Source organism: Glycine soja, chromosome 10 (assembly GCF_004193775.1).
Source record: "Glycine soja cultivar W05 chromosome 10, ASM419377v2, whole genome shotgun sequence".
Classification (NCBI taxonomy): Eukaryota; Viridiplantae; Streptophyta; class Magnoliopsida; order Fabales; family Fabaceae; genus Glycine; species Glycine soja.
This window is the reverse complement of record NC_041011.1, coordinates 17,323,794-17,395,882: the sequence shown is the minus strand read 5'-3', so window position 1 is coordinate 17,395,882 and position 72,089 is coordinate 17,323,794. Positions and strand designations below refer to the sequence as shown.

The following is a 72,089-nucleotide window of genomic DNA, read 5'->3' as shown; positions in this document are numbered from 1 at the left end:
AGAAAACGAGTGGGAGTCGCCACCAACGTTTATTCGAGGAAAACGTTAGAAAAACTAAAAAGTGGTATGCGAATTTTGGAAAGAAGGGCTCGGGAATTGTTTATGCATAGGGAAGGTATTAGCACCCCACATGCCTATCACAAGGGACAACAACCTTTAATCAAGTGTGCAAAACGTGATTTCAAAATTATTTATTTTCCCTTTTTTTATTATTTTTTTTAATCGACAAGGGGCTGTCCTTACTCTTACGTATCTTCAGGTGCAATGAGAAAATTAGACCTACGTAGTTCTTTAAGTAAGAATGTTTGGGTGTTGAATTGATTTTGTTTTTTTTTTTGAAAGATTTATTTTAATTGCAAACAAAGAGTCATTAAGGCGTTGGACCTTGAAACGATCTCAAGTGATATTTGGGTAGAAAAGATTACATATATAATATCAAGAGGGATACATAAGGGTACAAAGATTATACCCGATTGATCGAGGCCGTACCTGAATCAAATAAACATTAAAATGTAGTAACTAGGAAGTGATCCTAGGTCATTTCCCAACGAGCAATGATACACCAAATGTTCATAACAAATAGTAGGAAAATGGTAACAAATTGAGGGGGGGGGGGGTTGTTTGCTTTTGCAAATTAAACATCGAGTAAAATGGAATTAGAAAATATCAGAATTAAAATACGTTGCTTCCCCTTGATTTACAAGCAAGTCTCTTGTCCTAGGTTACGAGAGTTTATCCTTATTCAGTTCAACCACTTAATCCAACCCTAGATTAAATTACTAAGCGAAATTCAACATAAGGCATTCATTATGTGATTAAGCATCACATACACCAATTATTCATAAACGATCATTAAGCATGAACGTAAATTAAGCGCAGAGACAATTAATCAAGCACTAAGCATGCATGAATTAATAGCAACAAATTCAGAGTAATTAGTGAAGAGGAAAAAAAAACTGAACAAAATTTAACAATAATAATAGAACCTCAAAGAGAACTGTGCTTGATCCTCAAGAGAAAACAACGCTGGGGACTTAGCCTTCCATTAATCAATAGAGAACGAAATTATAGATTGAAGAAAGAAATTTTATTGATAAAACTAAAAGTCAGAACTGGAATTGTAAAAATGAAAAATAAAGGAGAAAGAGAAGAGAGGGGCCATAACTAGAACCTTGGTGCTGCTATATAGTTTTCCAGCCCCAAAACTTACAAATCTGTTTTAAATCCAAGCCCATAAATAAAATAAAATCAAATCTAGATAAAATAAGATAAGATAAGATCTAGATGAAATAATATCTAGATGAGATCAAATCTAAATAATATCTAGATAAGATAAGATAAGATCTAATTTTGTAGAATAAAATAGTCTGCCCTCTTCAAGTCCAAGTCCAAGTCCAATTCTGGATTCAAGCTCAATGCTTCATTAATTCCTAAAATTAGATTAAAAACATCAAATTAGCTGAATGGGCCCAAATAATAAAACTGCCTAATTAATTTGACAATTAAGACTAATTAGTACTTAAAATGGTGCAAAAAGGGTTAAGAAATAGGAGAAAATAATGACACATCAAAACCCCCATACTTAGCCTTTTGCACTCCTGGGCCAAATGAAATAAAGAACAAAATCCAAGGATATCAAAGAGAGAAAAACAAAAACATTTACATATTTCTCAATGAACATCAAGGAATGAATGAAATGGGTAACATCTAACATGAAGAGAAAAATCATCCAAGCAACCCAATCATGGAAAAATAGTTAATCAGCTCAATAATAAAAAATGATTAAGCCTTACAAGATATACACTCTATCTCTCAAGTGTCTAGGCTACTGTTTACTCTCGAAGCACCCATGAAAACAAACATCACATAGACTTAGCAAAATTCTAAAATTGACAAACAACTTGACAAACACATGCACATGAGGATCAAAAGGACTTTAAAGGTTGTAATGGGGCCAAGGACAAGGTAGGGAAAAAAATATGGAATAAGTTGCTAAATCCCAAAGGAATAGAGGAGCTATGGGAAATAAGTGGAAATTAAGCACAAGTAGTAAACCCAAACCCTCTAATATCAACAAAATCAACCAAGGCTCCTAAATCAAGTCCTCATAACAAGACCTCATTTATTCAATTTCACTTCTATTCTTCTTTTTTTTTTTTTTTGAACAGTAAGAATTTGCAAAATTTGTAGCAATAATTTTTTTTTTTCAATTTTTTTTCTCTTTTTTTTTTCTGAATAGTACGAATTTGAAGATTAGAGCAAGAACTAAGCAATATACAGATACATCAAGCATGGCCAAAATAAAACATTAAGCATGGCCAAAAATTATATCTTTCAATGAAACATACCCCCCACACTTATTCCCAACTTATTCCCAAAACAATTCCAAAGCTCCAAAATTCCTTAAGGGTAAGGTGATATCATGGTTTTTCACTTAAGGCTTGTAATGAGCTTCAAAACAAAGAAAGGGGAACATAGGCTCAAAGGGGCTATCAAAGGAATTAATTCAAGGTAAGTCCATTTGGCTAGAAGCTTATAAGAACAAAATTGCCTAAATCATTTCCAAATATGCATGTGAATTAGGAAGCATCAACAAGAATCAAGCCAAGGCTATTGTGCAAGCAATCAATGGGGCAAAACACACCAAAATATTATGATGATGGATGGCTCAAATTCTCACAAAGGTAAACTTATCACTTTCAAATTGAGCTTTCAAAATTATCATGACATGTAGAGGAAAAACAAGGATTTCAAATCACAAAATTTCAAGAGACTTTTATTTTCAGAACAATTACCCATTTCTTGAACATATCCTATAATTCAAATAAAAATATGCAAAGTTGTACATGCAAACATAATTGACCTAAAATATTAAACTAGAAACCCAACAAAACTAACAAAACTAACAAATTTAACACAAACAAAACTAGCAAAACCAAAACCAAAGAACACTCCCCCCCCATACTTAAACAACACATTGTCCTCAATGTAGCACAATTAAAAGATTAAAAGCAATTAAACCATCAAATAGAATCGAGCAAATGTAATAAAAGCAAAGGAGGAGATAGGAAAAGAAAAACTCCCTAAGTCATGGTGGAAAATAAGTAAGCTGAAGTAAGGAGATCTTTTGAGCAAGGACAACCCCCAATGTGTAATTGGATGCATCGCACATTAGCTCATATGGGGTTATCCAATCAGGTGCCTAAATGATAGGGGTGGTAGTCAGTGCTCTTTTGAGGCAATGAAAGGCCTCTTTGCATTTATCATTAAAGTCAAACTCCACCTCCTTTTGCAACAAGTTGGATTGTGGAAGGGCTACCCTTCTAAAATCTTTTATAAAGCGCCTGTAGAATCCTGCATGACCAAGAAAAGATCGAACCTCTCGCATGCAAGAGGGGTAAGACAATTGTGAAATAACAGAAATTTTTGTAGGATCTACTTCAATGCCCTTATTGGAAATAATGTGGCCTAAAAATATACCTTGCTCAACCATAAAATGACATTTTTCAAAATTTAGAACAATGTTAGTTTCAGTGCATCTATTCAAAACCTTTTCCAGACTATCCAAACAATCATTAAAAGAGGATCCATATACAGTGAAATCATCCATAAATACCTCTATGCAATTTTCTACAAAATCACTAAAAATACTAATCATGCACCGCTGGAAGGTACCAGGGGCATTGCACAGGCCGAAAGGCATCCTCCTATAGGCAGAAGTGCCGAAGGGGCAGGTGAATGTAGTCTTTTCCTGATCCTCAAAAGCAATAGTGATTTGCATATAACCAGAAAAACCATCAAGGAAACAGTAATGAGATTTACCTGCCAGGTGTTCAAGCATCTGGTCAATGAATGCAGTGGAAAATGGTCCTTTTTGGTAACCTGGTTTAGCCTACTATAGTCGATGCAAACTCTCCAACTTTTCTGCACCCGAGTAGGAATCAACTCCTCCTTCTCATTTTTTATCACGGTGAGGCCGGTTTTCTTTGGGACTACCTGAATGGGGCTCACCCATTGGCTGTCGAAAATAGGATAAATGATTCCAGCTTGCAAAAGCTTGGTTACCTCCTTCTTCACTACATCAAGAATCACCGGGTTGAGTCTTCTCTATGGCTGTCTTACTGGTTTAGCCTCATCCTCTAAATTTATTCGATGCTTTCATGTGGATGGGCTAATACCAGGAATGTCCATCAGGGTCCAGCCTATAGCCTTTTTATGCTTCTTGAGAACTGTTAACAGCCTCTCCTCTTGCTCATCAGCAAGGGAGGCAGATATAATTACTGGAAAACTTTTGCCATCATCCAAGTAAGCATATTTTAAATTTGATGGTAGAAGCTTCAATTCTGGTGTGGTCGGCTGGATAGTGGTAGAAAGAGATGGTTTCTCAGCCTGTACCTCATAAAGAAAGTCAGAAGTATGTGTACTTCTTGAAACATGCTTAGTTCTATCTGACTTTATGAAATCAATCTCAAGAGGTAAAATATCACTAGACATGTAATCAATATCAATTTCAGATTCACTCTTAGCATCAAATTCAGACATATGATCAGGTACAAATTCAGATTCAATGCATGAAGAGTGACAGGCATGCAGATTAGAATGAAGATCAGTCATGTATTCATTAACAATATGGTCAATTATTTCAACACGAAATATAGAAAGATCTTCATATGGGTGTTTCATAGCATCAAGAATATTAAAATGAACAGTTATATCACCAAAATCCATAGATAGTGTGCCTGCATATACATCTATCTTAGTTCTAGCAGTTTTCATAAAAGGTCTGCCTAGAGTGATGGGAACTGATCCTTTAGAAAATCCCTCCTCCATATTCAAAATATAAAAATCAATAGGGAAAATCAGTTCACCAACTCTAACTAAGATATCCTCTATGAAACCAGCAAGATAGGCAACACTTCTATTAGCTGTTGGATCGAGTGGCCTCTGAATAATTAAGAAGGGGGGGTTGAATTAATTATTCCTAAACCTTTACTAATTAAAAAATTACTCTTCTAAGGCTTTTACTTATATTGTTAAGAGAATATGGAGTACAAGAGAAACTTAACAGAAAGTAAAAGCGGAAATTAAATGCACAACGGAAATTAAATGCACAGCGGAAAGTAAAAGAGTAGGGAAGAAGGAAACAAACACACAAGAGTTTTTATACTGGTTCGGCAACAACCGGTGCCTACATCCAGTCCCCAAGCGACCTGTGGTCCTTGAGATTTCTTTCAACCTTGTAAAAATCCTTTTACAAGCAAAGATCCACAAGGGATGTACCCTCCCTTGTTCTCTTTGAACCTAGTGGATGTACCCTCCACTAGAACTGATCCACAAGAGTTGTACCCTCTCTTGTTCTCAGTCAAACCCAAGTAGATGTACCCTCTACTTGTACCACAAAGGATGTACCCTCCAATGTGTTAAGACAAAGATCTCAGGCTGTTAAACCTTTGATACTTTGTGAATGGGGATACAAAAGAATTCTCAGGCGGTTAGTCCTTTGAATACTTTTGTATTAGGGAATGGGAAGAATCAAAAGAATTCTCAGACTGTGTCGTTTTGAATTCTTTGACAAGGGAGAAGGGAGACACAAAAGAATTCAGGCGGTTTGTCCTTTGTTCTTTTGGAAAAGGGAGAAGAGAGACACAAAAAGAATTCAGGCGGTTAGTCCTTGACGAATTCTTTTTGGCAAAGGGAGAAGATAATGAAAAGATGAATAGCACAAGTTTTCAAGGTTTAGAAAACCAGAAAACTTTGGAAAGCTTTTGGTACAAAGAAGAATTGAATGAATGAATGATTCAAAATGCAAAACAAAGCCTTTGCTTTTATAGACTCTTCATGTCTGGTCTAGAAGACCATTTAGAAGAGTTATAACTTTTAGAAAAACTTAAAACCAATTTGAAAAAGTCAAAACCTTTTTGAAGAGTTACATCTTTTGATTTATTCAGAAACAGTCACTGGTAATCGATTACCAAATAAGTGTAATCGATTACACAAAGCTTTTATGTGAAAGGATATGACTCTTCACATTTGAATTTGAATTTCAACGTTCAAAGGCACTGGTAATCGATTACCAAAACATTGTAATCGATTACAGCTTTTTGAAATTAATTGGAACGTTGTAAATTCAATTTGAAAACATTTTCAAAAACATTTTGCTACTGGTAATAGATTACAGAAATCTGGTAATCGATTACCAGAGAGTAAAAACTCTTTGGTAAACATGTTTTGTGAAAAATCATGTGCTACTCAATTTTTGAGAAAAACTTTTCATACTTATCTTGATTAAGCCTTCTCTTGATTCTTAAATCTTGAGTCTTGAGTCTTGAGATCTTGAACCTTGAATCTTGATTCTTGACTCTTAACTTTCCTCTTGAGTCTTGAATTCTTCTTGATTCTATCTTGAACTCTTAAATTGTTCTTGATTCACTTGAGTTGTTCTTTGATTGATCTTTGAGCTTTTTGTCATCACCTTTGTCATTATCTTTTGTTATCATTATTGTTATCATCAAAACACCTTTGAATCACCCTTGATTCACCATGAAGCTTTGCTTCTACATTAGCTAAATGAATTACCACATTAGTTGACTGCAAGGGACCAAGAGATAGAGAATTAAAAATAGACATAGGCATAACACTAACAGAAGCTCCTAAATCTTGCATGGCATTGTCAAACTTACTGTTCCCTATGATACAAGGTATGCCTAATATACTTGGATCTTTACATTTTTCAGGGATTTGGGGAACAAATTTACCAATCAATGCAGAAACATTTCTGCCCATACTAATTCTTTCACTTCCTTTAAGCTTCCGCTTATTAGTGCACAACTCCTTCAAGAATTTAGCATATCTTGGAATTTGCTTTATTGCATCCAACAAAGGTATGTTTACCTCTACTTTTCTAAATGTTTCCAAGATCTCCTTCTCTACCTCTTCCATTTTTTTGTTGGAAATTGCTCTTGGAGGGAATGGAAGAGGGATATGCTGCTTCTCTTTAGATTCACCTGCATAGAAATTGTTAGGTAACTTACTATTTAGATTTTTGTCATCATCTTTTTCTGGAGTAGAGTGAAGTTGGGCAGGTTCATTTGCAGATGAGGAAGATGTTGCTGGTTGAGGTTCTTGACACTCCTTTCCCGACCTCAATGCAATGGCACTCACATTTTTGGGATTCTGGACAGATTGAGAAGGTAATCTGTCAGAATTCTGGGACTGTTGTTGATTTAATTGTGTAGCCAATTGTCCCATCTGAATGGAGGCTCTGGTCTCTTATTGAAACTGCATGTTTTGCATAGTCATTTGCCTCACAAGTTCTTCAAGGGAAGGTTGCGGAGGGGCCTCAACTGTTTGTTATTTCTGGGGCTGTTGCTGTTGTTGCTTCCGGATTGGTGGAGGAACGTATGGTCTGCTTGGGCTAGTAGCATTTTGAAAATAAGGCTGTTGTTGTTGTTGCTGCTGTTGTGAAGGATTCGACCATCTAAGGTTGGGATGATTCCTCCACCCGGGATTGTACCTATTGCTGGAGAGGTCATAATTGTTCTATTATGGCTGATTTTCCTGTTGAGGTTGAGGAGGTCTATTGTAGATGTTTGCAGCATAAGCTTCAGGCTGTTCAATTGCTTCAGATTGTTGCATAGAAGGAAAAGGTCTGTGTGGTGGTTGGCAGAGGAGCATAAACCACAGAGTCTGGCGACAGGTGCATATTTTTTATTCATGGCCAGTTGGGTTACCAGGTTAACCAAGGAATCTAGTTTACCTTCAAGCTTCTTAGTCTCACCTGATGAAGATGAATTTGTGGCTACTTCATGCACTCCTCTAATGACAATAGCATCATTTCTAGTACTGAATTGCTGGGAGTTGGAAGCCATCTTATTAATTAAATTTCTGGCTTCAGTAGGAGTCATGTCTCCAAGGGCTCCACCACTGGCAGCATCTATCATACTTCTCTCCATGTTACTGAGTCCTTCATAAAAATATTGGAGAAGAAGCTGCTCTGAAATCTGGTGGTGAGGGCAACTGGCACATAATATTTTAAATCTCTCCTAGTATTCATATAGGCTCTCTCCACTGAGTTGTCTAATGCCTGAAATATCCTTTCTGATGGTCGTGGTCCTGGAATTAGGGAAATTTTTTTCTAAGAACACTCTCTTGAGGTCATCCCAGCTCGTGATGGACTATGGAGCAAGGTAATAAAGCCAGTCATTTGCCACTCCCTCTAAAGAATGAGGAAAGGCCTTCTGAAATATGTGATCCTCCTGGGCATCTGGGGGTTTCATGGTGGAGCAGACAATATGGAATTCTTTCAGATGTTTGTGTGGGTCTTCACCTGCAAGGCCATGAAACTTTGGAAGCAAATAGATTAGTCCAGTTTTAAGAACATATGGGACATCCTCATCAGGGTATTGGATGCACAAGCTTTCGTAGGTGAAATCAGGTGCAGCCATTTCCCTTAGAGTCCTCTCACGGGGTGGAGGTTGTGCCATGTTCTCAAAATGTTCAAAATCAGAATGTTCAAAACAATAATGCTCAAAATCACCAATAACAAAATGCTCAGGATGCTCAAAAGGTACTAAATGATGTCTAACTGGTCTATGAAATGTCTTATCTATCTCAGGATCAAAGGGTTGTAAGTCAGATGGATTGCCTATATTCAGCATGCAAAACTAGTTGCCTTCTTATGCAAGTAACAATGTAGGTTTGAACTACAACTACCATTAACTGATATCCAAATGACTTGAAATTTTGTGAGCAACCTTATAAAATGATGAGAAGATAGCACAAAAAATTTCAAACAAAAATTCAAAGTCTAACTATTGAAGCTAAAAATGACAAGTTAAGAAAAACAAGAGAATAATACTTGGAAAATAAAAAAACTTTTGACAGAATTGCAATTTTTGGAAGAAGGAAACCTCAGCCAGCCGTTTGAAGTTATGGGAAACTTTTTTCTACCCCAAATACATATATAATAATTGCGATTCTGATAACCAGAGCAAAAGTTATGGTCGTTTGAAGTTTTGACAAAAATCAAATTTGCTACTTTTTTGGAACTTTCAAATCTGACCAAACTAAGGGCTCCAACTATTTTTCCCACAAAATATGGATCAAAAGAAGTGACCACAAAAAAATTCAGCCAAAAATAACAACTATAGCTACCAAAACAAAATATCCTAATTAATTCAGCAAGGGTGGTCTCTAAAATATGTCGCTAAGGGTTTTCCACTATTACCCTGTTTTCCAGTTCACAAAAGTGGTCGCTAAATCCGTCGCAAAACACTATTTACAGCAAAACACCAAAACAGAAACAGGGGAAGTGCTGAACAGAAAAAAAAGTAAAACAGAACACACAATAAACAAAATAACAAGGCATTAAACAATACTAACACAATACTAACACAACACGAAAGAATTAAACACTAACACGACACTAGCTATTATGAACCTTTGGACACTGCTCTCCGGCAACGGCGCCAAATTTGATCGAGGCCGTACCTGAATCAAATAAACATTAAAATGTAGTTCGATAAGGGGTTGTCCTTACTCTTACGTATCTCCAGGTGCAATGAGAAAATTAGACCTACGTAGTTCTTTAAGTAAGAATGTTTGGGTGTTGAATTGATTTTGTTTTTTTTTTGAAAGATTTATTTTAATTGCAAACAGATAGTCATTAAGGCGTTGGACCTTGAAACGATCTCAAGTGATATTTGGGTAGAAAAAAATACATATATAATATCAAGAGGGATACAAAAGGGTACAAAGATTATACCTGATTGATCGAGTCAGTACTCGAATCAAATAAACATTAAAATGTAGTAACTAGGAAGTGATCCTAGATCGTTTCCCAATGAGCAATGATACACCAAATGTTAATAACAGATAGTAGGAAAATAGTAACGAATTGGGGGCAGGGGTTGTTTGCTTTTGTAAATTAAATAGCGAGTAAAATGGAATTAGAAAATATCAGAATTAAAATACGTTGCTTCCCCTTGATTCACAAGCAAGTCTCTTATCCTAGGTTACGAGAGTTTATCCTTATTCAATTCAACCACTTAATCCAACCCTAGATTAAATTACTAAGCGAAATTCAACATAAGGCATTCATTATGTGATTAAGCATCACATACACCAATTACTCATAAACGATCATTAAGCATGAACGTAAATTAAGCGTAGAGACAATTAATCAAGCACTAAGCATGCATGAATTAATAGCAACAAATTCAGTGTAATTAGTGAAGAGGAAAAAAAAAACTGAACATAATTTAACAATAATAATAGAACCTCAAAGACAACTGTGCTTGATCCTCATGAGAAAACAACATTGGGGACTTAGCCTTCCATTAATCAATAGAGAACAAAATTATAGATTGAAGAACCAAATTTTATTGATAAAACTAAAAGTCAGAACTGGAATTGTAAAAACGAAAAATAAAGGAGAAAGAGAAGAGAGGAGAAAAGAGAGAGGCCTAAACTAGAACCTTGGTGCTGTTATATAGTTTTCCAGCCCCAAAGCTTACAAATCTGTTTTAAATCCAAGCCCATAAATAAAATAAAATCAAATCTAGATAAAATAAGATAAGATAAGATCTAGATGAAATAATATCTAGATGAGATCAAATCTAAATAATATCTAGATAAGATAAGATAAGATCTAATTTTGTAGAATAAAATAGTCTGCCCTCTTCAAGTCCATGTCCAAGCCCAATTCTGGATTCAAGCCCAATGCTTCATTAATTCCTGAAATTAGATTGAAAATATCAAATTAGCTAAATGGGCCCAAATAATAAAACTGTCTAATTAATTTGACAATTAAGACTAATCAGTACTTAAAATGGTCCAAAAAGGGTTAAGAAATAGGAGAAAATAATGGCACATCATCGATGCTTAAGAAAAACTAACCGATCATTGTGCAAGGCACAAGAGAAATGGCGAAGGAAATGATCCACGGTCGTAATTCTACAGTGCCTCGGCTTTACCTTTCGTCTCCTCCTTTTCCTTCTATGTTTTTCCTCTATTTTCTTCAGTTCTAGAACCCCCCCCCTAACCTCTCCCCTTGCATGACTATTTATAGAAAAATCCATTTGGTGCAGGGGAAGCTCGCCCAGGTAAGCCAGTTGCTTAGGCTTGAAGGTATCAGCTCGCTCAGGCGAGCTGGTTGCTTAAGAATGAAGCTTTCCCATGGCCCAGGTGAGCCAGATTCTGGCCTGAGCGAGTTTAGGTCTAAAAAGTTCCAGAAAAATGACAATTTTGCCCCTTTCCTTGTGGCTTTTGTTTCCAGATCTGACAATCAAACATCAACCCTGAGCGACCCCTCGGCCTTGCGCTACAACCGGTGCCAAACATCGTAATTTGATTAGCAATGATCAAAACATCATATCCAAATGATAAAAACATCATACCGGATGAAATTAGGGTATGATAGTTGCCCTTCTTTACTTATCTTTTATTGAAAATAAAAGATAAGTAAAGATAATGACACTTATTTCATTCGAGCGGTCTGGCTATTCAAAACTGGATGCCAGAGAAAAAAAATGAAACCGAAAAAACAAAAGAACATTGAAGTCTTGTAACACCAAACAAAGGACCTTGAAGTCCTATAAAACACAAAATGAAGGACATTGGAGTCCTATAAATCATAAAAGCAGGGGACATTGACATTGAAGTCTTGTAAAGCGTAAAAATAGAAGACATTGAAGTCTTTGAAAAGCATAAAAGCAGAAGACATTGAAGTCTTGTAAAGCGTAAAAACAGAAGACATTGAAGTCTTGTAAAGCATAAAAATAGAAGACATTGAGTCCTATGAAAACATAAAGACAAAGGACGTTGAGTCCAAGGAAACATAAAGGCAGGGGACGTTGAGTCCTATGAAAATATAAAGACAAAGAATATTGAGTCCTATGAAAAACATAAAGGCAAGGACATTGAGTCCTTTGGAAACATAAAGGCGAGGATGTTGAGTCCTATGGAAACATAAAGATGAGGACGTTGAGTCCTATAGGGCATAAAGATAAAGGGCATTGAGCCCTATGAAAGATAAAGGCGAGGAGTTTGAGTCCTATGGAAACATAAAGGCGAGGACGTCGACTCCTATGAAAGCATAAAGGCGAGGACTTTGAGTCCTATGAAAGCATAAAGGCAAGGACTTTGAGTCCTATAGAAACATAAAGGCGAGGACATTGAGTCCTATGAAAGATAAAGGTCAGGACTTTGAGTCCTATGAAACAAAAATAAAGGATGTTGAGTCATATGAAAACATAAAGCAAAAGACGTTGAGTCCTATGAAACATGCCAATAGGTACTAGTACCCAAGGGCTTAACCTTATAAGAAAGCAAGATGTTGACTCTTTGAGAGGGCCTCTCATCCTAAACTCAAAAGGTAGGACATTGGATTTTGGAAATTGGTATATAAAGAGAAATCAATGCACTTATAGCCTGATATGAACATGAGTTTTGGAATACAGAGGTTTTGGAATGCAGTAAAATGTAGGCTTTTTATCTAGCAATGCAAAAGGTTTGGAATCATGCAAATTGTGCAATGCTCATGACATTCTTTCCTTTTTTTTTGTGAAAAACACAGATTGACTATCTCTTTTTGAAAGATGTGATAACTCATGCAACCTCATCCTATCTTTTGCAAATCTCTTTGGGGACTCCCTCAGAGTGTGTGTTTTGATTTAATTACTTGACAATTTTAGGGTGACGGCAGTGGAGTCGTTTGACATTTAATTAATCAACTGAAATATTGATCCTAGGGTTCGTCCCTTTTTGTTTAAAAACTTTGATCATTCTGCACAACAAGAAAATATAAGGCTTTGGGATCGATCACATGCACCATTGAAGGATGGCAATGCATTGTTACACTTTGGTATATGACCAAGTGAGACTTTCCTGATTTAAGGTCATAGAGTGATGCCAAGGGTCTGTAATTCCCGTTGAAACTTGATGACCAAGAGAATTTATATAACGAAGGCTACCCTTGGATTTGAAAGGAATCCTATGGGATTTGCATGAGCGACTAACATCAGATGTATCCTACTATCACAATTGTCTTTGGGCATTTTCCACGAGCTCCTGGTCGAATGCGTTTTCTTCTCAAATGTGAAAGTGCAAAACCTTGAGGATTCTTTTTTTTAGCAATCACAAGCGTGTGCGGGTTTCATTTTAGAATCCAAACTTAAAAGCAAAACTAGTCATTACATGATCCATATGGACTTTATTGGGCTTCTAACGTGGTCGGGGAGTAAGAGAACTATGAAAGAAAGGATCAGAAAGGCTCAAAGAGTGTTTAAGGGTTATATTGAGTAAGAACCTTGATAGCCTTGCTTGTACTTTTATTCATTTCAACTTTTTGGGTTGGGTTCTACTCCATTTGTCTTATACATTAATCCTTATTGCACTTTTGTGCCTTCCTTGTAAAATTTAGAGATTTTTTTGTCTCCTTTTGCTTTGCTCGCCTTTGGCGGATTTGCTTTCTGCTTTTTTTCTTAACATCATTGTTGCCCAACCTAGAACTTGGTAAGCCTCATGCATGTGTTGTTTGCATTGCTCTTTCCGCCAGTTTAGCGGTGGTTCCTACTTAGGGTTTTTTGTTTTTTTTTTAAAGAAAACAAATATGCTTTGGCTCAGAAGGGGTAACAAGGGATAAATTAGTGTTTGGGATGATGAAACACGACCATGTGTCATTTCAAATCTTGACTAAAGACTTTTACAATTTAGATTTTGGGACGAAACCTATGATAACATGCCCCTGAATTTTTTTCTTTTTTCATTTCCCTAACTTTTGCCCAGGCCATCCTTTTGGGTTTTCAACCTTTCGGGTGAGGACTTCTTGTCTGCCCCTAGGTTCGCTTGAAGCTCATGCATGGTGGCTGTCATTGCCCCAGTGTAGGGTTCAGAGGTATATGTTGTTGTCATTTGTCATGACCTTGTAGCAAGAAGAAATGAAAGAAAGTGTACAGGTTCTCGAAAAAGAATTTTCAAGGACAAGAATATTTAAAGGATTTTCAATTGACAAATTAAGTCAAATGGCTCTTGTTCTTCACAACTAATTTTTTTCTCAAGAAAGACAACATTTAAGAATGATAAGATGAGGTCACATGAATGTCTATACCTCTTATTTTTTATTTGCAAACACAATCAATCAAATGTTTATTTAACTTTACTCATCGCTTACGGCACCCCCACCAAATGTGTAGAACGTGCAATTTTTGTTTGGGCGGACTTAGAGATCGACTCAGGAGCGCAAGTCACTTGAGCAAACAAACCAACGACGTACATTCACATTCCAGTGAAGGTTAAATAAGCAAAGATGTAATTGTGAGAGAATGAGAGATAGCAACATCAAATTAATCCATATTATTAACATTGAGACTGTTGTTTACAGTAATAGCATAAACCTGAAAATCCTAATGAGTCATTGGAAACATCTAACAACAACCTCCTATAAATGTATGAATACAGGTTTTTGATGATGCCAAAGTATAATCAAACAAGATTGCTTCAAGAAACATTCAAGGTTAAGCAAACAGAGATTGCTTCAAGATGAATTCAAGGTCAAGCAAACAAGATCAAGTAAATCTAAGATAAGAACTTAGTAAGTTTGTTTAAAGAATCTCAATTTGATTGCTTTAGTTTGACCTCAACATATTTAGTATCAAAAACTCTTTTATCAAAGGCTAAATCAGTTCAAAAAGATATTTTTGAACTGGTAATCCATTATCAGACTGTGTAATCGATTACCAGAGAGCTTGTGAACATATTTTTTTACTAACGATACAAAACTATCTGAATTTTGATATGTGTAATCGATTACTAGAATCTTGTAATCGATTACCAGTGAAGAGATTAAAAAAAACCTTTGCAAAGTCATGACTCTTCAGAAATATAACTGTGTAATTGATTACCAAAATTCTGTAATCGATTACTAGTGAGAAAATTTCAGAAAAGCTTTTTTGAAAAGACACATCTCTTCAAACCATTTTGAAAAGGCACAATGGGCCTATATATATGTGTGTCTGACTTTGAAAAGTAAGAGAGAGATTTAAAAAGAGAACTTAATTGTCAAATGCTCTCTAAACAGCTATTGCTCAATCACTTTCAAATCAATTGAACACAAGGGTGAGGGATTCCAAGGTGTGTTCAAAGTTTGTAAAGGATTTACAGAGATAGTGGAAAATCTCAAGTGGGTTGCTTGAGGGCTAGACGTAGGCATGGGAAGTGGTCGAACCAGGATAAAGAAAGTTTGTAATTCTCTCTTCCCTTATCTCAGTTATTTTATTGCAGTTTACTTTGTCTTGCGCATTTAAAAGAACATTATTAAATTGATTGCTTCTTCTTCTTCTTTTGTATTCTGAGCCTATCATATATCATTTAAAAGGGGGTTAAAATTTGTTAGTGGGAAAATTTTGAAACTTAATTCACCCCCCTCTTAAGTTATTGAGGCCACTTGTCCAACACTTTCAAATTGCCCTAAGCATCATGCATAATATCGATTGACGACATCAGAATTCACAAGAAATTCTCCTCCTCAAATCTCAGCCAGCCTGCATCGATCAGACTTTGCACCTTATGTTTCAGGGTCATACAATGCTCAATGGAATGCCCCAGAACTCCCCCATGATAAGCACTTGTCACATTGGAGTTGTATCCTCTGGGAAATGGAGGTTGAGGAATCTTTGATGGGCTCACGACTACCATTGCATTATCGAGCAGATACGAGAGTAAGTTAGCATACGACACTGGAATTAGGGTAAATTCTACAGGCTTCTTTTCTAGAAGGTTCTTTCCCTGGTTTGTGTTTTGATTGGAATTAGGGGTGGTGTTTGGTCTTAGATGTGCAACAGGTGGATTTTGTGGCCGATTTAGGGGTGGCCTTTGTGGATGATTGGGTGTTCTTGGTTGGTAGGGTGGTGAGTAATGGGAAGGACTGATATTGGCTGAGTATTGATATTGTTGGGGAGGATATTGGTACATGGGATTTAAAGGGGCTAGTGGGAATTTGGCTATGTAGGAACGACAGTCACAACATGGGTTTCTCCCTCATTTTTATTCCCTCCACTCATCTCAGGTCTTCTATTACTAGAACTCGCAGTAGCATCATAATCAAATTTCCTTCTTCTCAGACCCACTTCAATCCTCTCGCCAGCAAAAACTAAATCTGCAAAACTTAAAGGCATGGAACCTACCATCTTCTCATAGTAAAACACTGGCAACGTGTCCACTATCATTGTTATCATCTCCTTCTCCATCATCGGGGCACTACTTGAGTTTCCAAATCTCTCCACCTTTGAGCGTATTCTTTGAAAGATTCATTGTCTTTCTTGCACATATTCTATAGTTGCATTCTATCTAGAGCCATGTCAGAGTTATACTGATACTGCCTAATGAAAACATCCATTAGGTCCTTCCAAGAATGGACTCGGGAAGGTTCCAGGTTAGTGTACCAGGTAATAGCTGCCCCAACAAGACTCTCCTGGAAGAAACACATCAACAACTTTTCATCTTTCGCATACGCCCCCATCTTCCTACAATACATTTTCAGGTGATTCTTTGGGCAAGTGGTTCCCTTGTACTTATCAAAATTTAGCACCTTGAACTTTGGAGGAATAACCACGTCGGGTACCAAGCACAACTCTGCCATGTCAACAAAGGCATAATTTCCTCCTCCTTCAATGGCGCGTAGCCTCTCCTCCATATGCTCAATCCTTTCCTTCTCAAGTACTGTGGAAGGCCTCTCTCCCCTTACAAAATGCAAGGGTTGTGATAAGGGCGATATTGAGATATTCCGGGAGCGTTCAGCACAGGAATGCCAGAAAATGCCTGCCCTTCAGTGGTATATCCTGGATAAACCCCGAACCCAGCCAGGGTGTGATCGGTCTTGGGGAACTTCACATGTTTCCCCCATGGGTTGAGAGACATATGCATGATCAGATTGGGGTTCTTAATTCTTAATGATTATGGGTAAAGAATTGCTGATATTCTCACCAGAAACATATACCACAGTGGGCGATGTATAATTAGGAGGCAACCTATATGGTGGGAAGGAATGCTTGCTCTGAACCTGAACATGATGAGGCCCGTATGCATTTTTTGTTACCTCATCTCCTTGACCTACTACATCTGAGACTGGATGATTCACTTGATTAAAACCAGTCGGGTGAATCAGGTCCATCTCAATAGAAGTACTCGCATCAACAACTATAGCAGTGTTATCCTCCATCATCTTCCTCATGTTCATCATTGCTTCCATCATTGTCGTCATCTGTTCCTTCATGGCCTCCATATCAGCCTTCATTTGTTCATGTACTTCTTCGATTTCACTTATTATTCTGGCCTTGGCACGCGTTTGGTAAGGGTGTCATAAAGTGTGATCTTTCTCTTTGGTTACAATGATTACGATTCCAATTTCAAAGAAAAAATGCAATGAGCAATGCAACCAATGTGGAAAGACAAACAAGTATGAATGCATGTGAATGATATGTTGCTGAAGTATTGTGAATTTTAAACAGGATATTCAGTAGAACATAGGGTCGAATCAACTATAATTTTCATTAAATCTCGTCAGAGTCAAAATGCAACTGAAAATAAAACATGGACACATCAACGGTTCCAAATTTTGTAAGTTATTAACTCAATCATGTGTTGGCAGTAGTCAAAGAAGCTATGTAAACTCGACCCATCTTCTGCCCCAACTTTTGCAAGTTGGTTACTTCCATACTTTGGCCTTGACTTGATAAAATCCTTTTCTTACTTCATTGTGACTTTAGCCGATGAAGAAGGGAATGCAAGGCATGAGCAACTATACGGCAAGAATATGCATAACATTCGAACGATGATAACGGAATGTATGTAATTGGCTGAACAAAAACATGCTAAATGAATATGTATGACAAAGCAATGACTTACGCAAATGCAATGCATGAATATGATAAATGATAAATGCGGGAATGATATGTCCATTATGATGCCATGAAGAGATGCATGATGCGATCAAGAAAACAAGACATGATGAGTTTGCTTTGTGTCCCTAATTCAGGAACCTAACGGATAGGATCCAAAAGTTCACTATCTAGTGACAACTCCCAAGGGTAGTTTCATGTAACCTGACCGGCCTCTAGAGATATCATCCTCTTAGGTAACAACACTGTGGCGGTAGGGACTACCAGCAACAATGCATCACCAAAAGAGGAAAACACTAGATGAGGCTTCACTGTTAGCAAGCGAGTTGGAGACCCTGCATGACCATAAATCAACCTCCATTCCCTATGGCTAACATAGACCCGGGTATAGGGCCCAATATCTCAAAGTGTGTGCAAAAAGTGAGTGTCGTGTGTGAATGAAGCAACCTAAGAATTACCCAACCCCACCTGCAAAACAACTAGAAAATTCCCAGACAGATACAAGAAGTATAGCACATGTTGTCTATCCTAGGATTTAATGGCACAACTTATTTCTAACTACAAAGGTAATAGATACAAAGATACAAGTAACAACATAGCAAAGGTTATATACAAACATGAGCGAAACAACAAATAAAGGAAATGAGTTTAAAGCTAAACTGCAAAATGAACGGTAATGGAATGAAACTTTAACAAACATAAGCATAATGCAGGGATTAAAGAGAAAGGAAAAATAAATAAATAAAAGGTCACGATAAAATTACACACTCGATCAAATGACTTAACTCTCTAACGTGTCCCTAGTGGAGTCGCAATCTATCGAACCTAACTTGCGACGAGATGGCGAAAGCAAATAAAAGAAAACACGTTCGTCTCCTAGGGAGAAAACGAGTGTGAGTCACCACCAACATTTATTTGAGGAAAACGTTAGAAAAACCAAAAAGAGGTCTGCGAATTTTGAAAAGAAGGGTTTGAGAGTTTTTTACGCATAAGGAAGGTATTAGCACCCACGCGCTCGTCACAAGGGACGACAGCCTTTAATCGAATGTGCAAAACGTGACTTCAAAATTATATATTTTCCCTTTTATTATTATTATTATTATTATTATTTTGAATTAACAAGGGGTTGCCCTTGCTCCTACGTATCCCAAGGTGCAATGAGGAATTCAAACCTACGTAGTTCTTTAAGTAAGAATGTTTAGGTGTTGAATTGATTTTATGTTTTTTGTTTAAAGATTTATTTTAATTGCAAACAAAGAGTGGTTAAGGCGTTGGACCTTGAAATGATCTCAAGTGATATTTGGGTAGAAAAGACTACATATATAACATCAAGAGGGATACCTAAGGGTACAAAGATTACACTCGATCCTTAAGAAAAACTAACCGATTGATGCGCAGGGCACAAGAGAAATGGCGAAGGAAATGATCCAAGTCGCGATTCTGTAGCGCCTCGGCTTTACTTTTCTTTTAATCCTTTTCCTTTTTTGTTTTTCCTCTATTTTCTTCAGTTCCAAAACCCCCTTAACCTCTCCCACTACATGGTTATTTATAGAAAAATCCATTTGGTGCAAGGGAAGCTCGCCCGGGCGAGCCAGTTGCTTAGGCTTCAAGGTATCAACTCGCCCAGGCGAGCTAGTTGCTTAAGGCTGAAGCTTTCCCATGGTCCGGGTGAGCCAGATGCCAGCCTGGGTGAGTTTAGGTCTAGAAAGTTCCAGAAAATGATCATTTTGTCCCTTTCCTTATGGCTTTTATTTCCAGATCTGACAATCAAACATCAACCCTGAGCGACCCCTCGGCCTTGCGCTGCAACTGGTGCCAAACACCGTAATTTGATTAACAATGATCAAAACATGATATTCGAATGATAAAAACATTATACCTTGATGAAATTAGGGTCTGACATAACCCAAATCAAGTTTGCAAACATTCACCCAAACTCACTAATTCACCTTCAAAATGTAAGTGTCAAAGTTTACTTTGTAATAATCTTAGAAGCTATTTGAACTAATTTGGTTACTCATTAGTCATTATTGAGCTACTATTTGTTTTTAGAAACATTTCCTGTTTTATTTATTGTGTTCATAAACAATTACAAAAGTGTCACATTATTTTTAGTTTATATTTTGTTTTCAAAGATTTGTACCCAAAACAATGAAAAGGTTACTTTTGTTGTTTTTGGGCTCAGTATTTCATTTGTCATATTTGCTCGAAACAACAACTATATAGTGCTTGCAAATGATGGCTAACATGATGATCATTCAGATAAGGATGTCGAGAACTCCACTACTACAGAAAAAATGGTAGATAAAGAGAACTCAATGACCTTAATTTTAGAAAATGAGAATGTTAGAGAATGAGAATAAATCATCAAAAGAATGCTTGCTTATAGTAATTTTTCACCCTCTAAGAGGAGTAGGGATTACTAAGCGGGTGATCGTCTTACAAAATACCTTCATGAAAAGCATGTTTGTGAAAATGAATGTGATGATTTCTTTAAAGATTCAAAGAGGTTTAAATGTTACATGTGACAGCCTTTACCCCGACATGAAAATGTGGAATTAATTAAATTGATTATATTCAATGAACATAAAGATTTCACGTGAGTAAAAGATTTACATCCACGTTAATAATCAAATTAAAAACTTATCAAATAAGGGTATGAAAACATCTCTGGTCCAAAACAAGACCATCCAAGGCTGGACATTCAACAAGGCAACTAAGGTCATGGCCTAGAGCCCCCAAATTTATAAGGCCCCCATTTTTTTTAATATTAGTATTATTAATATAAATTATTTTTTAAAAGCCCACAGTCCATTTTTTAGTTTTTGCAAATGAAAAGTCACTCAAGAGTGACTCAGTAAATTTCTCAGCAGCTGAGCATATAATCCCTATTGGTTACTTGTACGGTTCCAACATTAATGCAATTTAATTTTCTTTTGACAAAAAAATGTCATTTTTTAATCAACCTCTTTGTTTCCTCTCTAGTCTTTCTCATTCTCTCTATTCTCAGTTCTCTACTACTACATTGAAGCAATTATTTAACTTTTCAACTTTCATATAATCATATTCTAATTTGTGAATTGGTATACCCCACACCAAGTGACCAACTCCAATACTCCATCTCCAAGTGACAGGAAGAGCCGAAGAGGATACTCACAAACGTTGCTAGCATCTCAAATTCTGAATAGGTTTGATCATTTCACTCATTTGCTTTGCATTTTAATTTATAAAGCAATTGATTGAATATAAATTAAATTGAATGAACATTTACAAATTACAATTGTTACATCTCATTTTTTTGTTGTTGTTTATCATTGTAGGTGCAAGCAAAGTCATTGTCACTACGATTTGGATTTTGGATACTCGTAGATATGACGGTGCATAGTCATAGCTTAAAGAAATTTTCATTCACATATTTATTTTTTCACTTTTCAGGTTTTATTGTTTCATTATTATCTTCTTTTAATTTTAAAATAATTTTGCTTGTTATTTTTATTTTAGTCTATTAGTAGAATATGTCAAATAGAAAGTATGCATCACGTTTTAAGAAATAAAAAAATAGAAGAATTTAAAAATTGATCTTCATAAATTTGTTACTATTCATAAAAAGGATGTTACAACTAGTTCAACACATACAAATATGGCAGAAAATTCTCATCTAGAAATTTCAAATAATATTAATACGGTAAAGCAAAATACTGATAATAAAAACATTCAAGAGGTAGAAAATCTTAACAATATGAATAGTCCTAATCCTAGTCAAGAACAAGAGGATAATGAAAAATTATAAGAAGATAGTTTAGAAACAAATAAGGAGCTCAATAGTACATCAAAAGAAGTTTCTGAAAATATTTATGATCCAAGACAATGGACAAATATTGATGAAAACTTTAGAGATTTAATTGTTGACAATGGTCCAATTAGATATAATGATATGCAGTATCCAAAAGATGAAAATAATAGACATTTTTCTTCATTTTACTACCAAAAAGTAATGCCAAATGGAGAAAAATATGATCGAAGATGACTAGTGTATTCAAAGGATTTAGATAAAGTGTATTGTTTTTGCTATAAGTTGTTTTGCTCAAAAAGTAGTGTTTGTATTGCTAATCAATTAGTTAATGAAGGTACTAGAGATTGGAAAAATATTGGTTCCAAGCTTAAGAGTCACAAAACAAGTTATTAACATGTAACTAATATGGATAAATGGATCGAATTATAAACAAGATTGAGAAAGAAAAACATAATTGATAAGGAGATCCAAGAACAAATTAACAAGGAGAAGGAACATTGGGAGAAGGTTTTGGTAAGGATTATAACTATAATTAAATATATTTCCAAAAACAACTTAGCTTTTCATGGGACAAATGAAAAAATATACCAAAAAGGCAATGGAAACTTTTTGAGCTTGATTGAGTTGTTAGCGAAATTTGATCCAGTTATGCAAGAGCATGTTAAGCGTATAAAAAATGGTAACCTTCATAATCATTACTTGTAAGATTATACACAATGAACGTATAGAACTGTTAGCTTCTCAAATAAAAAAAAGTTAAATATGCAAAATATTTTTCTATCATTCTTGATTGTACTCCAGATGTAAGCCATTAGGAGCAAATAACTCTTATTTTGAGGTGCGTTGATACTTTCAGTGGTCCCATCAAAATAGAAGAATACTTTTTAGAGTTTTTACAATTTAATGACACAATAGGAAAAGGTCTTTTTGAGGAACTTACTCAGTTATTAAAAAAATATGATCTTGATATTAATGATATAAAGGGGAAGGGTATGATAACGGGTCTAATATGAAAGGTAAAAATCAAGGAGTACAAAAGAAATTGTTAGACATAAACCCTAGATCATATTATACTCCATGCGTTGTCATAATTTGAATTTAGTTCTAGGTGATATGGCCAATTCACGTACAAGAGTTGTTTTTTTTTGGAGTTTTGCAACGCATTTATTCTTTGTTTGTTTCTTCAACCAAACAGTGGAAAATCTTACAAGAAAATGTATCTAAGTTTTCAGTTAAATCACTATTTCAAACTAGATAGGAATGTAGAATTGAAAGTGTCAAAGCCATAAAGTTTCAAGCACCAAAAATAAGGGACACATTTGTTCAGTTAAATCATTCTTTATCTTATGATCATTTAGTGAAGATCCTAAGATAAAGAGTGAAGCCATATGTTTAGCAACTTATGAGATGGAGAATTTTGAATTTTTATTGGGAATGAATATTTGGTATGCTATACTTTTTTGTTGTGAATTCTGTAAGTAAGATTATGCAATCTAAAGATATGCATATAGATGTTGTTATAGATCACTTAAGAGGCCTTATAACTTATTTGAAAAATTATAGGGAAAATGGTTTTGCATCTGCATTAGAATCCACCAAAGAAATGACTATTGAAATGGATATAGAGCCCAAGTTCAATGAAAAACATAAGATTCATAGGAAAAAATATTTTGATGACATTATTAGTAATGAGATAGCTCATTCTGCTGAAGATTCTTTTCGTGTTGATTATTTTTTGTATATATTAGATCAATCTATTTCTTCTATTGAGAGTCGATTTGAACAATTTTTAGAATATGAAAACATGTTTGGATTTTTATTTGATTCAAATAAATTTAAAACTTTGAGTGTAGATGAATTGAAAATATATTACATCAATCTTGAAAAGATTGAGTTTTGAGGACCATTCTAGCATTGATGGTTTTGATTTGTTTTTAGAATTAAAGTTATTGAAAGAAGTTCTAACAAATGAAATTAACACACCATTAAAAATAATGAACTATATAAAAAGGTTAGGTTCTTTTCCAAATACATACATTGCTTATAGGATACTATTAACATTACTTGTAATTGTTGCGACCACTGAAAGAAGCTTTTCAAAATTAAAATTGATTAAATCATATTTGAGATCAACCATGCTATAAGATAGATTGAATGAATTAGCCATGTTATCTATTGAGAGTGAGATGCTAGAGTTACTTGATTATAAAACTTTAATAAATAATTTTGTAGCTTAAAAAGTTAGAAAAATAACATAAAAATTATTAGTCTATATTAACATTATAACATAGGCCCCTGTCTTAATTTTCTCCTAAGGCCCTGAAATTCCTAGATATGGCCTTGAGGCCATCCAATTTTTACAAAAAGGAAATAAGTTAAGCACAAGAATAACATAAAGTAACATGTTCAGAACATTATGCAAATAATATAAAAACTCATGTCTCAATACCACATCCTATCAGAGCGTTATGTCCCAACGTCCTCTAGCATGAGGTTCTTTAAAGTCGTCCACCTAACCATCTGCTCCCACAAACACAAGGTTCGAGATCATCATAGAATTCAAACATAAAAAACACATACGGAGTGAGTTATCACATTCCTAAATAGGTAGAGATAAACGAAAGCACATATATGTAATATAAGTATAACAAACTCAATTTAGCACAATTCACTTCATGTTACCACTCATTGCGTAACATCACTTTGTCCCAATGATTTAATCACAAAATCACATTCCACACCTTCACATTAATCACGTGTTCAGAACAACACATCTCAAGTACAACTCAACATCTCGCACTCACACAATTCATTACCCACCATCACGTAACAACTTACAATGATCATTACATAGACGTTACGCAACAAATACACTAAGACCCAATCCTATATGCAATGTGGTACCATGTCAGTGAAAAATATCATCGAGCGCTTAGGAGTACATGACAAGACAAACCACACATTGATAAGTTAGGTCACTCTCACTAGGTAAAATCATAGGGAGACCGGTCAGAGTCACACTGTTTTACGAGAATGCTCCAATCATGTGGGATCGACACATGCTTAAAGGAGTACTCAAACCGAGTGTATTTACCCCCAAGGCCTAGACTCCAAAGAGTTTGTCGGGGTCTCTCCCTCCTGATTCAGGTCCAACCCATAAAACATTTTAGCACCCAGACTTTATCTATGAACTATACAAATCACACGACTCCTCAATTATTCTCAAAATAATTTTAACTCGTCACGCCTCAAAGTGATTCAACTCGTTGGGTTCCTATAGTGGATCCCATCATAATACTCATTGTGTATTAACTCGTCGCCCTTAAAGGGTCTTATAGTTGTGTGATTGTACCGTTCATAACTCACAACTCAATGCTCACAACATCTCAATACACATGTGATATCTCAATTTAACACATACTCAACTTATCACACACACCCAATCTCAATCACAATGTTATAATCCCAAAGCAACATGTTATCACACCTCATGAATCATATACACATCACACACTATTAATATATACATGACACAAACAAAGACATTACCTATGAACTATGTAATACACCCAACTACTTAATTATTTTCAAACTCATTTTAACTCGTCACACCTTGAAGTGATTCAACTTGTCGGGTTCCCACAGTGGATCCTATCACAATACTCATCGCACATTAACTTGTCTCCCTTAAAGGATCTTACAGTTGTGTGATTATACAATTCATAGCTCACAACTCAATACATACAATATATCAATACACATGTATCTCACAATTCATCACATATTCAATTTATCACTTACGCACAATCTTAATCACAATTTCATGATCCCAATATAACAATTTATCACGATAATCTAGTAAATCTTATCCAAAACACAAACAAATTATACAAAAATGTTTCTCACAACATGGGGAGTGAAATCCCTCAAACAATTTCACATAATCATATCAAAATCAAAGGAATCAAAAACACAAAAAAAAAATACTAAGAGCACCCAATTTTATCAACCAATTTGCATTAGGACATTAATTGGCCAGTCAAACATAACAATCTCGTGATTATAATCATAAACATCCCAATATAAACCCTAATTTTATCCTCTAAGGATGTCTACACATGTTCATTCTAACCCAAATTGCGATAAACTCATCCCTTACCTCTAAGCGGGCTCACATGTGTAGTTTGCCAGCAATAGCGGCGTCTCTTGTGGTTCCCTAAAATTCCTCAAGCTTTTCTTCTTGTTGCTCTGCTAGGATTTCCAAGCATTAGAGAGAAGGAGAGGGGATTGAAGCCTCAATTTCATTGTCTCCATGTGAGGGACATTTCTCTCTCTACAGACATTATTTTGCAAATTTCAACGGTGGAAATATGGAAAAATGAGTTCTGAAGGTGGTGTCCAAATTTCACGATGATTCAATGGTTAACGAGTTTGGTAGTTTTACTGGGACATGTTTGGGTGTATGGAGGGAAAATATAGGGTTTTGGAAGAGAAAGAAGGAAAAACGAATTTAAGAGGAAGAGAGAGCGTATGGACGTAACTTAAATGTAAAAACTAACCTAATATGTCTCTATTTATAGCTAGGATACTCTCAACTTATTATTTACTCTATTTTTCTTTATTTTAGTATTTTATAAAAAAAGAACTATATTTTACTCTTTCATTGAATAAATAACCAATTAAAACATCCTTTATTTTTTAAAACATCATTTTACTCTATTTATTTTCTAATACTATGAAACCCTTATTTTAATTAACAAAAAATCTTTTCTCTCATTTATTTAATTTCTTAAAACTCTATTAATTTTTAAATAAAACTTTTTATATTTATTTTACGAAAAACGGGATGTTATATTATACATGTACACGTTTTGAGTCTAAGAAAGAAAATTCAGTTTCTCAACTCAAGCATAAAGTGTCAGCACATTTAACGTGAAGCATTCTTCTAGTTTTTGAGCAAGGAGAACATCATGCGGAAACACAATTCAGCAGCCATATTGAAGTCTTTCTTGATGAATCAAGTATTCCTTTTAACGATACTTTGATGCCTCAACATCTATGAAGCAGGGACACCTCTTTTGTTCAAAATGTTATCGTATTGGACATGTTTTTGACACCAACACACTCAAACACTTGTTTGACACTTGTCAACACTTCTTATTATGTGTATGATTCAAAAAATATTTTTGTTAGCTTGAACACTTAAGTTGTCACCTTTATATAACTAATACACTTGAAAAAACATATAAGGTTGGTTTCAAAAGATGAATAAATCATTAATTTAGATATTTTATTATATGTTACTCGTATTTTATTTAATTAAAATCTTTGTTTGTGTAAGCGGTGTTCTAGTGTCCTATATTTTAAATATTAGTCGTGTCATGTCTGATGTCGATGTCACAGTGCTTCATAGCTCAACATACATTTGGAGGTGAAAATTCTCAGCAACTACAGGTTGAGTCAATTCCACATATTGCACTTGCGGATGGAATCCAACATAAGATTTCTGGAAGTATACTCCGGTCTAAACACGAAACAGATCTATAACTTGAAGATTGAATGCTCACAGCAGCAAAATGGTAGTGTTAAAGCTCCAGATCATACTGGGAATGGTTGTGGGGTAGAGGTATCAGGTGATTGTGATTTTGTGTATCAAGGTGAAAAGATTAACCTTGAAATGAAAAAGCAGGCAGAACAAGATCTTTGTTTGAAGTATAATGAAGGAAATCAATTACTGATTTATGATGCAAATGTGTGATAATTACCTTGTGGTAAGGACTAATACTATTTTGGCCATTCTAATTTGATTGGTTATTTTGACTTACAGCAAACCCCAAGCAAGCCTAGTGTTTCCCGGTATATAATTAGTTAATAATTTTCATTTGAGTAATGTTTTTTTAAAATTCACCGTCAGATTAAAAGTTTTTTTCATATAGATCATGCATATAAAATTTCATATTAATTAAAAATTATTTCTTATCTCATTGATACAGATAAAAATTAACGTAATATATATCTTACAAAATATACTAAAGTATGGATCATTTAATTAACTTCTTGTTACCGTTTAATTTTAATAAAATTTCACATAAATAATCTTAAAAATATATAAATATAATTTAATAGTAGGATCGCTAAAAATCACATTTTATGCCAAAAATTATAAAATGATATAATAATTATTTAGATTATATCGATATAATTTAAATCCTTCTTTTTATATATATATATATATATATATATATATATATATATATATATATATATATATATATATATATATATATATCCAAAAGATCTCACACTTCCAAATGAGTCTCCTTTTATGAAATTTATATATTTTGGTGGATAGCTTTTGAGATAAAAAAAAAATTGTTCACTTAGTTGAATATTTTATTAATATAAATCTCAAAAGCTTTTTATTAATGAAATATTCGGCTAAGTGAACACACACTCAAGCTTTTTATCTCAAAAACGTTCAACTAAAATGTATAAATGTCATCAACGGACTCTCTGAGTGACATTTGAGAGTGCCAGATCTTTTGGGCTTTATGAAAAGATAAACATCCCATTTCAAAAGCTATGGTCCAGCCAATTCCAGATTTGATAATGGGATCTGCATTATACATTACATAAGAGATTTATCTTAATTAGATAACAAGAAAGTTGCAAGATGTGCCAAGAAAAGAGAGAATCATGGAAGTTGTGACTTACATGCCATTTTCTGATAAGGTTGATTAGCTCTGACCATCTGACTGCCAATGATAACGTTGGTTTATCTGACCATTTAAAATCAATTATTGGTGCAAATTTTCACAAAAAAAATGGTCGCTTGTATAAGTTTGTAGTGAAATCTTAATTGTATATCTCTTCATATGTTTTATACAGGTGATTCATGTAATCACAAGTGTATATATTTCCTCTATTTTATTTCAATCTTTTCCTCCTCGGATCATCTATTACCGGTTTGTCTTGTAATAACCCTAAGTATAATTATGTCATACGTACGGTTGCAATAGCTTCATTCATTGTCATATCTAAATTTGTCAGCAATGTTTTATTTTTGTTTTAAGTGACCATTTTTCGAGGCTTAAATGATAAGAATGTTATTCTCAGATGACATAACCATTAGCCAGGAGGCATATAGATTAGAGAGGCAAAGCATGGGATAAAGGTGAACAACTCTGGGTCTCGAGAATCAGGTTGTGTATAGCAGGAAAACATGTGAAATGTAGCTCGTGAAATTGGAAAATGTTGAGGTGGATCTTTCTTGTAATTTGTCCGTTCGAGGACAAATTCAGCTAATGTATAGAATCCAAGGACGAGTGTCAGTGTTCATTCAAAGCACTCACAGTTACTTGGAAAAAAAACTGCGATTTATACTTTAGTCACTGCCTAACATTTAATAACCTTTTGCTATCTTCCTCATCGAGGATCTAAACAGTAAAATTCTTTGTTAAAAGTGTAAAACAATGATAAATTAATCAATGTGAAAAATAAAAATTTAATTCACAAATATGAAAAAAATTTAATAAATTAATTATATTATTAAATTTATGAGATTATTTTATTATATATTAAATTATAATATTTAATGATCAATTTTAATAATAAATTATATTTTTTTTAATAATTAATTTAACATTAAATTATGTTTAGAAATCGATTAATTATTCATCGAATTATCTATAAAATTAATTTATCTTACTTTTACACAAGTACTAATAAATTTAAAATTTTTATTTTTCAATAATCAATTTGTCATTACAACTCACACCTTAACGGACAAATTTAATTATTTACCTACAAATAAAAAACCCCTTATCTTTTAACATTTCTATTAATTAATATTTTTGGACATGAGAAACGAAATAAACTTGTGTATTTTACAATTCAAGATGATTAGTGTTTTGTAGAGTATGCCATGTGAACTTTAAGATGACGCTTAAGACGAAGCACCGTTAAAACTACGTCAGCTATCATTTTCAAAATCATAGGTTGACTAAGCTGTAATTAAACAATCGTTAATTAATCATACTAAGAATGACCAAATTTTCTTTGTCTTTATTTAACCAAAGCAATGCTGAAATAGGCTCTTTTTTTTTTTCCTGGAATGCTGAAATAGGCTTGAATAATCGTGGGTATGTCATAGCAATCCATTACCCGTGACTTCCAGAAGCAAAACAGATATCCAAAATAACTAGGTTGCTCAATTAAAAAGCGCCTAGACCTTAATTTCAAGAACCCTGTTTTCGTGAAAGAAGTTATTCAAAAGTTTATCTTTTTCCAGTTTTTCAGTTTGACTATATCCTTTGTGAAACAAGTTATCTTATGTTTAGATTTAGACAACAAAAGTGTATACTTATCTACCACATGTTAAGACCATGCAATCTCATATTTCCAATAATCAACACGTGTAATATGCAAAGTTCACAACAACAAAAGAATTCATTCAGCCCAGACAAAAATACTCTTGGTTAAAAAAAAATTAAAAAAAGTTTTAATTCCCTTGAACTTAGGATTATTTCTTGTTCTTTCAAATTAAAATTTATTTTTAAGTCTTCAAATTTTCCCTTGAACTTAGGATTATTTCATAGTCTTTCAAATTAAAATTTATTTTTTAAGTCTTCAAATTTATAAAATACTTTTTTAATCTCTCTTATCCCATTTTTTATAGTTTAAATATATAATTTGTGACAATTTTTCTACTATAGGAGAGACTAAATAAAATATTTCATAAATTTAACGACTAAAAAATGTAAGTTTTAGTTTTGGGACTAAAGACTCTCAAACATGAATAATGTGAAATATATTTAAGAAAAAAAATTAGAATTTAAAGTAATATTTTCTTTTAATAAGGTTGTTCTAACTTAATTAAATGTGTCAGAGGTTGGATCCTAACTACATTAAATATTCAGAAAAAAGAACTTTGTCGCTTACAATGTTATACCCATCCAGCGATCAAGATTACTTTCAATTTGAAACAATATTTGCCTTCACTAAGTAACGGTCACATGGCCACTTCTCCAAACGTGACAACATTTAACACCAAACTCCACTCTTGCGCCTACAAATCCCGCTCCATTCCTCCCACATCATGCATCAATTCCACCACCTTGCATTGCTCAATTCCCATCATGGAAGGTTGCAAAATGTCTCCACAAAAGCCATGGAAGAAAGGGCCAACAAGGGGCAAAGGTGGCCCTCAAAACTCTTCATGTGAGTATAGAGGTGTTAGGCAGAGAACATGGGGAAAATGGGTGGCTGAGATAAGAGAGCCAAAAAAGAGAACAAGGCTTTGGCTTGGCTCTTTTGCCACAGCAGAAGAAGCTGCCTTGGCCTATGATGAGGCTGCAAGGAGACTCTACGGCCCTGATGCTTACCTTAACCTCCCCAACGTGATGATGATGCAAAAAATTCAACCAACAGCAAGCTTCACAAATTCCACCATCACCACCACAAAATCTCACAAGTACTTCAATTGGTTCCCTTCCAAGAACTTCATTTCAATGTTTCCCTCAAGTGGTGGATTGCTCAACCTCAATGCTCAACCTAGTGTCCATGTCATCCACCAGAGGCTGCAAGAGCTCAAGCAAAATGGGGTGGTTGCAACAAGTCAAAATCAATCATCACCGCATGCTAGTTCATTATCCACTCATCCAAAGGTTGTGGTGGAACTTGAAAACTTAGACATCCAAAACCATGCAGAAACTCTTGTTCCTCCACTGCAAGAGGGTAATTCTCAAGTTTCATCACAGAAAACTATTATTGGTGGTGATTTTGAGAAGCCCCAGATAGACCTACTTGAGTTTCTTCAGCAGATGGGAATACTAAAGGAGGAAAGAGAGGAAGAAAAAACTGATAGCTCAGGAAGTTCAACAACAGTGTCTGAAGCAGTATCAAGAGATGATCAGAGTGAACAACAACCTGGAGTGTTTTCTGATGATATGAGTAGTGTTAACTGGGAGGAATTGATGGAGATGCATGAGCATGACCGTGGAGTTGTAGATAATTATCATGCATTAGAAGAAATCCAGTTTGAAGCATATGACATAAACGAGGACCTTACTTTCTCCACTTCCATTTGGAACTATTAAGAAAATTATATATGGTTGAAATTGAAACTAGTTAGGTGCTGAGTAGATCAAGTGATCAACCAATTCTACCAATATAATCAGAGGGTGCATGTTGGACCTTTGATTTACTACTCTATTATAGTTTGTGTTTTCAGCTAAAGTTTTCATTCTGTTTTTTGGCAGCTAGCAATGTATTAGAGGGAAAGTAGCTTAGTATAAAAAACTACCTAAGTGAGACAAAGAGCTTATTTTACTCATTATGTGGCACTGGTAGAGAATAGAGATATATTACATGATACATCATTCTCCATGTAAAAAAATTTGACATATTATCAACATTTTGGTGACTTTAATTTGAAAGGTGTAGTTCTTGTTGGAAGCGCACGTTACGTTCAAGTTCCACGTTCTTTTTATATTTTATTATTTTGAAAATTTTAATTATTTTTGAATCTGATCCATTTTCCATCCACATTCAACCCATATCTTTGCAAATATATTTGCAACCACCTCCACCTTCAGTAACAAATCACGTACTCATCCTTTATCTCACACGTACTGGTAACTTCCTAGTTCTGATAACAAGTTGAGCTCTGTGATCGACAGACTCTATAAATAGGATGAGGTGCTCTCAGTTTTGTATCACCAAACTCACTTCTCTATTCAAAAAAATACATCATCTATTCAGAGTGAGTAAGGGTCTAAAGAACAAAACTGTCTTTCAGGTTCGTGTGTGCGCCGCTTTGCGTTCAATTTGCAATGGCTGGAGGTACGCTTGTAATATTTTTAATTTCTGCTGTTTGATTTGAATATGCCATTTAAATTGATTTGCATGTTTAGATCAGTATATGCGTATTTTTACATTTGGTATCAGAGCCTATTTGTACCTCTGTCTTGCTTATTGAGTCGTTCCTATGCGGAGTTTATTTTCTGAGTACATGGGTGTTGTGTTTTAGACCTCCTTAATTCAAAATAACATCAAAATTAGGAATGATATAAGTTTTCTAATTTTTCTATGATTTAAAACATATTTTTGGGTGTCTAAAATGCATATAATGGTGTGGGTTTTTCGAAATCGAGGTAATAATCATTGTTTTTATGACCCGCCGCTAGAGGTTGAAGACGAAGTTTTGCGGATTTTGTTAACTGTCTTGGAATTGTTAATCTACATTTTAAACTAACAATATTAAACAAAATGTGACTTAATCAAGTGGTAGATGTGGTTTATATTACCTCTTTGTTGTGGGTTCGAATCTTAGTGGAAGCTTTTTCTTTCTTGTTTTCGTTTTTAATTGATTAAAATGAACGCATAAATGAAACAAAAACACCTTGGGCTTGCCTTGAACCCTTGCCATGCAGCATGAAAGGACTCCCTTTGCTGCTAAGCTACTACAATTTAATTGTTTATTAAGTGCAATTCATGTGTATTTATAACTTCTGAAGGATAAATCATTTATGCACAAACTGTTTAAAATTGTGTGTATCTAAGTTATGCTGAACATGCAATATTATGTTAAATACTGATATGCATTGGATTTAATCTTTTAAAGTTTATTACATGTTGAATGGATATACGTACAATGTTATTTTGAATTGGTATACATGTAATTTTTTACGATTCAATATTGAGCATATTTGCATTATTAAGTATGTTTATGCAAAAAAATTATTTTTGAATGTTAAGTGATTAATATAATTTTATTAAATTAGAGAATAGCCACAACATCTTTAATTAAGTAAAATTATATGCTAAATTTATAATCACATTAGAAATATTAATTGTGATTAATCATATGTAATGTGATGAAATCTACCCACAGGAATTTCGTTGTATTTGTATGATTAATTAGGATAAAATATTAAATTATATTTCTTAATTTACCCACAGGAATTAAGGAAAATAACATGATTTAATAGTTTTATCATAAAGTTGCATGATGAATCTAATTGAATAGGACTTTAGCCCACAGGCAAGTTTTGTGTCACTAGATTCATATATTGAGACATGATTTGCATTGGCAAAACATGGCATTTGTTTAGTCTCAAATTTTCTTAATGAGCATGTGTGTTTATTTGCAGTTTCACAATCTATGAATATTTCTTGTGACCTTCCAATTTTGAAAAGTGATAATTATAAGGTTTGGAAGGAAAGAGTTCTCCTTCATTTGGGTTGGATGGATATTGACTATGCTATAAGGAAGGATGAGCCACTGGCTATTACTGAAACTAGCGAACCTGATGCTGTTGATCTTTATGAAAAGTGGGAGAGATCTAATCGCCTCTCCGTTATGTTCATAAAAACTAACATATCCGCTAGTATCCGGGGTTCAGTTGACCAGCATGATAAGGTCAGAGATTTGTTGAAAGCCATTGATGAACAGTTTACGACCTCGGAGAAGTCGCTTGCTAGCACACTCATTATGCAATTCTCTTCCATTAAGCTTACTGGAACGAGAGGTGTGCGTGAACATATCATGCGCTTAAGGGACATAGTGGCTCAGTTGAAAACCCTGGAAGTTACCATGTATGAATCCTTCCTGGTACATTTCATTTTGTGCACCCTACCTCAACAGTATACACCCTTCAAAATCTCCTACAACACACATAAGGATAAATGATCTATTAATGAATTGATGACCATGTGTGTTCAAGAAGAGGAGAGATTGATAATGGAAGAGGGTGAGAAGGTAAATTTGACTACTTCTACTTCTGGAAAGGAAAGGAAGAAGTCTGTAGGCACCAATAAAGGAAAGATTCCGACTCAACCAACAATTAAAAAGGAGTCAAAGTGTTTCTTCTGTAAAAAGAAAGGACACATGAAGAAGGACTGCCCCAAATTTAAAAGTTGGTTTGAGAAGAAAGGTACACCATTGACTTTCGTTTGTTATGAATCTAATATGATTAATGTGAATCATAATACATGGTGGATTGACTCTAGTTCTACAATCCATGTTTCTAATACCTTGCAGGGTATGGAAAGCCTAAGGAAGCCAGTGGGAAGTGAGCAGTGCATCTACTCAGGGAGTAGGATGAGCTCACATGTAGAGGCCATTGGAACGTGCATCTTAGTTTTAAGTAGTGGCTTTAAATTACATTTGGAGAAAGTTTTTTATGTTCCTAGTTTTTGTAAAAACTTAATTTCTGTTTCTAAACTTGCACCTTTGGGATTTTATTTTAATTTTACAGACTTTGGTTTTAATTTACTAAATAAATCTGAAATTATTGGTTGTGGTCAATTGGTTGATGGTCTTTATTCGATTGAATTGAAAAACGATGCTACTTCTATGCACGTTTCTGTTGGGTTAAAACGATGTATTGTGAATGAAGAATCCTCTATGTTGTGGCACCGGAGATTAGGACATATCTCTATTGAGAGAATCAAGCGATTAGTAAATGAAGGAGTACTTAGTACTTTGGATTTCGCTGATTTTGAGACTTGTGTAGATTGCATTAAGGGTAAGCAAACTAACAAGTCTAAAAAGGGTGCAAAGAGGAGTTCTAATTTATTAGAAATCATACATACAGACATATGTTGTCCAGACATGGATGCAAATAGTCCGAAATACTTCATAACCTTTATAGATGATTATTCACGATATATGTATCTCTACTTACTTCATTCACGATATATGTATCTCTACACAGAGGATGGACAAGCACCAGGTTCATTTGCGAAATTTCTTCAAGAACATGGGATTGTTGCCCAATACACTATGCCTGGTTCTCCGGATCAGAATGGTGTGGCAGAACGAAGAAATCGAACCTTTTTAGACATGGTGAGAAGCATGAGGAGTAATATAAAGCTTCCTCAATTTTTATGGATTGATGCTCTTAAGACGGCTGCGTATATATTAAAACGAGTTCCAACCAAGGCTGTCTCAAAGACACCTTTTGAGTTATTCAAGGGTTGGAAACCAAGTTTGCGACATATACACGTTTGGGGATGCCCGTCTGAAGTAAGAATTTATAATCCACAAGAGAAGAAACTAGACCCTAAGACTATTACTGGGTATTTCATTGGATATGCTGAAAAGTCTAAAGGGTATAGGTTCTATTGTCCATCCCACAACACTAGGATTGTGGAATCAAGGAATGCAAAGTTTCTTGAAAATGACTTGATCAGTGGAAGTGATCAATTTCAGAACATTTCTTCTAAAAGGGATCACTATGAAGTTGAACCTTCTGGGACAAGTAATAGGTTGGTAGTCATTCCCACCCTCAAGTTAAAATGGGTGTTAGACAACCAGTGATTGAAGTTCCACAAGCTGTTGAAAGTGATCATGTAGATCAAGTTGTTTGTGAGGAACAACATGATGATATTGAAAAAACTGGTGAAGAACCAGTTAAACAAGTTCCTCAGCAAGATGACCAAACAACATTAAGAAGATCTAATAGAGTAAAAAAGACAACAATTCCTAGTGATTATGTAGTGTATCTATAAGAATCAGACTACAACATTGGAGCCAAAAATGATCCTGAGACGTTTTCACAAGCAATGAGTTCTAAGGAATCAAATTTGTGGTATAATGCTATGAGGGATGAGATGGATTCTATGACATCTAACCAAGTTTGGGATCTCGTTGAGTTGCCTGTTGGTGTAAAAGCCATCGGATGTAGATGGGTCTTCAAATCAAAGAAAGACTCAGAAGGCAACATTGAGAGACATAAGACAAGACTTGTTGCTAAAGGATTCACTCAAAGAGAAGGAATCGATTACAGAGAGACCTTTTCTCTTGTATCTAAGAAAGACTCTCTTCGAGTAATTTTGACATTAGTAGCTCATTTTGATCTTGAGCTGCATCAAATGGATGTGAAAATGGCATTCTTGAATGGTGATCTAGAAGAAGAGGTTTACATGAAATAACCTGAAGGATTCTTATCTAGTGTTGGTGAGCACTTAGTCTGCAAGCTTAATATGTCCATCTATGGATTGACACAAGCCTCCCGCCAGTGGTATTTAAAATTTCATGAGGTCATTTCTTCATTCAACTTTGAAGAGAATGTCATGGATCACTGTATATACCAGAAGGTCAATGGGAGTAAGATTTCTTTCCTTGTATTATACGTAGATGATATTCTGCTTGCGACTAATGATAAGGGTATGCTATATGAGGTGAAACAATTTATCTCAAAGAACTTTGATATGAAGGATATGGGAGAGGCATCTTATGTCATAGGCATAAAGATCCATAGAGAAAGATCTCGAGGCATTTTAGGCTTGTCTCAAGAAACCTATATCAACAAAGTTTTAGAGAGATTTAATATGAAAGATTGTTCACCAAGTGTAGCTCCCATTGTGAAGGGTGACAAACTTGCTTTGAGTCAATGTCCCAAAAATGATTTTGAGCGGGAACACATGAAAAATATTCCATATGCTTCAGTAGTTGGAAGCCTTATGTATGCTCAGGTTTGCACTAGACCTGACATTGCGTTCGCTGTTGGAGTCTTGGGAAGATATCAAAGTAATCCAGGTATTGACCACTGGAAAGCTGCAAAGAAAGTGATGAGATATCTTCAAGGAACAAAGGATTACATGCTCATGTACAGACAAACTGATTGTCTGGAAATGATTGGCTACTCCGACTCAGACTTTGCTGGTTGCGTTGATTCATGAAGATCAACATCTGGATATATTTTTATGTTAGCCAGTGGAGCTGTATCTTGGAGAAGTGCCAAACAAACCTTGACTGCTACTTCCACTATGGAGGCTGAGTTCGTTTCTTGTTTTGAGGCTACCTCGCATGGTGTATGGTTGAAGAGTTTCATGTCTGGCCTTAGAGTTGTGGACTCTATTTCTAGGCCATTAAAGTTGTATTGTGACAACTTTGTTGCAGTGTTTATGGCTAAAAACAACAAAAGTGGAAGTCGAAGTAAGCACATCGACATCAAGTACTTAGCCACAAGAGAACGTGTTAAAGAAAAGAAAGTGGTCATTGAACACGTCAACACTGAGTTGATGATTGCTGATCCTTTAACTAATGACATGCCACCAAAGAATTTTAAGGATCATGTAGTACGAATGGGACTTGGTTCCATGATGCAATTTCATTGTACGTACATTTGTTATTTTCAATGAAACTCTTATTCAGTTAGATATTTTCTCATATGATTTTGTGCACATTTATTTATTTCGAGAAAAATCATTCGATTTAGATACAGAATAAACATATGGTTTATTCATTAAGTTGAGAGCTAGTGTTGAGAGACTTGATATATTGTGGTACATGGAAGATACTACTCATCATCAGAGGACCTATCGCCATGACTCATATATTAAGTTTCTTGTTACAGTTGATGTTGGGTTAAATGGACCAAGTGGGAGAATGTTGGAAGCGCACGTTACGTTCACGTTGCACGTTCTTTTTATATTTTATTATTTTGGAAAATTTAGTTATTTCTGAATCTGGTCCATTTTCTATCAACATTCAACCCATATCTTTGCAAATATATTTGCAACCACCTTTAGTAACAAATCACGTACCCATCCTTTATCTCACGTATTGATAACTTTTTATATCACGTTCTGATAACAAGTTGAGCTCTGTGATGGACAGACTCTATAAATAGGATGGGATGCTCTTAGTTTTGTATCACCAAACTCACTTCTCTATTCAGAAAAATACATCATCTATTCAGAGTTAGTAAGAGTCTGGAAGAACAAAACTGTCTTTCAGGTTCGTGTGTGCGCCGCTTCGCGTTCAATTTACAATGACGGGAGGTATACTCGTAATATTTTTAATTTCCGTTGTTTGATCTAAATATGTCATCTAAATTGATTTGCATGTTTAGATTAACATATGCGTATTTTTACAGTTCTTTGTTTTGTTTCCATCATCTGTTGCTATGTTCTCTCTCTCACACTTAACATGACTGGTAGTCTGGTATGTTTCCTCCAATATTTTTATTTTAGAAGGGTAAGAAATGGAAACGTAATGGTTATCTCAAAAGTAACCGCATGAAACAACAATCAGGCGAATTCCCATTCACTAGATTTAAATCTCAGCCCGATCATCGTAAAAAAAAAAAAACAAGTCAAAGGTTTTTAAAAGTCTATTTAACAGTTAGAAAGACGTATTTTAGATACTCAAAAAACCTTTCAAAGATTAAATAAGTCAACTATTTTTTTTTTGGGTACAGATAAGTCAACTAATTTAATATTAATAATACTAATAATAATAATAATAATTTTTACTATATGTTTTAAGATTATATATTTGTTTCAAACAATAATATACGTACCTGGATAGACCCAATAGCCTATTTAAGACTGGGATTTTAACATATTTAGGCTCTATTTAGATAAGTTTTTCTACTTATAAAAACATAAAATAAATTTCTCTCATAACTTAAAATAATTTTTAATACGTTGAAATCAACTTTTTTGATATGTTCAAAAAAATCATTGAGCTTATCTTAGTTAATCATAATAAGTTTTGATAAGACCTGAAAGAAACATAATCAATTAGTAATGCATTCAAATATTTAATTAATTTATTCTTCCCAATAATAGGTCTTAGCCAAATTATCAAAGTAAGGATAAAAAAACTACGTACCCCATTGCCCAGAGGTTCTTCGTTATGCGAAGGTATGGGGGAGGGATGTTGTACGCAGTGCAAAGAGACTGTTTCCGGATTCGAACCCATCACCAACAAGTCACCAAGACACAACTTTACCGCTGCACCAGGGCTCGCCCTCTATCAAAGTAAGGATATTTCAAAAAAAAATTCTGGCAGAAATTTACTTCGAAGGTCCATCTAGTTGATAAAGAAATTAGTAAATCACTAATTTAGTTCATGAATTAGCTAGATCTCGATATTTTAGTCTCTTAAATTAAAAAAAGAAATTCAAATAAATTTCTGAAACTTTTGCAGTTTGATTTAAGTCTCTGAAATTAACCCTTTTTTTCTTATTTTCGTTCTAAACTTATGTTACTATTATCACTCAAGTTTCTAGAGGTAGGAACCAAAATAAAAAAAAACAAGCAATGGGTTTGTGCCATGTACAATGCATGAGAGAGAAAAAGGGAGAATCTAATGAAAAAAAGGAGTTACTATTGGCCCCCTTCAAATTGCTCTTGGCCTACCAAGGAGTTGAATTATTTTTTGTTCCAGAATTTCCCTTTTCATAGAATCATGACTCGGTTGAATAAAATGCACAATCGAATCATAATTTTGTTGTTATACAACTTTCACACCCCTTATTATGATGGAATCGTGATATATACAATGGAACCATGATTCCGTTGTATATTTTTTTGCCCTAGATATAACAATGGAAACAAGTTTTCGTTGTATAAAAAAGGGTGCGAAAAAATTACACAATGGAAACGTGTTTTCGCATACAAAATCTAAAGCGAAAACTCATTTTTGTTGTGTAATTTTTTTGCATCCCCTTTTTATACAACGAGATCCGTTGGGTGTTTTTTCACAAAAAGTTAATTACAAAATTAAGTTATCTTTTTTACTTGAATTAATTTTGATACAAATTATATTAATGACGACATACATTACCTTTTTTAACAGTAATCAAATTAATTGTTACCTAAATTATCTTTTTATTTAAATTTAAATTAATGATGACATAAATTATCCTTTTTAATTGTAATCAAAATAATATCATAAATTGATTTGTTTATTATTAATAAAGATAATTCTTATAATAATTAATTTGATTATCTTTATAAATGATAACTTCTATCCAATTAATTTAATTTCAATTAAAAATGATATTGAGTACTATTAAAAATGATAAGTTATATCACAATTAATTTGATTACTTTAAAAAGATAACTTACATTTATAATTAATAAAAAATCACAAAAAAAAACACAAAAATATCCTTATTATAGAATAATCATGATTCCGTAGTACATTTCGAGAATGATTAATTTTAAAATTTTGAGGGATAGTAAGGACTAATAGCAACTCCCAAAAAACATAGCGAGCCTATATAGCATGTGGGCATGACAGGTGACTATGATGGGATGATTTTTATATTAGTATAAATGAATTAATTTCAGAAATTTGAATGAAACCCTAAACAAAATTTCAGGAATTTATTTGAATTTTCCTTAGTATCAAGAACTAAATTAATAGTTAGATACAAATTCAGCCACTAAATATCAACATTGAGGTATCAAGCTTAGTTTGTTTGAGTTAATTGTATTGATTCAAGTGTTGTTTGCGTTAATCTCACTCCTGAGGTGCTCTTCTTGGTACCCATGCCATCCGTTCTCCAACTTTCTCTAGCATCTCAAATTTCTACTTGACAAAAGGTACTTATGTCTTCTCCATTGTTCTATCTTAAATGAATTCTATTTCAAAATTTAGTATTAATATCACTTATTTATTACTAATAGCTATAATTAGTTAAGGTGTCAAAACCAAAACATTCTATAAATATGTAATCAGTATCAACATCACTTATTTATCAATAATTACTAAGTGCAGTCTAACACCACCTTGTCAACCAATTCAAAGATCTGAAATGTCTACCTAATAATATCTAGGGAACAGTATACCAAAAAAAAAATATATCTAGGGAACGAAAATGGAACAAGTAAAATAAATATGTAATCATTTTTTTTCTTAGTTTTTTCACCATTAAAATCTCTTGTGAATGACATAATTTTACAATTCCACATCCTGGAAGCCTGAGAGAATAAAGCTCTGCAAAAAAAAAAAAAACTGTAAAATGCATCTTTCATGCACACATTTATGTGAGAAGGGAAAAAGAATGTTTTATGTCCACCTTGGTTGAATGATTTACTGCATTGGAGATGGTAACATTTACAAGGAACTTGACCTTTTACAAATGACTCATACATAATGTTTTTCATCTTGACTCCTAAAATGTAGCAGAAAGGTTATCCTTTCCCCCTACTCCTATGAGAGTAACTGGGTCTTTTATAGTCTTCACATTAACCATGCTCCTCAGCTGGTGCTTACCAGACACTGGTGAGGTAATCCAAACTGTTTGTTGTGGCGAACTTGTTTCCTCCAACGGTCATTATGTAATTTGTAATGCAAAATCTTGTATAACATAAAAACTATTTAGTAAAAAGGTAAAATATATATAGACAAATACATACATGAATTGCAATGTAGAATATTTATTTTCCACTTTGCATATAATGTTGATGATAAAACATCATGATCCACAGTATGTACAAGTCATAGTTTATCCAATTTGAAATTACTTGCCATGAAATCAAACAGCATGATTATATCATTAAGAAATTATCTATCTTGTCCTACAGTATCATAAATCATAATGGTATTAGAAATTGGACATTAATCATTTTTATGAAATCAAAAAGGATTTCTAATCCCCCCCCCCCCCCCCCCCAACTCCTTTCAAGCCAAGACATTGTGTGCATAATGATCTTGGTGAGAACTAGCATTAGATTAAAAAACTTAATCTTGAGTGAAGCTATTCAAAAGCATAATTAAAAAGGTTCTGTTAACTGACTTCAGATTAGTTGTTTCAATATAATAATAAATTTGAGGGGGGGGCGCCTGTGGAGTGGAGCACTTAATCAACATTCTTTGCAATCAATGCAAATTTTTTTTCTTGCATCCAGTATGCGTGTCTATATATATATATATATGTTGTCAGGGTTCAAGTATCATAACACCTAGTTGCTAACTCGCCAAAGTTTAAAATCCATTCAAAAATAGTTTGGCAAAAAGAATAAAAGTACCTGTATTAAAGTGGCAAAGGCATCATCCTCTGTCAGCTTTAAGAATTCAACTGCCCAATCATCAACATGTCCAATAGCAGTTTTCTGCCTTTCAGCTTCAAGCAAAACAGAATCACGATACAAGAATCTTTGCCATATTTTCTGAACATTTGCCAGCTTGAATTCAATTTCTGTGTCATTGAATCCCTGCAAGAAAAAGTGGATTAGCAACCACTCAACCAATGTTGCCTAGGATGACAACTTTATGTAAAGTATCTTGAATTAAATTGTATGATAAATTATGCAATAACCCAAAACAAATTATAGAAAAAAGGGGGGAAAATAAATACCCGAAGGGTCTTTATCAAGTTCGGAATTTCCGCTTCAGGTATTCGAACAGCAAAGCTGTCATAGTTGAGCACATTCTCATATGGCAGGAAAATCCCATCCTAAATAACAAGGAAACAAAGAGGCAAAAGGAATACAGTTAACATCATTGATAATTTCATTGATTTCATCAATTACAACATATACTACCTCCAGACTGAAATATAAGCAAAAAAAATTGTGATGTACTAAAATATAAGCAAAAAAATTCTGTGATGTACTAAAATATAAGCAAATTTTAACTAACTCTCCTATTTAATGATACCATCTCTAAAATACCTCTTCATTTAATTAGAGTTTTATTTCCAACAACCTTTTTTTGTCCTATGTAACTAAATGTAAAGGGTACCTTTTAATGGGTGTGAATTAGTTTTTTTTGTTTATATTTCTGTTCGGAGGGTGTAAAAGACTATTAACATGAAAATGGAAGAAACTTAAATAAATAAGCTACTTTCATCACTAATCAATAGCTGCGAATCATTTCTAAAGTACTCGTGAGATTTAAAGTGAAAAAAAATTCTGAAGATGAACCACAAAAAATTCCAATACACATTAATGACATTATGAATCACCATTCTGTTAACATCCATTTGTTTGTTGAATTCAAATGTATAGGATTTGTCAGCTAACCAAGTGACTTAAACCTCCTTGGCAGTGACAAAGCCAGGGCACTAGATCAAAAACCTAGCTGGCAACTTGATATTAATGATAAGATTTGTACAAACCCATTTTTTAATTTATTCTGTTGGGGGCAAATATCAAATGAAAAAGAGCTTAAATTACTACCTGAATGACCACAGGAATGCATCCTTGCAATATACTGTCCTCCATGCGACCACTCCATCCATCCCCAGGAAACACTCCACAGAAAACAGAGCTTGCTAGATCCATGTGATAGTCTTCAGAACGCTCCGGTGTCACAATGACGTCTTTGGCATGCTGTTTCCCAAGTTTTCCATCCTTGTTAGGGCTTGACCCAAACTCTTCTGCCAGCTTCTGTCTGATACCCATGCTATACCTGCAGCACTTCCCACAAACTTAAAACCAGATCTTCTATAACATTTAATAATACCTAAACCTGAAGTAACTTCAAGTGACAAACAATATATTCAACAATGTTTGCTAACAAGAGTGTGAGAAATTATTTAATTTCATAAATAAATAACATTAGGCAACAGGATGTAAAAGGTAACTAATTAGGGAAAATGTGAGCATGCTTTAAACACACAATATATCCCATACTACAGCTTCCTTTTACAAATTCCAAAATAGTTTTCTAGTTAACTTACGTATCTTCAGGTCTTCCATGAGGGTACGCAGGTCCTAAATTCCCATTGAAGTAGAACAGTGTCTTCCGCTTCTCATGAGACCTCAAAACAAATTATAACATGGTTGCATTGTTTGCTTTCAAGAACTTAAATTAATAGAATAAAAGATTCAAGCATGACCGGAAAAACAAAGCAAATGACTAAGGAAAAAAATAATTTTTGGACAAATATTTACCGAGCCCAAAGTTTTGAAGTCAACACATAAGCATCAGGAACTTTCCAAGCGGGAAGCACGAGATCTTTGTCAGGGTCAAAACATGGATGAATTCCTCTTCTGTCGGAAGAGATTTTATCCCAGTTGTCTGCCCAATAGGCTGTGGTTGAATGGTTATGCTTTGTGTTTGTGTTTCCCCAGTGAACTAGCATCATGCTGTTCCATATCTCCTTAGGAGCATAGCAAGCACCTTCATCCCATGAAAAAGACTGCCTTCAGAAATAGAAGTGAAATAATTAGCACATGCTTCTCACAAGCAAATAAAGTAAAAGTTACTTCGTTAAAAAGTCTTCAACGTAAGATAAACAATTCTCATTACCCAGATGTGGTCCCTTCCTGATGAGTGACTCCAATAAGGATATTGCTCAACAATGTGAGTATATGCATTCTTATAATATTCCAAAGTGAGAGAGCTCCTCAATCCCATATGCTCCTGAATGTTATAAAACAAAATGTAAGGAAAAGAGAAAACTAACAGTGTAAACATGGAATGACACACACACACACACACAAGTAATAGATAACTGAAGATATTTCTATCCTTCCATGCGAAAAGGGAAAAAACAGCATTACATGCAATTGTCTTTCCCATTTTGAAATTATGACTATTCAAGAAAGTTGATGGAAGGAAAATCCATGCACATCATGACATAGATGTCAGTGTTGACTGCCATGTCATCCAATTAATCACAGATATTGTAACTCAGAATGATCTGGAAGCACTACTAACATGCATAGGCTGAAACACTAATGCAGTCAGCCTTTATATGCAGGTCACATGCAGCAATAGATATTCTACAAATATATTCTGGTAAAAATAACAGTAAGTAAAATATACCTGCATACTCAAGTGAGGAGCATCATCAGCACGAGTTATGATACATGAATCAAGAACAGGAACAAAGAAAAAATCTGCCTCTTCACCATTTAGTGTTCGATGAGGACTAGCTAACAAACTCTCATAAAGTGCTATCTGCAGACAAGCAGCAGCACATGATAAATATATTGTTATAAATGCTAAATTTGATCAAACGAAATTCTCCTGTATAAAAGTCATCAAATACCTGGGCACCATACAATTGATCTGTCCAAACTGTTATATTATTGTCATCATAAATTCTATTTACACACTCTAACTTATAATGGCGTCCCTACAATAACCAAAATAGAATAAGATAACAAAATAGAAGAAAAAAAATCAAAATTTTTCTCTTAGGATTTAACCAAGAGTGACATTCAGAATATCCTGACCTCAAGCAGCAAGCTGTTGAACTCTGGGGGCAAATCATAAACATATACAAGAGGCCTTTTCTTTGCAACCACAGCATTGAGATTAATCATTTTTTCATTGGCATGAGTATCGTCAGCAATATGAATCCGAGCAGGACGAAGCCAACTAGGCCACTCTTTAATAGAAGAAATAACAGATGGCATGCTGCAATCTACTCCATACCAGCCATTGTCGCACTGAAAATACACTATATCCACCTTATTTACTGACATTGGATGGAAGTAAGCATTCTCACACTATAAATACACAACATTTAGTTTATCTACATACAACGAATGGAAACAGATAGAATTTATACAGCACAGAAGGTCATAGGTTCATTTTATCTTATTGTTGTTACCCTTGAGAAACTTATCAATGTCATTTACAGGAATGAAACTAGACACTGTTTTGGACAGGTAATAACTTGCATTTAGTATTTGAAAGAGAGTTCATTCATTAATTGTTACTCAGCATCAAACAGCTTCACATTATAGGCTTCCTAGTTCTACCGAGTTCAGACTCTCAACACTAGTAAACAGAAACAGAATTTTTTCAGAAATTGAAATAGCATCTGTACAAAAGGTTTCCAAAGTTGTGAACCTGTGCTATTTTGTTCATGATTTTTTAATCCTTAATTGATCTTTCATTCCTCTGTATTCTTTATCTCTTTCCTTATAGGTTTATCTTCCTCCAACTTCAAGTTATTTGGTTTCGAAATAAACATAGCTAGAGCAACTTTTTGATACGGAGGTGCTGATAGAAACTAATATTGGGCCTGATCAAGTGACAAGAAGCAAAAGCCCAAGACCACAAAGGAAGAGGAAAGCACCATCTTGGGCACGTGATTATGTGGGAATCACAACAACTTTAGAGTAATGAAATATCTGCTGATATCTGCTGTAATCCTTGACTTCTAGCTAGTTTGTTACCATCTTTTATGGATCAGGGCACATGAGTCAATTGATCCCATAGGCTAGGACAATAGAGGACTCTTTATATTCCTAGGTTGTAATAATGACAGCAGCAGAAAATTAATAAACTTATCCTTTCTCTCTTATTTTCTGGAGCTGATACTGCTCGAAGGTATCTTTTCTCTCTACCCTAGCCTATCATTGGTGCTTTCACTGTGGATGATGGCCCCCCGCACTGATAAACCTGACAAATCTGCCGATGAGGTCAGTGCCCAGTTTCGAGAAATGCAATTGTGTCTTGAGGCGGTCACCAAACAACAAACAGATTTCCAAAATTTTCTCACCACACAATTACCCCTTCTCATACGTGAACAAATTTCTTCCCAATCTGCAGCCCATTCATCCTCTCCGGTTCGAACCGACCCGCCACAATCAACCATCAAATTACCCAAAATAACCCTATCTTCCTTTGATGGGAAAGATCCTCTTGACTGGATCTTCAAGGCTGAACACTATTTTGACCTAACGGACACACCACCCCCCCGCCGCCTCATTCTCATTCCCTTCTTCCTTCAAGGTCCTGCTCTTAGTTGGTTCAAATGGCTCCATTCCAACCATTTACTCACAACTTGGTCGGAATTTCTCCACGCCCTTGAGGTACGTTTTGGTCCCTCTTCCTTTGCCAACCATGAAGCTTCTTTGTATAAGCTTCAACAAACCGGATCTGTGCTTGAATACCAACAACAATTTGAATCCCTCTCCAACCGAGTCACCGGTCTCTCACCCACCTCCCTTCTCAACTGTTTTCTTTCGGGCCTTCGAAAGGATATCCACCATGAACTCAGCATACTCAAACCATCCTCCCTGACCCAAGCAATCGATTTAGCTAAACTGATTGAAACCAAAAACCTAGCCACAAAATACCCAGCCTCACGGCCAACCAAACCACCATTCCCTCCAAACAACCCACAACCCTCTCTGTTAGGACCGCCTCCGACCGTTCCGATTCGTCGCCTCACGCCGGCGGAACAAAACGAGCGCCGCTCTAAAGGGCTCTGTTTCAACTGTGATGAGAAGTTTCATGTTGGACATCGTTGTACAAAGAAACAATTTCTGATTATGCTCATGGACGACATCGATGAAGTGGTGGGCTCTCCGACAAGTGATACTGAGCATCAGATGGTGGAATCATGTCCCTTGCTGTCACCAGCACCCATGTCACCGCCGTCCTCTCCGGATTCATCCTCTCCGGCCGCCGCCGAGCATTTTCAACTGTCTCAAGCAGCACTGGTGGGACCTCCATCACCACGCACTCTTCGCGTTCAAGGACGTGTCGGTGAACTTGAAGTTACAGTCCTGATTGATTCGGGCAGCTCGCACAACATTATGCAGCCCAGAGTAGCGGAATTCCTCGGTTTGCCTATGGTAGCTATCAAGCCATTCTCAGTTGTGGTGGGTAACGGCGATTCGATCACTTGTAGCGGATTCTGTGCTGAGGTGCCAGTGAACCTCGCTAAGCAAATGTTTCACATACCTTTCTTCATCATACCAATTCATGGCGCAGATTTGGTTTTGGGGGTGCAGTGGCTGCAAACTCTTGGCTCCTTTCTGTCCGATTACACCATTCCATCCATCCAGTTCACTTATAACAACACCCCTATCACCCTCACCGGTAACACTTCCACTCAACCATCCTTGGCCACATTCTCCCAGTACTGCCGCTTTGTGTTTACTGATGCCATTTCCTCCGCCCACACCATATCTTTTTCCCAAATTGACTCACCTCCCATTAAAATTTCCCCACATCCAGAAATTGCCCCCATCCTCACTAAATTTGCATCAGTTTTCTCTAGTCCTCAAGGCTTACCCCCCAACAGACCACTCAACCACCATATACACCTCCTACCCCAAGCCAAACCAGTCAACGTTCGACCATATCGGTACCCTCAATTCCAAAAGGAAATCATGACTTCGATGATCCGAGATATGCTGGCAGAAGGGGTTATACGCCCTAGCACTAGCCCTTTTTCATCACCGGTTTTGTTGGTACGCAAAAAGGATGGAACATGGCGTTTTTGTGTTGATTACCGCGCCCTTAACAACATCACGGTGAAAGATCGTTTTCCTATTCCCACCATTGACGAGCTCTTGGATGAACTCTATGGAGCCAAGATTTTCTCCAAGCTTGATTTACGTTCCGGATATCACCAGATTAGAGTGGCACCGGAGGACTGTTTCAAGACTGCTTTCCGCACTGTTGATGGGCATTTTGAGTTCCTAGTGATGCCATTTGGGTTATCCAATGCACCTTCAACATTCCAGGCGACGATGAATGAGGTTTTTCGCGCATTTTTGCGAAAATTCGTGCTAGTATTTTTTGATGACATCTTGATCTACAGTCCATCATGGGACACTCATATTCAGCACCTACAGCAGGTTTTAGAGCTATTAGACCAGCATCAATTGTTTGCGAAGCTTTCCAAGTGCGAGTTTGCTGTGCCTACTGTTGCATATTTAGGCCATATTATCTCTCAGGAGGGAGTAGCTGCTGACCCAGAGAAGCTGAAGGTGGTTCAGTCTTGGCCCCCTCCTCACAACCTCACTGCCCTTCGCGGATTTTTGGGTTTAACCGGGTTCTATCGTCGCTTCGTCCGCCATTATGCCTCGATAGCTGAACCATTAACTTCCTTGCTCAAAACTAATGCTTTCTGCTGGAATGAGCGTGCGCTAGAAGCTTTTCAAGCTCTTAAGACGGCTATGACTACCTTGCCGGTTTTGGGAATTCCGAACTTTGATCAAACATTTGAGGTTACTACCGACGCGTCAAATTCTGCTGTTGGAGCAGTTTTATCTCAGCAATCCCATCCCATTGCTTTTTTCAGTCGCAAGTTATGTCCCAAAATGCGGGCTGCATCTGCTTATGAGAGGGAAATGTTTGCTGTTACGGCTGCAGTCAAAAAGTGGCGACATTATCTCTTGGGAAGGCATTTTTTCATTTATACGGATCATCGCAGTTTAAAGGAATTGATAACGCAGACGATTCAGACGCCGGCACAACATAGGTGGTTAACTAAGCTATTGGGTTTTGACTATGAGATTGTATACACCCCGGGAAAGACCAACTTGGTCGCAGATGCTCTATCTCGTGTAGATGTGCCGTCCTTGACTTACATTCAGGCAGTTTCTGAAGCTCAACCTTTGATGTTAGAGCAACTCCGGATTTTTTATGCTTCTGATCCGGTTGGTCAACAGCTCACTCGCAAGTTTACATCTCTGAAGCCAGATTCACCTTTTAAGCTTCATCAGGGTCTGTGGTTCTACAAAGGGCGTTTGTTCATCCCAAGCGAAACTCAATTCAGAACGCAACTCTTGCAGGAGTTTCACACCAGCCCAGTGGGAGGTCATTCCGGTGTGAAGGGGACCTTAGCTCGTTTAACCGCTGCCTTCTCATGACCCAACATGGCGAAAGATGTGAAAAGATGGGTGCAGGAGTGTTCCATATGCCAACAACAAAAGTACTCCACCCATCGACCTTATGGCTTGTTGAATCCGCTGCCTATCCCTTCTCAAGTTTGGGAGGATATTGCCATGGACTTCATTACTAAGCTTCCTCCTTCACATGGGAAGTCTACTATCTGGGTGGTAATAGACCGGTTGACTAAGTATGCTCACTTTATTGCTCTCCCCGCTCACTATTCAGCAGTTTCCTTAGCTCCGGTGTTCATGTCTGAGATCTATCGACTCCATGGAATGCCCAAGACTATTGTGAGCGACCGAGACCGGGTTTTTGTCAGCCGTTTTTGGCAGGAATTGTTCAAGCTCAATGGAACTACACTATGTTTCTCTAGTGCATATCATCCACAGTCCGATGGACAAACAGAAGTGACCAACAGAATTTTACAAACTTTCCTTCGCTGTTTTGTGAGTGATACTCCCAAACTGTGGGTTTCCATGCTTCCTTTGGCTGAACATTGGTATAATTCCTCCTATCAATCTGCTATCAAGATGACACCATTTGAGGCTCTTTATGGAAGACCACCTCCCAACATGCGCTCCTATGTCTCAGGGTCCACTGCGGTTGCCACACTAGATGAAACACTAGCCCAACGCCATCAGATGTTAGCTGTGATCAAACTTAACCTGCAAAAGGCCCAGTCCCGAATGCGATCACACGCCAACAATGGCAGGATGGACAAAGAATTCGATGTAGGCACTTGGGTATGGCTGCGTTTGCAACCTTATAGGCAGAATAGTGTGCGTGGTGCCCGCTACTCCAAGTTCACCAAACGTTTCTTTGGTCCTTATCAAATTGTCAAACGTATTGGTACTGTTGCTTATGAACTCTTGCTGCCTCCAGAAGCCCGTATTCACCCCGTTTTCCATGTTTCAAAACTCAAGCAGTTTTTTGGGCAGCCACCGTCGCAAGTACCTCTGTTGGATGACGCTGTTACAGGGACCTTGGTTCCATTACAACCAACACAAATTCTGGACACTCGCAAATTGCAGACAGTTAAGGGCACGATCAGGCAGGTTCTAGTGCGTTGGGAAGGCCTCTCACCAGCTGAGGACACTTGGGAAAACTGGACGGAATTGCTGAAATCTTATCCTCACTGCAACCTTGAGGACAAGGTCGAATTTGATGGGGAAGGCAGTGATACGGAGGTGCTGATAGAAACTAATGTTGGGCCTGATCAAGTGACAAGAAGCAAAAGCCCAAGACCACAAAGGAAGAGGAAAGCACCATCTTGGGCACGTGATTATGTGGGAATCACAACAACTTTAGAGTAATGAAATATCTGCTGATATCTGCTGTAATCCTTGACTTCTAGCTAGTTTGTTACCATCTTTTATGGATCAGGGCACATGCGTCAATTGATCCCATAGGCTAGGACAATAGAGAACTCTTTATATTCCTAGGTTGTAATAATGACAGCAGCAGAAAATTAATAAACTTATCCTTTCTCTCTTATTTTCTGGAGCTGATACTGCTCGAAGGTATCTTTTCTCTCTACCCTAGCCTATCACTTTTCTAGGAATAAGACTTTTTATTATGGGCCTAAATGTTTTAAAATAATTTTCTTTATCATATATGTCTTAGTAGTAATTTATTTGCCACTATCAACCCCTACAACTAGAAAATGAATATAATAGATGATTGGCAAAGGCAAAGTTTTTCTTCCAGTATACAAGTAAGACAACATATCCGGTTGTCACAATAACAAACATAAGAATCACCTGACAAAATCCACCACGACAGTGGCCATGCCCAGAGCATTGATTAATGCAAACAGATTCCACAGGAACTTCACAAAATCGGCCCGCAAGACCATCATATTTGCAGTCACATTCTTCTTTAACTTTCGCCTTGCCAGCATATGCTTCAGCTGGGTCCACGTTACACCAACCTGGTATGCTACGATTGGTTGTGAAGACATCTTGGTCAATTTTTGTCCAATTCACTATTCTGGGACCATCAGGTTCGGAAGGTGGACTGAAACAGATGAAAGGAGTGAGACTTGAATAATACACATTGACAAAGTTTGCCAATGAAACTCAATGCTAGGTAACAGATTTTACATACTCAAATTGAAACCCACATGTCTCTGCTAATGGTCGATTTGGATATTTTGCGCCTTCTCCACAGAAGCACATTGCTCTTGTCTTGTCACAGTTGGCTGGGCAAATTGAGACAACCCATCTCCCAAATGGTTGATCTGGTGATCCTAGGAAGTTGCATTCCAATTGCAAGTTTTTAGTGCATCCATCCCCTGTCACCTCAGAAATTAGCATGATTGTTCAGAGTTCAGACCAACTAATAAATTAAATATGCCTTTTGCAATAATGAAACATATTCAGGAAATGGTAGCAGCACATTATGTAATTTTCTTCTTTGTTTTGTTTTAAGCATATCAGAGAATGTTAAAAATGCCTATAGCAAAAAAAATAGTTAGAACCTAGAAGTAACTAGTAAGAGATTGACATAGTAGAAAAGGTGAATATTATTTTTCTGATTAAAAGTATACAGGGGAATTACATATATATACTAGTTCTAAGTTTCTAACCTAGTATTTATAGGGAATAATCTTGCTACCATAATTACAGTTACAAAAAATAAAACAAAATCAAAATTACATGGAAATATTCTGTCCACATGATATACAAATAATGGAAGCACTCCGTGGAAAGTCCTAAGCTAATATATCTGTTAGTTTTTTGACTCCAAGAATGGACACACATTGCTGCTATAACGCCACTGTCCAATTTCTTCTTAATAAAGTGTCAGTCTATCTCTATGTCTTTTGTTCTATCATATAGGACTGGATTATGAGAAATATTAATGGTGGATTTGTTGTCACATAGAATTCTCATAGGGGCTCCATACATTATTTTGAGATCTTCCAGAATGACCTTCATCCAGAGTAATTCAGAAACCCCTTGGGCCTTGAGACTTAACCTTGCAACCACATTTTGTTTATTGCTCCTCCAAGTTATCACCTGAGAAAATGAATTATCCTGAGGTGGATCTCCTATCAACAATTGATCTGACATAATCCACATCTGTATACACCTCCAATGCTAGCTGGCCCTCTCTCTTAAATAGTAATCACTTTCCTAGACTACTCTTCAAATAATGAAGAATCCTAGTTATAGCTTGCAAAAGTCTCTCATGGATCATGCATAGATTGGCTAACCACACTAACTGCATAAACTATGTGTGATCGGGTGTGGGCGAAAAGAATAAGCTTTCAAACAAGCCTCTGATATTGAACTTAATCTACCGATGGACTTCCTAATTCATTCCCAATCCAATGATTCTGATCTATGAGAGTTCTGGCGGCTTTGCATCCCAACTTACCTATTTCCTTGAGGAGGTCCAGAACTTATTTCCGCTGATATGAAGATGCCCTATTTCTAGTAACCAACCTCAACCCCAAGGAAATATTTCAGCTTGCCAAGATCATTCATCTCAAATTGTGCTGCTGACTTCTTCAGAATTTTCTTTTAAGCATCATCATCACCTGCAATAATCATATTTTTCACATGACTAAAACTAGCGTTAGTTTACTACCCTGTGAATGCTTTATGAGAAGGATATAGTCACCTTGACTCTGTCAATACCCCAAGTATAGCATGGCTTGAGTGAATCTCCCAAACCAAACATAGGGAGACAGTTTGAGTCCATCCAAAACCTTCCTCAATTTGCACACTTTGTTCCCTCCATTATCAAAACCATATCCAGGCAGGATCTCCATATACATCTTCCCCAATTCTCCTTGGGAACTTTTTACATCAAGTTGACATAATTTCCAAACCAAAGCGAGAGGTGAAGAAAGGATGATTCTAACTGTATTCATATTTGCTACTAGGGCAAAAGTCTCTTCATAATCAAACCCATATGTCTGAGTATATTCATTTACAACCAGTCCTTCCTTGTGCTGATCCAAAGTACCATAATTGGTATTTCACAGTGCCGACCCATACACATCTACACCCCACTGTTTTATTGTCCTTTAGCTTCTCAACAAGCTTTCAGGTCTTTCTTTTCTCCAATGCTCTCATATCCTCATGCATGGTTTGAGCCAGCTCCCATCCTTTAAGGCTTTGTGTAATAATGTGGAAATCCTAATAGAATCAATAGCTGATAGGAAACTCTGGCACTACAAAGAAATGTGTTTAGTGGAACTCAAGTTAATGGGTAAGTAATCAGAACTATAAAGGCAATCATCTGAATTCTGAAGGAGAATTACTGAAGACTCAAGGCTACCAATATTTTTCTCCAATGAATACTCTAGTTCAGACGATTGGGATTGTTGGACTAGGTCGGGTTTCTGTCATTTAGATACACATTGCAGCAATTACAATTGCCTCTAGAGTAGGATTGGTACTAGCAGATACAAATGTCTCTCGGGTAGTAGATACAAGTGGTAAGTATACCCTCATGTATCACATACTTAGTAAGGTAGCGTACCACACACCCATGCTTGTACTCCATACTAGAAAGAATTGCATACCTGGTAACTATTAGCTAGGGAAACCACCCACCAAAAGAGGCTGAGTAAGGCCGACAAGCAGAGTAGTGTGACCAGAAGCACGAAAAGACATTGGGAAGGCTGTGTATAAACTACACATGCTCCTCCACCAATGAGCTGTTGGGATCTAGCCATCCAGAAGTGGGCACTCCCAACGGCAGGTTTGTCAGTCTGAACGGTAGCAAACAAGCTAGCAGAGGAACAATGAAGGAGCCAAAGGTCCTCCAGAATGAAGGAGGGCAAGGGAAAGGTGCCACAATGAAAGCAGCTAGGGTTTAGACATGGAAGCAGAGCCCTCAAGTTTAAGAGCTCTGATAACAACTTGAAATATTAGTAAAGGTGAATATTATTTTTCTGAGTAACAATGTACAAGGGAATTACATATATATACTAGGCTAGTATATTCCCCTGACAAAAATATAACACATCAGCCATTAGCTGGTAAAATAAATGTTCCCAGAGATATATCTTGGATTTATATGCTTAACTAACTCTAAAACATTTTGTATAAACCTCTATATCTAACTAGTAACAACACCTCTTCATTTGAGAATTATGACTTCAGGAACATTCAGGTTAAAAAATACTCAGTAGGTCCTTGAGGCAATGATTGTGTGTGATTTACCAGTCACCAAAGAATGTGGGTGAATATCAGTGTCTGATCACAGCTATATTAAGAGAGATAATAAATTATATGAGAAAGCTAAAACTACAATATTGTCAAAATGAGTTAATCCTACAATAGTCGCTTCTCAATTCTCATTAAGCATTATGTATTTATGTATTAGGTCAATAAAATAAAAGGAGGCAAGAAAACTAACCAGAATAACCATGAAAACATCGACATTGTCCCAATTGTCGATTACAAATCCCCTGGCCACTGCAGTCATTTTTGCAGTTAATGCCACCTATTATCTGCTAATCAACAATATTTATTAAGGGGCAAAAGTTACTTTTCATAAGATGAAACCTAATTAACAACTCAAAAAGAAGACAATAATGTAAACAGAAAGACAGAAATAAAAGTTAGAGTATCACTTGTCACCTCAGTGATGTTTACATCCTTAATAACAGAATCACAACCAGCAAGCCACTGGCCAATTTCAGCCTTCCACGGTACACCATGATAAACAAATGCTCCATGTAAGTCAGCCGGAAACTGATGCTTAAAATCAACTGCAGGCCTTTCCTGGTCATGGTTGCTTGGAAATTCTGCCGATGCATTAGTTGGGAAGCACGAGTCCTGGGCTATCTTAAAATAATTGAAAGTGGGTGTCAAAGGGAACAAGAACAAATGGACTACAGAAACCAATGCCACAACAGAAGCAATTGTTGCCGCAAGAGACCAAGAACACCTCCATTTGTTCATGGAGAACAAATCTAACAAGTCCCTCGCCATACTAAACTGCAATGCAACACTACGAATCAAACTCAAACTCTTCCGATTCACCAGGCTGCCTTGACATCATAACCTGAAATAGCAACCATAAAATCACTATTCCTCACAATGACAAATCCCATTTGCATACATCAAAAACACATAGCCATATACCATTACAAAGCTCAACTAGGCTTAAAACTAAAAAAGCTTTTTTTTTTTTTCTCTTTATGAAATGAAGAGAAGAAAATAGTGGCAGCAATTTACTACTGCTAATGCAAACCCATTTGGATTTTCAACACAAAAACTGGAGAATCACAAGTGAGATCAATAAACAAAGGCTACCATCACAACATACCATTATAAAGCTCAATTAGGCCTAAAACAAAGAAAGCCTTTTTTTCTTTATGACGTGAAGGGAAGAAAACAGTGGCTGCAATTTACTATTCCTAATGAAAACTTCAAACCCATTTGAATTTTCAAAACAAAATCTGAAGAATCCCAAGTGAGTTCAATAAACAAAGGCAGCAATTACATGACCCTACATTAGTATTCTGACATCAATAGAGCGTTGACTCACCTTTCTCGGATCTGAATCTCCAAAACACAGAACCCCATGCTGAGATTCAACATGGGCAAGAACCAAGGTTGCCCAATTCAACAATAGAATTGACAAGGTGGCTCCTTTAAAGGGCCAGCTACCCCAAATCGCCAAAGGGTCAACGGGAATGCCAAAATTGATTCTTTGTTTTTAATTTTTTGTACTTTTTTTTTTCTGTTTTCCAGCAGCTATCTAAACCCACGTTGTCAACACTTCTATTATGAACATGGGACCACTAACTCGTTGGTTCGTTCCTCCGAATGTAACATTCTCGGTTTTGGTTTCACATGTAAAGAAATTGATAATTAAGATTGAAGGGGTGGAATGGAATCTTGTGGGTTTTTTACTTTCTTCTCAGAAGCCGCCAAAGTTCTCTTTCTCGGAAGATGAATCAGGTCCCAATGTAACTGATTTTCACGTTAATGTTGTGAAAAGAGCATATTCCGCTTCTGGCAGTAAAGTTTATTTTCGTAACGGGAACAAATGAGCACAGACTAACACAGGCTATTTTGGTGCAATGCCTTTGTATTTCTGCAGTTGAAGACCCCCTTGACTAGATATGGGAATGAATCGAGCAGTTTGTTAAGGTCTTTGGCTCAACTAATTTAAGGCTTAGTTCGATTTGGCTTTTTATTACAAAGGTCGAATTCAAGTTTTTTAAAAAGTTTTTTATATAAAAAGACTAAAACCAAACTATAAAAAACTTGTTAAGCTTAACAAGCCGAACTTGAGCCGAACTTGTTTAAGTAATAATAATGATATTAATAATAACTATTATTACGTTGGTATTTCACTAGGTTTTAAAACAATTAATTGGTTAAGAATATCTTTAAGCAGACTTTTAAATAGGCTTGTAGGACAAGTCAAATTTTATGTAAGCCGAGCCATTAAAAAAGAGTATATGACAGATAATGAGTCAACCTCAAGCCTTGTGTATTCGACTGAAACCGAGCTCAAGTCTAATAAAGTTAGGTTAGACTTATTCATTTTCATCCCTAGCCTTTGGGCACTATTGTCAATTTCATAATTTTTTAATAGGAATAATTATTGGTTTTTGGTTTAATTATATGCACGGTTCTTTAACCAAGCTACGGTGTAGTGTTCCATCAAAGAAAAATAATTTTATGTTATAAATAGTTTTAGTTAATTTTACAAATTAACTTTCTTTTTTTTTAATAACCTCCGTTATTTCTATGCTGTTGTAAATATGGTGTTTTTTCTATAAAAAATATCAAATTAATAAATATAATATTTTCCTCTTTTCAAAAATTAAGTGCTGCATTTAAAAGAAAAATTTATCAAAATAAATATCATGTTAATTTTTCAAATCTTTTATTTATCTATTAGATTTTTAATATAAAATAAAACGACACTTATTTTAAAACGAATGAAGTAAATAAAAACAATTAATTATTAAATGTACTAATTCAAATATCATTGAAATTCATTTAATGCCTAATAATAAATGCACATTTAGAATATACTTTCTATTAAATGTCCCACTATTTATTTACTAAATAAATAAATAAAATAATTAAAAAGGAATTGTATTAAATCACCTTATTTTTGGACAGAAAAAAGTGTGCCAAAACACTCTTATTTTATACTATTGTTGGTTACTTACTCTAGTGGAGTTTGGTTTCTTCCCAGGTCATCTTGTTGATTATGAACTGCACCAAGGCAACTAATCTTTCGTTGAAATGGAATAATCCAATACTAGAAAGCTTCTCTCCTCAAAGAGGCCTAAGTCAAGATGATCCTCTCTCATCTCCTTATCTTTTCATACTGTGTATGGAGAAATTAGCAATTCTTATTCAAGAAAATGTGAATGATGGTTCTCGGGAGCCTGTCAAAATCTCTAGGAATGGACCAGCAATCTGCCATCTAGTTTTCGCGAACGACTGTTTATTGTTTGTGAAGGCGACTTGCTCTCAAGTAAGAATTGTCAAAGAAGTGCTGCACCAATTCTGCCGTGTGTCAGGTTTGTAGGTTAACAGTAAAAAATCTTCATTTTTAGCTTCTAAAAATGTCACTAGAAGGAAAATTGAGAAGTACAACTCTATTCTTGAGTTCCAACACACTACTACCATTGGAAGATACCTAGGCTTTCCCTTGTTGGCCGGGAGAGGAAAAAAAGAAGATTTTGCATTTGTGGTTGACAAAATCAATAGCAAGCTGGACGGTTGGAAATCGAAGTTAATTAATCAAGCACGGAGGTTAACTTTGGCTTAGTCAGCTCTGGCTAAGGGTGTGAAAAAATTCAATTCGTACATAATCGAATTATAACTAAACCTAAATTGAATTAGTATGTTTTTTTCCCGAATTAATTCAAAAAAAATAAGTACACTACTCTATAAAACCAATTCAGTTAATTGAATTATTTCTACAAAATCAATTTGATTAGTTGGACTGGTTTTCATTTAAATATTTTTATTTGAAAAAAATAGTTCAAAATTAATTCGGCTTTTAGAACCAATTTTAAACTGATTAAAAATTAGTTTAGTTTAAAACTATTTTTTAAAACTAGTTTGAATTTTAAACCAATTTCTAAATCAGTTTGACTATTTGGATATAAAATTGAATCAATTAAAATAGTTTGAAACCAATTTAGTTCGATTTTTTTACCGAAATAGTTTTTGCGTTACCCTAGTTGAGGCAGCAATCCCAACATATACTATCAAACCTTTTTGGCTTACGGAAGGCATATGTGAGACAATTGATGCACGTGTGAGGAGTTTTATCAACTATCCTTATACAAACAAGGCCTTGACATGGCTGACGTGGACCATTTTTGCATACATGTCGGCATATGGTGCATTCCAATTCCCGCCCCAAAATGTCAATGTCAACTCTATTATTATTTTTGTCATTTTGTAATTAATGTGCTTCCCTTACCGATGCATTTATTCTGTTCCCAATACATTTGCCTTTGTAATGCGCTTTTGTGTTCCCAAAACATTTGCGCTTCTGTAACTGAAGGGTTGTGGGGTTTGAGTTCCATTTCGCTCCTTTCCATATTCCATTTTCATTTCCCTCCTCTATTTTTTTTTGGCCAGAACACGAAGGAAGGTGGCCGGAAGAAGAATGAAGGTGACTGGAACAACCTTTTGTTACCTCATTCGAAGGTTCGTTTTCTATACCCTTTTTTGGGTGCGATTTTTATTTTATGCCCTTTGGTTACCTCATTCGAAGGTTCATTTTGTATACCCTTTTTTTGGTGAGATTTTTATTTTATGCACTTTTGTTACCTCATTCGAGTATGATTCTCTGGAATTTCTCTTATTATATGTTGTTTTATTTTCCTGGCCTTTTCTCAATTGACATTTGTATGGTTTCGTTAATGTTTTCTCTATTTGTTGCATTTTCGAATCGTTTGCGCTGAAAAATCTTTTTCAGTTGAGATCTGTAACATTGACTTAATTTTTGTTGGATTTTATGCGGTCCCAAACGTTTATGCTGAAATATTGTTGTTGTTGTCGATTGTTTTGGATACTTTACGGTGTTAATCGTTCGTTTAATTTTTTGTTCCCTTTTTTCACCTCACATCTGCATGATACCCATCATTCTTTATTTATTTATTTTTATTTTTTTTATGTGTTTGCAAGACCTTATTCTTTTTTTGGCCGGAACACGAACGAAGGTGGCCAGAATACGAACGAAGGTGACGGAACAACAAGGTTCGTTTTCTATGCCCTTTTGTAACCTTATTTGTTGTGTTGGATTTCGTTGTTTACATTAGGGCTTTTTTCCAATCATTTACGAATTTTCACAAAATGTCAAGTTAGTTTTTGTAATAATTGTCCAATTTTTGTTTTTTGTTTATTCTCCTCAGATCTGTATCATGGGCTAAATTTTTCTATTTATTTTATGCGTTTGTGTCACCTTTGTGATGAAAATTTTTTGTTGTCGTGGATTTCTTTGTTTACTTTAGGATGTTTATCATTTTGTTCATGTGTTCGCCATGTTTCAAGTTTTTATTTGTCATAATCGTTTTTCTTTGGCCTTTTTTCACTTGAGATATATATCATTCCATGAATTTTTGTTGGAATTTATATGCATTGACCAAAAATTTATGCTGAAATCTTTTTGTGTGTGGATTGGTTTCTTTAATTTATGGTGTTCTCATATTCGTATACCCTGAGTCCTTTTCATATTCGCTTCTTTCTGTTTTAAATTTGTATGTGAATTGTGTAACGTGTTTCACATATTTGTCTCTGATTAATTTTGTTTACCTACTATTTGTATTATTGTTTGCATTCTATATTGTTATGTTTTAACAATTAATGTTATCTATTTGTAACAATGTATTTGTGACAACAACATTGGCATGTAATTGTAGTCATGTCTCGAAAGGAAAATCTGATATATGAATTGCATACGAAGAAAGGGACATGGAAGATAGCAGTGCAGTGCGTATTAATGATATCTGGGATGTTAAGAAGAACAATGGGAGATGTGACACCCTCTACCCCGACATATATATAAATAAACAAAATATATAAAAATATTGGTAACCAAATTCACACAGGTAAAAGGTTCACATTCACTTCACTATTATCAATTAAAACTTATTAAAACATATTTGGCTCAAAATAAGGCCATCAAAATTTACATAGATATTTTATTAAATCAGTGAAATAAAATAAGATAGACTAACATCATGCAACTAATATAAAAACTTATGTCTCATTGTCACATTCTATCAGAGCGTTGTGTCTCGACGTCCTTCAGCATAATGTTCCTTAAAGCAATTCACCTAGTCGCCTGCTCCCCCGAACACAAAGTTCAAGATCATCACAGGATCCAAACACAAACAACACACGGGGAGTGAGTTATCACATTCCTAACTAATAGAGAAACAAGACAACTAGATATACGTATCATATAAACTAAATAAAATTTACTTACACGTAATTCACGTAATTCCACCACTTTGTCATTCAAAGTTCACTTTTCATCCATCAATCACACTTTTCAATCATCAATCACATTACACAAAAATCACATTCTCTGATCAAGATATAATAACATATCAATTTCATAATAAACAATTAGCAAGCGCATGAGACAGTTATGCTAAGACTCAAGCCTATATGCAATGTGGTACCATGTCAGTGAAAAACCACCCTGGGGCGCTTAGGAGTACATAACAAGACACCACACAATGGGTTTGCCAGGTCACTCTCACTAAGTAAGATCATAGGGAGACCAGTCAGGGTCACGATGTTTTGCGAGAATGCTTCAACCATATGGGATCAGCATAGGCTTAAAGAGCACTCAAACCCGGTGACCCCCAAGGCCTACACTCCGAAGAGTCCGTCAGGGCCTCTCCCTCCTGATTCAGGTCCAACCCCTAAAATCATTTTAACACAGACACTGCTAGTGAATTATACAATACCCACGACCTCACACTCGTGTCTTAAGCACGTACAACATATTGCGCTACAATTTAACACTGGTTCCTAAATAGGAACCTACACTTTCTCTTTAACACTGGTTCCTAAATAGGAAACCTACACTTTCTCTTTAACACTGCGCATTTACACTTTTCTCAAGATAACACTGGTCGGGTTATTGTACAATTCACAGCTTACAACACAAATAATGTCACATCAAGAGTTAATCACACACTTATTCACAACCAAAACTCATTCACAATTTCACATCTCATAATGTCACAATCCACCATCACATGTTTTCACATATCTCACAATTCGACACCTGTTCTACTTTACACTTTTACTCAATCTCAATAACAATATTATAATCTTAAGGCAACATATCATTCCACAATTCATCACATATTTCATTTATAAGCACTGCTCATGAATTATACAATACCACGACCTCACACTCATTTTTCAAACATGTTTAACACAATTGCGCTACAATTTAACACTGGTTCCTAACTAGGAACCTACACTTTCTCTTTAACACTATGCATAAACACTGATCGGGTTATTATATAATTCATAGCTCACGATATAATTAATGTAACATCAAGTGTTAAACACATTCACTTATTTACAATCGAATATCATGTCCACACTTTAACATCTCATAACATCACATCAACCATCTCATAACATTCCTAATGATATTCATAAGGTACAACATACACATGTTCATCAAATTTAACCATAATATTCTCAAACTCCAACACTTAATAATTTTTGGAATCATACTATAACACTCTACAATATTATTTACATAAATTATTAATATAAATAACTACCTCTATATATATATATAAGCTAGCATACATCATATTGAATCACAAATTACAAAGTAAGCTTTCAATGCACAAATTCTAAATAATTATATGAACACTTTGGTCAATTTCAATTATGATATTAAATTTTTAAATTATATATAAAACCTAAACAACAAGAAAAAGAGAAAATACAAAATCAATATCTCTCTCTAAATTTCTCCTTACTTTATTTCATCAATTCATATTAATTAGAAAAAGTACTCGATTTATAGGGTTCACGCTCAACACAATAGCATATCAATTTCACAAAAATTGGTCTGTCAAACATATATAATTCACTGTAATAATTATAAGGATAAAATGAAAATTGCAAAAACACCCCAAAACCCATTCCAATTGATATCTCTAAGGATCCCTACACATGTTCTCACTAATTCCCAATTGTAAATAACTCATCCCTTACCTCTAAGCGGACTCACGTGTCTTTCGACAACGATAGCGGCATCTATAGCGGTTCTCTGAGATTCCTCAAGTTTTTCCTCCGACTGCTCCGATAGAATTCTCGAACGTCAGAGAGACGGAGAAGAGATTGAAGCCTCCGCTTGTACTGTCTTCATGCGATTTCTTTTTCTCCCACCACGAATATTATCTCACAAATCCCAACGGTGAGAGTATGAAAAATTGAATTTCGAGCAACATATCCAAATTTCATGAAAATCCAACGGTTAGCGAAACCGAGATCGTAGTTTTACCGAGACAGTTTTGGGTTTCTATGGGAAAATAAAAAGATACAATGCGAAGGGTTTTCCTCTAAGCTCAGACATGATATTGCAGTTCACCAACGGTGAGAATGCTCGAAATTGGGTTGTAAACATGGTGCTCAAATTTCACGACAATCCAACGGTGAATGAGTCCGAGATCATAGTTTTTCTGAGACAGGTTTCGTGGGCTGCGGGAAAAAGAAAGGGTTTTGAGAGGAGAAGGGGAAAAACGAAAATGAGAGGCAGAGGAGGCTGAGAAGTCTGTCTGAAAAACCTAGCATGTTGCTATTTATAGCTAGGGGCATTTACAACCTATTATTTACTCTATTTATTTATTTTTATTATTTTTACTAAAAAATTCTTAAATTTATTTATGAAAAAAAATGGGATGTTACAGGAGACAAACGATTGACATGGTGTTGATGGACCAAATGGTAATTGTTATGTTATTTGCTTTCATTGTTATTTGTAATTTCGATTGTATATAACTTTGATTTGTAACTGTTCCAGGGTGCAAAGATTGGCGCGACTCTCTGACAAGGATTGTCCCTTGAATTTCAACCTAAGTTGCATTTGGGTTGTTTATATTTGATCCAGAACATCAAAGTTGTGGACAATCAGTATGAATACAAAGTAAGTCCAATTCCATTTTTGGTTTATTTCGTCAAGACAACATCTGTCAAGGAGGTTGAAAGACTTGAGATTACTGCTAATGTACGCATCATTACTGAAATTGTTGATATTATTTCTAGCATCGCACCACGGCATACTTTAGTAGGTAACTGTATTAATGTTTTTCATTAGATATTAGTTTATTATATATTGAACAGAAGTTAATTTTGTGTTTTATGGTGATTTTAAAATAGATGTTGTGGGTGTTGTTGCTGAAGTTATTGAACGTAAAACAGTGAATCCTGCATATAGAGTTATGGTGAAGTTGAGAGATAATAGGTAATTTTTATGATCTTTTTAAAAATATCGTATTAAAATATGTTCAATGACAAGTACTTTCTATTGTGTTGCATTTTTTAAATTTGGTTTAATGTTGTTGTCTATTTTTTTGTTGTAACTAATTGTAATGGTGCTACAAATATTTTAATTCAAAGTTTCATGTAGATATCTGATTAAACGTTATTAATATACATATATTATTAATGTTGGAACTAGATCTAAAATAAATATTTATTGTGGGAAGACTAAAAGCCTGCAATTATTTAAGTATGGATAGTAAAAATCTCCAATAATTATTGATTGAAATTAATATGTATTTGTTATGTGCTATTAGTGATGCTGAGATCATCATGACGCTGTGGGAGGATTATGTTCTTCAACTAGATGATGCTATTGAAAAAAACCATTTTGTTAGGGAGCCGTTGGTGCTTATGTTAACATTGGCTAAGATCAAAGATGCCAAAGGTGACTGTAATGTATATTTTTTCTTCTTACATTTTTGCTTCAATTTAATATATGACTGCATGTTACATGTAACTATAATATTTTTTGCAGACAAGTATCCCCTGAGTGTCCAAAATATCAAAAATGGTTCAAAGTTGTATGTGAATGCCGATATTGCCGAAATCAAGAAATTCCGTAATAGGTACGATAACTGCAAACAAGAAAGTTATATATTTTCTTTATTAAACTCTAATTTTATGACGTTCTTCAATGCAGTTTACGTGTGCCATTTTATGTTGGTGGAGTAACAGATGAAGGGAGCGGTTCGTAGTCCTAGTATACCAACTATTCACAAAGAAACTCAGAGGCAAAGTTCTTGCATAATGCTCAGATGGTCAGCTTAGGTGACATAAGCAGACTGAGAGAGGTAAGAAAAACAAGTTTTAAATGAAACACCATTTTAATTGGACGTGATTACGCATGATTACAAGTTAAATATAATTTTGATGCACTTATTTTTGGATTATTGTCATCATTGCGCTGCACTTATTTTTGGATTATTGTCATCATTGCGTTGCACTTATCGATACGTTTCTACTTTTCCAATATGGTAACTATTTTGAAACGAGAGACTCAAAGTATATTAATTTTTGTAATTTTGTGATTAATTAATACGTTGCACTTACCAGTGCGTTTCTTCTATTTCCAACATTATTGGATTTCCAAACGTCAACTTCGTCATTTAATTGTTTTTGTATTTTTCTCATTAATACGTTGTACTTACCGGAGACTTTCTTCTGTTTCCAAGATAATGGTAATTCCAAACGTCAACCTCATCCTTTATTTGTAATTAATACGATGTACTTACCTATGCATATATTGTTTTTCCAAAAAGTTTCTCTTTCCAATGTCTTTTGGTAACCTAAGAGGTAAGTGCATTTTTGTCATTAATACGTTGTACTTACCGGAAAGTTTCTTCTGTTTCAAACATAATGGTATTTCCAAACGTCAACCACTTCCTTTAATTAATATTTATATATTTGTAATCAATACGATGTAATTACCGATGCATTTATTATTTTTCCAAAGAGTTTCTCTTTCCAATGACGTTCGGTAACCCAAGAGGTTTCGGGTTACAACACCATTTTCTATTCGCACACCTGAACACTAACCCATTGAATTTTCCTTGCTGTGACCTCTCCACTTTCATTTGTTATATGATTTAGGACTGTTATTGTTTGACCGTTGCTACGGTGGATGAAGTCATGATTGATACACCATGAAGTTATGATAGTTGTCCCTACTGTACTACAACATTTGATCCATTAAAAATAGGGGCAGCCTGCCGTTCGTGCCAGAACCAAGTTACTCATATGGTTCCCAAGTAAAATGTATTTATCCCCAAATGAGTTATAATGTAATTTAGATTCGAGTCTTTACTTATATGGATATTGTTATGTTAGGTATAAATTAGTTGTGAAAATGGAACACAATGGGGAGAAAGCTAACTTTCATTTCTGGGATGTGACGTGTATCAAAATGTTTGGTAAGACAGCCGAGGAATGTCGACAAGAACTGATTACGATATGTATTGTAACATACACTCATTTATGAAATAACAATTCAAGTCATATTGCATTTAAATTGATTTATAATTCTTAAGCTGGTGACGAGATCAAAGTGTTCCCTTTGTGTGTGGATGAATTGCTGGGCAAGACATGGACTGTCAGATTCAAGTACCATGTACACATGCGGCAATCATTTGTGTTGGATGTTAGCCAAGAGGAACATCATATCCACACATTGACATCTACAGTTGGTTTGCAGGTAATAATCAACTAATCCTAAGAGTGTATGTCGAAAATGAAAAAACAATTGATGTTGTCTGTCAATGTGCTACATGCAGGATGAATCAAGTATAGGGAAGTCACCAGCTGCATGTGCTGAAACTTCATCACAGGACTACCATCCTATGGTACGTATATTTGTATCACATTTTATTAAGTAAGCAAACAAAAATTTACTTTAAATACGTTATTCATGTTGGCTAATAATACTTTAAATCGTTGCACAACCTTCATTGTCATAGTCAGCTGATTACGATCCTAGAAACACTGCCTTCGTCACCCCTGCCAAAAGAATGAGCGGTCAACAAGCCACTACTGAATTTGATTCTGACGATTATACTACATATGAACTATCCACAAACAAACATATGAAAGCTGAGTAATCAGTTGATATTTTAATTATATATTGTAACTCTTTTTATTTTATGCGTTTTTTGGTTTACATGTGGTATGTCATTTTGTTTGTAGCTATTTGGTCCAATTATACTATTTTTTGTGATGTGGAACCACTCAATTACCCATGTATGAACAATGAATTCTATCAACAATAATTTGTATGGTTAAATTTAATATCAATAATGTTCGTGGCTAATAACTAGGGTTCATATATTTAAGATTGTAATGCCAACTATATTATTAATGATTAAAACTGTCATTTCGAAATCCAGACAAATAACATACCAACAAAATTTACCACTCATGGCCAAAGATTGATGTCTTTTAATTTGTAATCAAATCACAGAAAACAAAGTTTTTTATCGTTTCTTTAAACCATTTTGTGCATGTTTCGAAAAGTTGCATTGTAATTACTTTTTTGTACATGTGTCAATTTAGTGGGTTAATTTGTTCAATGCAATTAATGTCTTTTGTATTTGTTAAAAACTACAACAGTTGTATTTTGCAATATAGTAACATTTTCTACCATTTACTTGCAGGTTGACAAGTCAAATAAAAGCTTCTGGAATTGTGACATGCTTATTACGGTAATGTATACACTTATACAAAATCACTGCAGTAGATATTGTTGAAATTTGTGTGAAACCATGTACTATTTATCCTAATATTTTATAGTATATAATTTGCCATATTAGTATTAGGTTATAATATAAGTACATTTCACATATAATAACAATACATATTAGGTATTAGACGTGCCCTGACCTGCAAGTTCCCAATGCCTAGTACATGAAAAAAGATAATGCTTGTGTGCCAATTACTTCAAGTGATGTGATGGAAGTGTAATTGGCATGCAAACATTGACGAAAATGTTAATATATGTATAATTAATAATTAATGAAATTAATAAATTTTGTGGAAAGAAGTTCTTCGGGAAAGTAAAAGGGTTATTAGTAATGAACACATAATTCAGTATTCAAAACATTGTTCATAATATTATTGATAACAGGACACTAAAACGCAACCAATTAATGGACATAATGTAATTATATTTTGGGAAGAGTAAAAGTCTGTCGTGTTATATTTAATAATGTTAATTAATAATTGCATACTAAAATGGCTACATTTAATGTACTAATCATATTATTATTGGGGGTAGTGAAAAATATTATTTTTTAACATTAATATCAACTATTGAACGATAAATATGAAGGGTTACAGGAAGAGTAAAAGATTGTCAATTAATATACAAAATTATTATTAATTAATAAAAACATATAGAGGTGTTATGGGAAGCGGAAAAGGGTTGCAATTATTATACGTTATACATTGTACAATAAAAATCACCATCACAATAACATGAGTACTTAAGAAAGTTTAATGAATATTAATTACAATTGTGCAAATATTATTTGTTGGGATACTAGGCATTCAATTATTATACAATATTCAAGTAGATATAAGAAGCGGATTCCAATACGTGCTAACTGCTATGGCAATTACATTAACTACTCATTATGTATTGTGTATAACGCATCCAATCATTATCATTGGTGTCGCAACCTACCCTTCGGCGGGAGGGCGACTCGGGGCTCACGGGTGTGTCTTCCAAGAAAGGAAAATACGCGGAGTTGTCACCAACGTTTATTCGAGAAAAACGTTGGAAAAACTGGAAAGGTGTGGTCTACGAACTTAAAGTGTGAAAGGTTCAAGAGTTGTTTTTATGCATGGGGAAGGTATTAGCACCCCACGCGTCCGTCACAAGGGACGACAACCTTTAACCAAGTGTGCAATATCATGTCTTCGATTTTTTTTATTTTCCCTTTTTTACGTTTTTATGTCTTTTTATGCCTTTTGTATTTTTTTATCTTTTTGTGATCGACAATGGTGTTTCCCTCGCTCCTACGTATCCCCAATTACGATGAGGAAATCAGACCTACGTAGTTATTTTAGAACTAAACGTTGGTTAAGTTGTTTTGATCTTTTTCCGCAAGATCGATTTTAACCGAACAAAAGTCGTTTAAAGCATTGGACCATTTAACGATCTTTTGATTTTTGGAAAGGAGAGAAAAGTTAAGGCGTTGGACCATTAACGATCTCTTGGTTTTGAAAGGAGAAAAACGTTAAGACATTGGACCATTAACGATCTCTTGGTTTTTGAAAGGAGAGAAACGTTAAGGCATTGGACCATTAACGATCTCTTGGGGTGGTCGACAAAAGTGGGGCTTTTGCTCCTACGTATCCTCAATTGCGATGAGGAAATCAGACCTATGTAGTTGTTGCAAAAGCGGTAAAGTTATGTGTTGATTTTATGCTTTTGAACGGTCCATGTTAACTGATAAAAGAAAAGAGGACCGTTTAAGGCATTGGACCTTAAAACGATTTTGAGTGACTTTTGCGGACGAAGCTTGATTTATGAGTTGATTTTAGCCTTAGTTTCACTTTGGTTATTAGTCAATTCATTCAAGGAAACTTCCAAAGAAAAACGTCCGATTAATTTTTTTGATTATTTTATTCAAAGATATTTTGATTATTCTATTATTATTTTTCAAGATATTTTGATTATTTTATTATTATTTTGCCTTTTTTTGGTTTAACCGTGGTTACAGCATGAACGATCGATAAGATTTTGTTTTAACAGTGATTAAATGAGATTACAACACAAATGATCGGTTGAAATTCATTTTATCATTTATTAGGTGAGAAAATGACTTAAATAAATGGTAAAAAGCTCGTTAAAGCGGAAGAAAAGAAAACTAAAAGTAAGTGAAATTAAAGTGAAAGTACACAAAACAAGTAGGGACCACTAAGAGTGCATAGAATGAATTAAAAGATTCAATTTCGGGAACTTACCGGTTGAAGACTGAAGAACGACGAAGAACGAATGAAGAACAGTAAAGATCGATGAAGAATTTCCACATAATCGCTTACGGAAGCGTTATGGAAGCACTTCGACTCAATTTTTCTTCACGAAACACATTTTTCACCCAAAACAGCCGAAATGCATAGCCAATGGGTCTCCAATATTTTGAAATAGCCCCCCTCCCCTATTTATAGGGAAAAAGAGAGGTGCTTACTGCCTAGAGGCTTCTTGAGGAAGATTTCTAAGCGCACCCCAATTACTAAGTTCACCCCCCTTTTCGTACTTTATGGAAAAGTTATGGAAGCCTTACGAAAGTGTTTCATATTTGATTTTCATCTTTTTTTCTCTTCCCTTTCACCAATGTTAAGTGAAATATGCTTACCCAAGGTTTTCAAAAATTTTACGGAAGCATTACGGAAGCCACAGAAGCCCCGGAAACCACTTTTCAACAACGTGGAGGAGCTTTCTGCCCAGTTTCTTCCTCCTTAAGCAACCCAATTTCCAAAATGTCCCGGGAGGGCCTAAATTCGAATTTCTATTTAAGCCCCTATCTTGATAAGTTCACCCCCCCATTTTTGTGTTTTTGGCTGTTTTCCACCATGATGAGTGTTAAGCCTTCCAAAGCGATCAACAATGGTCCTCGGATGAAATTAGAGTGTAACAGTTTATTTACGCACACCCCACTTTGCTAAATACACTCCCGTTTCCGTGTTTTTGACCGGTTTCTTCTCAAAACATCTCAGAACTTTACAGATTCCACAACGATGAGTGTTAAACATTTTGAGGTGGCCAAGCGAAAGTCACATGCCAACTAACAATGGTTCCCAGACGAAATTAGGGTATGACAATTGGTAATATACAAATTGCATGTCGTAAATAGAAACTCTTTATTTGTCTCTCCTTCTATGGAATCGATAACCAACAATATTCAAAAAACTCTTAAGTCATCTGGCCCACAATAACATGCAACCCTTACCACACCATGAGTACACAAACATCGACTGCGTCCAATGTTGTAAGTTTGTTCTACTTTTGCTTTTTATATGTTAATGTTCAATATAGTTTCATCATTCATCTTCATGGTTCTCATGCTGTCAGGTATGATATTCATCATAATTTTAGCATACTTCAAACATGTAAGGTTCTTATACTTTTCCATCGTTCGTCTATTGGTTCTTCTATCTATATGTTCGTTATACTTTTGACATTGATTTTCATATTTTTGATTTTGTTTGGAATGACATTCATATTTTTTTTTCATCGTCTTTCAATGTTATGAGTTGCGTCCAATGTTGTAAGTTTGTTCTACTTTTGCTTTTTATATGTTAATGTTCAATATAGTTTCATCATTCATGTTTGTCGTTCTCATGCTATCGGGTATGATATTCATCATAATCTCAACATATTTCAAACATGTAAGTTTCTTATACTTTTCCATCGTTCGTCTTTTGGTTCTTCTATCTATATGTTCTTTATAGAAGCGTTATTAACATTCATGTTTGTATTTCTGCCGACTACCATAAGGAACGTATTGTTGATCTCCTTCCAATGGTGTAACAAGTAATTTGGTATGTGTATGAAAAGGGTATAAATTATGAGTAACTAATTAGGAAAAATTTTGTTATTCAGGGCCCACCTAATTTCTTGGGATGCACAATCATATACCAATTTCAGGCGACATTCCATGTTGATAGGGTAAGTATTTCCCCACCTAATGATTTTATCCATTTCTATAATCCCAAACAAATCATATGTGATGTACTTAATAAGTGATCCAACTTACAATTTTCATATGTTTAAATGTTTAATTGCAGAATTTCATTGAGGTACCTTCATTATATCATAGGCAATGGGCTCCTGATTACCCACCTCATGTGCTGTTGGATTACAATGGGCTCCTTATTTGTTGTGTGTGTTGATGCTTTCTCTCTTTCTTTGCATCCCAATTAGTTCCACTCCCCCAAATTTAGGGTAAATTTTCCTTGAACTATATGCTCTCGTAGAATCTAAACAAGGTATCTGGAGAGAATCATTTAGGTTCAGGGTTCAA

General features: G+C 35.2%; 2 protein-coding genes and 1 non-coding gene across 4 annotated transcripts; 2 read left to right on the top strand and 1 right to left on the bottom strand.

The window, feature by feature from the left end:
• The first annotated feature begins 7,998 nt into the window (after window positions 1–7,998).
• Window positions 7,999–8,105, top strand: LOC114372705. Its single transcript, XR_003658275.1, has one exon. It is a non-coding gene; the product is annotated as a small nucleolar RNA R71 (small nucleolar RNA).
• Window positions 8,106–30,785: 22,680 nt separating this feature from the next.
• Window positions 30,786–32,049, top strand: LOC114369807 (dehydration-responsive element-binding protein 2F-like). Its single transcript, XM_028327063.1, has one exon. It carries the CDS (start codon window positions 30,825–30,827, stop codon window positions 31,782–31,784), a length of 960 nt encoding a protein of 319 aa, XP_028182864.1. The 5' UTR covers window positions 30,786–30,824; the 3' UTR covers window positions 31,785–32,049.
• Window positions 32,050–41,310: 9,261 nt separating this feature from the next.
• On the bottom strand, window positions 41,311–57,118 carry LOC114371114. 2 transcript variants are annotated; one of them, XR_003658012.1, is made up of 16 exons: window positions 56,543–57,118; window positions 55,630–56,056; window positions 55,406–55,499; window positions 52,136–52,322; window positions 51,790–52,045; window positions 45,622–45,837; window positions 45,435–45,521; window positions 45,209–45,343; window positions 44,690–44,803; window positions 44,332–44,579; window positions 44,118–44,198; window positions 43,615–43,846; window positions 42,792–42,890; window positions 42,463–42,648; window positions 41,511–41,791; window positions 41,311–41,428 (listed from the first exon to the last, which is right to left on the bottom strand). XR_003658012.1 is itself a non-coding variant. In XM_028328533.1 (15 exons), exons 2-15 carry the CDS (start codon window positions 55,981–55,983, stop codon window positions 41,693–41,695), a joined length of 2,388 nt encoding a protein of 795 aa, XP_028184334.1. In that variant the 5' UTR covers window positions 55,984–56,056; window positions 56,543–57,118; the 3' UTR covers window positions 41,311–41,692. The 2 variants fall into 2 exon arrangements, 1 of the variants encoding a protein (XP_028184334.1); XM_028328533.1 differs by having other exon boundaries at window positions 41,311–41,791.
• Window positions 57,119–72,089: the final 14,971 nt, after the last annotated feature.

Excerpts from the sequence above, each read along its gene's own strand:
- LOC114371114 (XM_028328533.1), bottom strand. The coding sequence starts at position 55,983 with ATGGCGAGGGACTTGTTAGATTTGTTCTCCATGAACAAATGGAGGTGT. Across the intron at positions 55,500-55,629 it reads AGGATGTAAACATCACTGAG|ATAATAGGTGGCATTAACTG; the intron begins GTGACAAGTGAT and ends GTTGATTAGCAG. Across the intron at positions 44,804-45,208 it reads CTCCTCACTTGAGTATGCAG|GAGCATATGGGATTGAGGAG; the intron begins GTATATTTTACT and ends TATAACATTCAG.
- LOC114369807 (XM_028327063.1), top strand. The coding sequence starts at position 30,825 with ATGGAAGGTTGCAAAATGTCTCCACAAAAGCCATGGAAGAAAGGGCCA.